This window comes from Macrosteles quadrilineatus, unplaced genomic scaffold, assembly GCF_028750875.1.
Source record: "Macrosteles quadrilineatus isolate MER2022 unplaced genomic scaffold, UCM_ALF_1.0 Scaffold_2__2_contigs__length_208266976, whole genome shotgun sequence".
NCBI classification, from domain to species: domain Eukaryota; kingdom Metazoa; phylum Arthropoda; class Insecta; order Hemiptera; family Cicadellidae; genus Macrosteles; species Macrosteles quadrilineatus.
Window position 1 is genome coordinate 93,786,880 of NW_026542595.1, and position 72,089 is coordinate 93,858,968.

The 72,089-nt window shown below is 37.6% G+C and overlaps 1 long non-coding RNA gene across 1 annotated transcript; it reads left to right on the forward strand.

Annotated features, from left to right (window-relative positions):
• Positions 1 to 5,778: 5,778 nt before the first annotated feature.
• LOC128987293 (uncharacterized) lies at positions 5,779 to 49,564 on the forward strand. Its single transcript, XR_008490224.1, has 3 exons — positions 5,779 to 5,924; positions 26,563 to 26,660; positions 49,114 to 49,564. It is a non-coding gene; the product is annotated as an uncharacterized LOC128987293 (long non-coding RNA).
• The last annotated feature ends 22,525 nt before the right edge of the window (positions 49,565 to 72,089 follow it).

Below are 72,089 nucleotides of genomic sequence, written 5' to 3' on the forward strand. Positions count from 1 at the left end.
GACTGGAACGAGGACCTCCGACATTGGCCATTAACCGGCTAAGAGAAGAGATCACCTTAGCGGCCTATTACAATACTAGAGACACCATCCTTAACAATGTTACTTATAAGAACGAAACTGTCATCTATCAGCTTACAACAGTTATTCCCTAATTTAATACATAGAGAGAAATTTGGGAGAATAATCTCCTTGAATTGAACACAGCAGTCTCCTGACATGTTTGGTAATAGAGGACCTTCTGAATGATGGTATTTAAAAACAGGATATCCATCTGTTATGCAAGATTTCTGAGAATCAAAATTAATATTCGTCACCATTTCACTATATCTACGAACAAACTGCTGAAGAGGCTTTTCGGGTTTGCGAATAAGAATTTTTTTTAAGGTTTGCATATAGTTTCAAAAGGGAATGCACTACAATTATCCAGTGGACCAAACTGTACAACATCCTCTTTCAAATGAATAAGTGCATGTACATTGTGGGAAATGTACTTCTCACCATAAACTAATGCAAAATGCTGGACAAACCACTTTAAAAGTTGATCAGCATAGTCAAGGTATATCAAGTGGTAAACCTTACTCAACATTATGGAAATGGCAATACTCAGACCTAGAAAGTTCAGGTACAAGGTTTTAGGCAAAAGGCCTTTTAATACAACTGGACCTGTATAAATTAAGAATTGTCTCAATTCTGTGGCCTTCCACCGATTGGCTTCTGAAAGTGAGCGAGGTTTTCGAGCAAATTCTCTTGGAACAAATTTGGCTAAGTTTGTTAGTTTCAATGATATTTCTTCAACAATTGGATTAGATAGCCTATTGGGGCCTTTTTTTTAAGGAAAACCCACATAGTGATAAGTTTTTTAACTACTCCTAAGCATATTAAATGCATGTAGTCTAACGGAACACACTTAACTAAGTCAATTTTTGGCAAACGAGTCAATATTGAGATGCCATTGTGGTATTCTTTCTGTTCTTGATCTACAAAACTAGTGTGTGTTCTTAGTTGGCAGTCAAAATTTGGAAAATAAAGCCGGTTATCTTTGGTTTCTCCCTTCTGAACGCATCGTTTACAAGAAAAATATCCTGAATGACCCTTGGTTTTTAAAACAAAGGATTTAGCAGGCGCATCACGAATTATTCCAATAATCTGCAAATGCAAGTATTTGCCACTTTCCTCATGATAAACCCCTGAATCAATTAAAGCCTCAGCTTCTTCAACAAAATCTTTTAGATAGTCATTAGAGCACTTGGGTTTTTCAAACCCGTGGTAAACACCAACAGGATAGACCTGAGACTGTTCAAAACCTGGCAAATTGACATTGAATCTGCATAAAATAGGCCAAACTTGGCTGTTGGAACTCTTTGAAACAGACAAACCGTCTATTCCAACAAACACATCAATATATTCCGGTACTGATTTCCCTAGAGTTTGAATGAATAAATCAACAGCAAAACGCAAACCAAAATGATAGTATTCTCCTGGCTCCACCTTTCTAATGTTTGTACAACGTGGCGTTTTCAACAAAGTTCTACTATCTTTTGGCAAATGGGAATACCCAGATTCACTCCTTATAATACCTAAAAGTGAATTAATTGAATTGTGATTTATCTGGCATTTAACTGCCCAATCTGCAAGTTTATTTACAAAAACATTGCTACAACTACTACTAGTGACTGGATCGTCACAATTAGATGAAGAATCTGAATTGTTTGGTAGAGATTCGTTTAACTGTTCACTTCCACTTTCAAAAGAATCATCTAAAATAAAACATAAATCATCATCCCGACAACTTTCTAGGTCTGGTGGTATTTTTCTCTCAATGACGGATAGATTTATTTCATTAGAGTCTGTTGAGAGAGGTAACATCTCAGATGAGGGCTCGGTTGGGAAATTAATATTTGAAACATTATTACTAACAATCTCATTTTCACTGCTTTGACTACAACTCTGAGATTCATTGAGACACCTACAGGTTTCCTTTCTAACTAAGCGATTAAAATGTCTGGATGAAATATGCTGACGTTGCTTAACATTAACTTTAGGCATTTTAAAATACAAAGATAAAATGTTCCCTTAGCCTATAACAAAATACTCTTGATATGATTCTTAAAAATAGACGACATACAATTGCGTTGAGCTTTTAGCCATCGATAGATATCTTCAGTCTGCAATTTCTAAGGCTGTGTCCTTGCTGAAAAAGAATGTAAATATGAGATTGAGTGCAAAAAATAACATGAATGATTATTGTTAGTCATTGCATATAGTTTCTAGTGTTTAAAACTATACTACGTTTCGATAGGTAAGAAAATTCATTCCGTTTTCAAGTGGCGGCTACCTTATTTACGTACATTTATTATTACTTTAAAAAAATTAAAATAATAATAATAATAAATGCACAAATAATAACTGTGTAATAATAATGAATGTAGGTTAAGTAGTGCCACTTGAAAACAGATGGACTTCTTTTTGCCCTCTTTTACACCGACGCAAAACAAAACGAAGCTGTTTAGGCTATATGGGAGCTTTCACATCAGTGCGGGTTCACCCGGACAGACCTAAACCTCTGTCATGGTTGAAAATCACCCGCACGAACCTAAACTTCCAATGCGTGACGGGACCGGATGGCTAGTTTATAGATCATGGGCTCTTGTGTACGCTTTCACAATTGTGCAGAACAGGATGGATTCGCCCGCACATTAATCAGTAATTTTAACAGTTTGCGTCTATCAGTGATTGAGTGTAATTCATTTATTCGGGCAGCTAGTATGAAAGGGCCTTCCGGGTCTTCCCGCATCAACGGTGCAGGGCGATGCCGCACCACATTGTTGTGAAAGAAGTCTTAACTTCCCAAACCTAGTGTAGTTTTAACATTAGAATCGATAGGTAAGGTCTAACAATAATAACTAATAAGAAATCCACATTATTCATTATGAATTTTAAAGGCACAATACAACAAAAATCATTTAATTAGGCTACCAAAATGATGTAGGTATTTTTTCTTCATAAAAAATAATAGTTTAATAGAGCCTACTGCACGTATATACCTAGTGAAGAAAATACAAAGCTAAATACACAAAAATATTGCTATTACAATTGCCTTAGGTTAAAAAATAAACCTTTCTTTGGACCGACTAATACAAATTTCATTTCAGCCTTTTGAAGCATTTCAATAAAAACTCAAATATTACCAAACTGTGTTATACCGTACCAAGAGTGGTCACCTAATGCTAATAGTTACCGATTTTGGCGACGTAGTTTGGCCCGTTAACGCTTGGATCGCGGTTGTGCAATGCACTTCTGAACACTTTTTAATAATTTAGTATTAAAATTCATTATAAAACAACAATACTATTACGAAAGAAACAAATTTCATCAACAAAACACCATTTTATAACTCCTACAATGAGCACAATATTAAAAAACTAAGGACACTGCCTTACCGACATGCCTGAAATGGCGTAGTTCGAGCCGCCGATGCTACTCTGCAACAGCGCTGTTCAGGTAACGATAACCTCCATTGAGTGACCACTTTAGTACGTGTATAATCAATAAACATACTATATACCGAAATTAAACCTACCTTTTCTTATTCTGAAAGCGAAACTTTGCATGCCTCAGCCAGTCTTTTATCACACTCTCAATCTCGCTATCCGTGGCCTCTCGTGAGTTTTTGCATTGTCTTACTGATTCTGTAAAAAGACATAACAAGGTGGTCATTCTGTTATGTTCTGTACATGTTATGCACAATGTTATTATGATTTGTTAATCAGTATGTTCCAACCATTATTTACCTCAGCCTCCGGCCTTGGCAGCAAGCTTCGCTATGTTCGGCAGATAGCCTCAGCAATATATTTGGCTACTTCCACCTCTGAATTTTTATAATTTTAATGAATAGGCCTATGTGTTATGGTCTGAGTCAAGTTTGAGTTAAGACTATATGTATGACACTGTTAATTCTACAATTAACTATGCTTCTTTTATTTAAAGATTCGTTGCAGGGTTCCAAGAATTTTTTATTTAGGTACTGTGATTAGCAATTCGGAAGTTTTTGCTTGTTGGAGTGAATAATCATATAACATTGTGGGCTAGGAGAGTGTGCAGAAGTAGGGACCGACACAAATTAGAAGTGTGTATAACGTTCAATACAATGTTACAGGTTAAATCTGACAACTTTAAAAGTTGTACCAGTGAGATTTCAGTAGGTCCAGTTTCATAGACACTGTACTCGAGATGAATGTTGATAGCTATAAAGCAACTGCAATTTCCTGCTCTTACGGTATTAAATGTATATATATTATATAAAATTAAATCTCCAATATAAAACTGAGTATAGTGTAATCACACTGTACTGTACAGAGGTACAGCAAACACCTGTATTTGAAATGGTGTGCTGCCACTTTAGTTAAGGCAATCTAATTTCTGTAAATATTATTCAAAAGATTTTGTTTCTCATGTGGAAGTAGATTAAATTGTGATGTAATGTCAACTTCAATCAAATGTATATTATAAATGTATAGGCCTAAATTAATTTTTTTTAATTGAGATTGTGATCCATCATATTGAAAGATTAATTGGTAGTACTTAAAAAGCAAAAGTACGTTAATAGGCCTACGTTGTACAAATCAGACCCACCTTGATATCTCTTTTCTGGGCATACTTCTTTTTATTGACTACATTCAAGTCTTTCCCTTGATGGCAAGAGAATGTTCGTGAACTAAAGTACAAATAAGGTATATCATCTTACCAATAAACTCTTTGATTCTTGACAGGACTAACTGAAAAAAAAATAACAAATTAAATCAACATTTTCCTTCATAAGACCATTAAACTCTTTTCACTTCCTATGGTCTCTATTGACACCTAACATTGACATACAATTTTATATGCAAGTTTCTGTTCAAAAATAAATTTTGCCAGGAGTTGATTATAATGCAATGCTAAGGTTATAATTGTTAGAAATTTTATGGTGGAACCAGAAATAACTATTTCAACCCATGACTGTTTGTTTTAGTTTTTTTATTTGTATTTAAAACTATACTGCTATCAAAATTCATACAATATAATATAGGCTGGATGCTGTTTATGTTATTTATTGGCTGAATAAAGTATCTTTTACTTCTCATATAATTTGGTAGAAAAATATGATAGGCTCATGCTGAAGCATGCAGTTACCCACATACAGTTTAGAATACATTTAATTAATTTTAAAAAGCTACAGGTCTAAATCACATAGGTTCACAGCCAGATTAATAACCTGCCTAGGAAAAAGTCTAAATTGGCTAATATGTTCGGCAAACCCTACTACAAAGACCACCTCATCTGAGGCTAATTAGTGTTTTTGAATTGACCGGCTACAATTCCATTAACATTTAACCTTTTATTAGTTTAAAATTGTTTCTATTTAACCAAATTCAAATTAAGTTATATATTCAAGGAAGTATTTATGTATATTAGGGCACTTAGAAAAATGTAGGCCTACTGAGTATTTCATTAACACTCATTTTAATTTTAATCATCAACTTTTAACAGAGCTGTACTGCGAAAGTTATTTGTAAATAAAGTTGATACGAGTTGTACTTAGCATCAATGATTTTAAACGTATGGTTGAGCTACTATACAAAATCAATGCTAGCTTTGATTTTTTCCCGCATTAAAAACAAAGAGCAATTTCAGTAAGCCTAACTAATCTGTGCCTACCATTGGTTGCAAAGAAATGCCAGACCTTAAGTTTAGAGGAATTAAACCCATTCACTTCTTCAAGTCCTTTCAAGTATTTTGTTCTACACGAGTAACGGGACTGGTCCCTAATTGTGTTACATAACAGGAAACGTTGTTGCAGGCAAGTTAATTTATAGGGAAAAAAAGTAATGATTGGAAGAGTTGATCTTTAAATGTGGTTCTTTTTTCACCTTTATAGTTTAACAGTAAGTATTAAGCCTACATTTCACATAGAAATTTATTTCACTATGAAAGCGTTGATTTCCATAAAAAAAATAAGAAAAACTATAATAGGCCTAGGCCTACTCAAAATTAATATTTTTGTAACTTGAGTAATTTATTAAAATATAACCTACTCAGGGCCAAATTCTAACAAAAACAACTAGGCTGACAATTTAACCTAAAGGCCTATGCAGAGAATGATTCTCTATCCAGGCCTCCCAATACTGTTTATTGCTCTTACTTTGTTATCGGAGAGACTCCGGATTTGCTCTCTCAAATATCGTAGCCTAGGCCTATTGGGATTTTAGGAAGATAGGGTTGCATCGTGCCTAATTTTTCATGGGGTTTCCCCTATCTCCCTGTTATATTGGCACTTTTTCGGTGAAATTATGTTCCTACATGAAAAATACTTGTATAGCCTATACTGGCTCAGCATGAAAAAGTGAGAAGGTTAAAGAAAGAGACATTCAAAGACCAACTTTGGGTTTATTAGTAAAAATCTACTTTTGATTCCCAAAAAACTGAATTCCCTGGCTAAACACCTTACTTCTAACTTTTTACTTTTTTAAAATCTAACTTAAGTTTTCCACACAATTTCCTAGGCTAGCAGATTCGTATCCAACATCAAAGCGTTTTGAATACAAAGTTCCTATTTATTTGTTTTAGTACATACTGTGCATGAGGGGCCTACACAATGTAATGAATTATCAACATGGCTGGCGTCTATCCTATTTTTTAACCATTATTTTACCTTTTTCATAACGATCTTAATGCAAGTTAGGCTTCTTTCTCATCTTTTAAAATTTGGCATGAATAAGAAATATATATTCTTACCTTCTAAGTTATAACATAACTGAAGCAGATACATTTTATCGGCTCAATCCTGACTTACAAATCTTCTGGCTCCATTTAAAAAGTAGTAGGTTTATTGAAAATAATCAGAACGAGTCTATTAACATGGTCACCGGGCACAGCAAAGTGAATAAGTGACGATGTAAAGCCGTGTCCCTTCGGCCTTCGATAATCGATTGCATAAACCATCACGATTCCGATAGCTGAAAAGTAGTCGATAGTCATGTGACGTCATTATAAGGTTTCTGTACATGTGAAGAAGTGGCCTCCAAGAGAATAGCAGCAGACGGAGGGGGGGGGGGGTTCACGACGATGGATATGGTAGGCATACGGTTAAATATTGACGGGTAGATATCGTAACTTATCGAATACTCAATATATCGAGTATCCGGTTAGTTAGGTTAGGTTAGGCTTAACTAACGAAACTTATCGATATATTGATCGATATTTTCATTCGGTTGTTTGTGCCAACAGATACGGAAGTCTACCCAAATGCTCCAGTCAAGTTTCAAGTTAAACTACTTTTTTTAATTTGCCAAAAAACAAATTCCAGTCTTACGTAAAATGTATTTAAATAAATTTAACTTCATATTATGCAAGTAATTGTATTATCATTCGGTGGTAAAAAACCATTTTCCAAATAAATGTTGCTGTTTTGACCAATACAATTTTATATCATAGACGAAGACGATCATAGTCATAGTGAAGGTAAATAAAGGCTACATGCAAAGAGTAACTTAGTTTACTTGTATACACTATACAGCTAACACAGAGTATAGAATAAATCGATCTGATATTTATTTAGAATATTTATTTTAGGATATTTATTCTATGATCTGTGGCAGCATATTATATGAACATATATTTTCCCCAGAACATAGACTGAGTGAAATAAAACAACAGTTTTTTGGTCATATAATAATATAATAATCCAGCAATAATGGTATACATGGTAACATCTATAAAACGGTATTTAGATTATCCATGTTGGACATCCCTAAAATATCCAAAAATATCTGTAGGTTATTATTAAGATGTTATAACATAATATACAGGGTGACAAAAAAGTCTGGAAACGGTTTAATATCTTTTTAACTAAATTCGTTAGAAAATTCAAACCTTTCACATCAACTTACATGTATGAAAACTACTTTTTGCAAGCATTGCCATTATTTGACCTCCCCCAGGGGACGGCCCACGAGAAGTAGGTACATAATCTTTAATGTAAGCATAGGTTGATATGCACATCATTTTAAAGGTCTGATCAAGTGGAGTTCATTGCCGGAAACCGCGTCAAAAAAGGTTCATCCGTTACAAAATGGCGGCAGTTCAAAGTTCTTGCGGAATATGCCTGCAGAGGCCTTAGTATTGGTAAATACTCATAGTCAACATTAGCAGGGAAATCTGAAACCCGGTTAAATTTGTTTTGAAGATTGAATACTATTAGTCTATGGGCTAGTTGACTTTAAAATATGGGTTAAGCTTTTAAGCTAATATTTTTTACGAGTATTTGCCCATACTAAGTAAGGCCTGTGCAGGTATATTTCAGAAGAACTTTGGACAGCTGCCATTTTGTAACGGATGAACCTTTTTTGACGCGGTTTCAGGCAATGAACTCCACTTGACTAACCCTTTGAAATGGTGTGCATATCAACCTATGCTTACATTAAAGATTATGCATCTACTCCTCATGGGTCGTCCCCTGGTAGAGGTAAAAAAATGACAACGCTTGGAAAAAGTAGTTTTTATACATGTAAGTTGATGTGAAAAGTTTGAATTTTCTAACGGATTTAGATAAAAAGATATTAAACCGTTTCCAGACTTTTTTGTCACCCTGTATATGTAAGGTTTGCCATCTAACATCTTAATAACATTCAAATATCTCCAATAACGTTATCTGGATATGTGTAACCTAATATAAACATTACATAGATATCGTGTGCTGTCTGGGATAGGTAGAGGTTTTTTGCAGACTTGCTTCCTTTTGTTTGTGCTAGACACCACTTTGGTTTCAAACTGTTGACATGTGCAGCACGGATCGTTTGTCACCTGTAGTAAAGCGATTATTTAGTTTGAAGTATAACAGAAGATATTTTAGTTCATTTATACAATAGCCTACAATAATAGCCAAGTCTGGACTTTGAACCTTCAACCCCCATCCCCACTCTGGAGATAGTGCGTGTCGGCCTTAAGCATAGTTTTATTCTTTATTGAGTACGTGTATAATATTGGTGACGAGGACGGTCGCATCCACGCGAAATTAATAAAACGTTATAATAAGTGGAACAGTTGATTGAAACTTTGGTGGATTTTGGAAAATTTGTGTCTCATCGTGCGTCCGTGCCGTGTGCAACAGGCTCGCCCAGTTTCCAGTGTGCCGTGTGCAACAAGCACATTGTCTTCTAACCGTTGGATTTGAACGAACAGTGCCGTGTGGAAACTTGAAAGCTTGAAAGGGATGGAAAGTTTTTAAGAACCAAGAAACGGAGTTGTTTGATACGGAACTATAAGTTTGATAATTATATGTCTTGAAATGTAAGGTATTTTATCTTAATTAGTAGGCCAAACAGCCTACTAATTTATCTAAGTATGGCCAAACAGATGATTGGAAAAGTAAGTGAGTTTGATAGTGAAGTAGAGAACTTTGAAAATTATGCAGAGAGGTTACAACATTTTTTTCTCAATTAACGCAATTAAAGATGAGAACAAAGTTTCATTTTTTGTTTCCATTATGGGACCAAATGTGTACTCAACTCTTAAGGATTTGTTACATCCCAAGAAGATTTCAGATAGTAGTTATAATGTTATCATTGACACATTGAAGACGCTTTTTGTCCCTAAGAGTAATATTGCATATGAAAGGTTTGTCTTTAACAAACGTCCACAAAAAGAAGTTTTCGGGTGATTTATACCTCGTGACATTAAACATAACAGTTTTGTCCAAAACTAAAGAATTTCCTCTTGTACTTTCTGACAGTTCGGTGTCGAGCAAAATTCGTTTAACTGTTCCCATAAATTCCTTGCACGTTGCGTTATTGTTGTTCCCACTTCTAGATCTGATATAGTCTTTCTATGTGGTCTTGGCTAACCTGATAAAGGAGTAGGTATTTCAAAGGAAAATCAGTCGATCCATCGCCCACAAACTGATTATAAAGACTGATTATTTATGGCACTATCTATGCGTATTAAAAATCCTAAAAACCGTATTTTTCTCTTGGATTGATTTTCCAAAATTATCCTTTAGAGTTTCAATATATTCATTACACTGATTTAGTTTTGTTTGTTGTTCAGCAAGGCTCTCTTATCATAACTTTCTCTCATACTTTTAGAAATGAGAATATCAAACAGACTGTTAAATATCTTAACAAACTCAATTGTAGGGCCACAATTATTAAAAATTTCTATTTTATTACATAAAAATTGAAGTGATTCAGAAACGGAAGCACTCAAAACCTGAGTGGCTAGTCACACTTTTATTTTTTTCTGCTGTAATTAATATGGTCATACTCAGCCTGTTACCTAGATGCAATCCTTCAGTTTTGTATGGTATGTAAAACTGTTCAATGTATCTCCACTCTACAACTTCGCCTCTGGAATCCATAAAATTTTTGTAATCTCCTAATGTATTTCTGACTAACTTTATCATGTGAGCACCCCGCTCACATGATCCTACAAATAAATGAATTGGTTTATTGGAGATCGGATGAGGGAAATTCGTAACTGAGTTTGGGGCTTCCAAGGAACATCCTAATTTGGTAGCCATAGACAAATTACAAGCTGTTCCATCACAAGTCAATGATGCTACTTCAACGCCTGAATCGTGTAGAAGTGAAATGCATTGTTTAACAAATGAGCTTTGTTGGTCACCACTAATGACAGTGACAAAAAAAATAGCCGACTGGGATTTTCCAACTAGAATTAATGAATACTAAATAAAATACTAAAGCTTCTAAAGCTAAAGCAGTTGAGTCGTCATCAAGCGTTCAACCTATATTAACCGTTCCATAAAATTGTTTTCCATCCCAAGATTATTTATTTTTAGCCACGCAATCCATCATTAATGAGGCAATTGGTGGATGCTTAGAATTACTTGAATATTCTTTTAGTGCTCTTAACACTTCTTGGGAAAATCCTGGTTCGCCTTTAACTGTATCATTCCAACTTCTGAGAGTTCTAGGATGTGGCAATGCTGTATCAAACGTTTTCCTAACGAACCAATATGCTTTAGGCGACAGAAAATGTAGCGTTATAGCGAATGCCTTAAGTCTATCATCATAGTTTTTTTTTAAGACTTGGATTGACGACTTTTAGCCGGGCTCGATTCATTAAACCTTCTGAAGTAGACGATATAGAATGTAATAAAGCATCTGACACCTCCTGAACATGCTTTGCTCTTAACACGTTTAAAATCTGTTACAAATTAGCAACTATTTTAGTTAATCGTCTTTTGGCTTGAGTAAGTATTTTGATTTTTTTTTTTTTACCCTTCAGGTTTTGATGAAATAAGGATAATTGTATGTTTTTTTTATTCAGTCGCTTCATCATATAAAATGTACTATTCCATCTCATATGTTCATCCTGTATCAGTTTGTGTTCTGGAAGAGCCAATTGTTTTTGGTGTTGTTTTAAGGTTTTGGTTTTTTTAGCCGAGTGTTTGAAACTGCCCACTAGTTTCTTGGCTTTCTCTACGACATTATTTATTTTTGCATTTGTAAGGAAGCCATCTTTGATAACAAGCTGCAATGTGTGAGCAAGACATGGTATAGCATTGAATTCTGAACTGTCAAGTGCACATGTAATGTCTCTACCGTTGCCTCTGACAACAGCGACAACATTATTCTTGATATCCCAATCCTCCAAAACTTTGATAAGAAACCTCAACAGGTTATTTGCCGTATGGCTTACTTCAGGAAATGGGATTACTTCAAGGCTTTTGTTAACTAATTTGTTGTTGCTGACAAAATGGGCTGTCACAGCCATGAAGTCTACTTATGAAATGTTTGTCCACATATCAGTTGTTATTGCAATATGTTCGGCATCCATCAACAAAGTTTTGACTTTATCGGTGACTTCGTTGAACATTTCAACTAGGATTTTTTTGTAAAAGTTTGTCTACAAGGTATAGTATACCTGGGTTCAAGGTGGTTAAGTAGTCGACGAAACCCCTTGTTTTCGACCATTGACATAGGTTGTAGGTCAAGGCACATCATTTCGGCAATTAGATGGTGTAATTGTTTGGACCTAGCATCATTTGGCTTAAATTTTGTCATGCGATCAGAAATAATCGGTAGAGTTAGCTGTCGGCTTTAAGTCAATTTGATCCTTTTGGGGTAAAAAGACCCACTCGGGGACAGTGCCCAGGTATTCTCGATGACGTGGAACATACATTTTTCTACTGCCAGCGCTGGGAAAGACCCCGCCCGGAGGCTCAACAGTTAGTAGGACTGCTGTCGGTGGACATGGTCATACCAATAATGACGGAGGGTGAGGACAATTGGACCTGTGTGTCACATTACATCCAGGTTATTCTCCGCGCCAAGAAGCTCGACCTTGACCGGGATGCGGTGTAGGTCATAAAGAATCTTAATGCCAGAAACGGTGCGAGCCCTGATGGCTTAGGTCACATGTTGGCCTGACTTGAAGTAATGTGACAAACAATACCATGTCTGTGTCCAACAGAGTAGAGGGGGTTTATTAGTGAGTAGTCTGTGATAGTTTCATGAGTCTCACACTACAGGCTGGCTACCTGTGTGCGTAAAAGCATTTTTCCTACAGTCACCCGACAGAGTTGACTTCCTTGTATTGTTTATATTACAGAAAGCTGCTAATTGCTGCATATTTATACTTTGCCGTACGGTTTATACTTTGTCGTACGGTTTATACTTTGTCGTACGGTTTATACTTTGCCGCACATCAGCATTCCAACGAAACAACACAGTACAGCGTGGTTCTATTATGCACGTAATCCATGTACGCTTGGAAATAGGTTGGCAACACTGAAAGATAATAATACTATGAGCAGCTGATTGACTATTATAACTACGATTTAACCTGTCATATCGTGTTTTTTGTTTCGGTATTTCTGAACTTTCTTGACTTTTCTTTTAAAAGTTTTTAAAACATTCATACGATCTTAATAAACAAGAAAATACCTTTAAAGCATTTATTTAGGTGCGGAAACCACTTCAAATTACAAAAACATACGGAACTATATTCTCAAAACGCGGAGCACATTTCTTGCCTCCTTCGCCGTAAACAATGTTGCTGAATCGACACAGCGGGTGTGTTATGCGTCGGTATTGCAACGCTTAACACTCGAAGGGTTAACTTAATGTTATATTTTATTTATGTTCGAGAGGAGTTGAATAGAGTTCATTAAAATGAAGGCATTCCTTCAGATGGTAGACGATTTGACAACATAGATTTAGAGGTTTCTTTTTGACATTTCTTCGGGGGTGATTTATCAGATTCACTTTCATCAAACAGCTTTTAATATATATTTAAAATTACAATAGAAACATTTTGGAACTGATTTTTTCAATTCAGTTTCAAGCCGTGTATCACAGAGACTGAAAATCTCAATTTCGAAAAAATGAACAAGGGACACTTTGGAACTAGGGACTATTAAAAACATCATTACATCAATAATTTAAAGGACATCAAGCAACACATTAACATTAATGTCTAGATAAATTATGAAAATGCGAAACAGGCCTAATTTTATTACAATTACAAGCTAGCCTAGGCATAACATAGCCTATTGGCTACAAATGATTGGAACATAACATCAACTCAATTAGTTTCTTCCGAGATTTGTTTTTAATGTCGTGTCGTTCATAATACCCCTCGTCGTCTTTCTCTGGCCAACCCCAATTCTTTCCTTTCGAATCATACAACGAACTTTGTATTGGTTTTCAGCATGTGTGAATAGATACACGTTAAATTACTTTACCTGGAAATAATTGATCGTCATACGAAATAACCACATGATCATCAACGTATACGAGTATGTCAGAAAAATTTTAGCTGATTTACAGTTCTTTTGTTTGAGTTATTTATATTTTCTGGCTGTACTTCAACTGTTTCTAGATGGGTTGTAAAGGTGTCAGGCTCTTCATGTTCCTGATTTGTTAAACAATTTCCGAGAACCAGGAAGTATATAAAATCAACTAAGTACTCTTCCCAGTTTTGCTTTCCGTAAAATATAAAATAAGGTGAAAGAAATTGACCTTCATCATTCCCAAAAAAATACTTCATTACAACAGGTTTTTTATTTGGTTTCGGATTTTCTCATGGTGGCGAAGACTCCTTGGGTAAATGCTGTTTTTTATGAAGGAATGTCATGAAATCCACTTTCATCAAAATAAAAAATATAAAATGATGGAACATCTTGCAACTTGTCTTCATATTTTTTAAGGAATCTCGGATTATTTCTTCATTTACATCTGTTCTCTTTTTGCTTATGTTTTAACAAAACATTCTTACAAAGGCAGTTTGTGTCGTGTAAGGAAAGTTTTCCCCATTCGTAGCAGGCATGTTATGTTTAAAACAAGACATAAATTTATTTTCTGTGTTTCTTGCGTTTTCTGCCAAACAGTTTAAAAACTATAAAACGCATCAACATTTAAAAATAGTTATAAATGATCTTATAGATGTTGCTCCTTATTCCATTAAAGACATGTTTCCTCAACTAGCTTAATTTAATTTATTTGTTTCTTTTGTATAAATTGTAATTTTAAAGTAATTTTATCCTGCAACAACTGTATTTACTAGGTTAAGAACATTGCCACAATTCAATGTACTATGTACAATTATTGAATAAACATATTGAAATGAAATGCATAGTGGGGGGTAGGAGCGTTGAGAGGCAGTTCATGTATACGAGAAAAAATAATTGTCCAAGGACTGATCCTTGCGTTGATGGTCCTTTTTTTAAATTTTGATCTGTATTTTAATGATAAAAAAGCGATGGCATTGGATGGGGCCTCTGGGTCTCTTGTACTGTCGTACCTCCACCTTGCAGTAAAAGGCCCTTGTTATATCATAGACAGTCGTGGGCAGGGAGTAACCTTCAGTTCTACGGATGGTGAGGAGCCAGAGGCCGGTTGGCATCCCTCGGCGGGTCTTCATTATCTTCGCTTCGCAGATGTCAAAATCATGGAACTCCGCCATTATCTCTTCTGGGGTCAGTGTCGGTGGGAGGCCTTTCACCACTACCTTGAGCAGCCGCTCAGCTCGCAGGGCGAAGGTGTGGAACGTAATTTTCTCATTTTGAAGATAGCGCTGGATGGCGCGGAAGTGGGGCACGTTGTCCACCCTGATGCGCAGGGACCTCCCCGTGCATGCAGCATCGAACTGGCCACCAACCAGTTGTCCGATGGCGACGGCGTGGGCGGGCCAGCTCCGCGGTATGTCCAGGAGGATATGCGGAGGCCGTGGCTCGTTCCGTGTCGGGGCCGGGTCATCTTCCATGTCGGAGTCAGCGGCGATCTGGAGGGTGTCCTGACCGGTCCTGCGGGCCTTCCGCTCGGCAGAGGGAGACGGAGATGCTCGCCTCTTGTTGTTGTTTTGGTGGCCTTGACTTAGGCCGTTTTCTCCGGACGACGGGCAGGGGTTCCTCTGGCTACTGGTCCCCTCGCCGCCAGTTAAAACGTACGGGCCTCCGCCAGGGGTGGCAGTGGCGCACCGTAGGTCCACACCCGCTCTGATCACCGCAGCAGCGGTTGTCCACCCAGGCACTGTTGTCCATCCCCGTGAGGGGAAGTCCCGGGGGGGGGGGGTGGAGTTGCTGGGCCGGGTGGTGGCATCGTCTGGTGGCCTTGACATAGGCCGTTTTCCAGGTCAGCGGGAGCTTGCGAAGTTTGGCTCCATATCGAAGCAGGGAGTTGGTCCATTGTCCAAGTCGAGTCCGTGGGCGGGTGCAGGGTTGTGGTCGGGCCCGACGCGCGAGGCAGGGCTGCAAAGCCAGGAGGCACAGCAGCGGGCGCATTGGGGTGGCCTTGTAAAAGGCCGTTTTGCGGCTGGTTGCTGCTCACGGGTTGCAAATCCGGAGGGGTTCCAGGTGTTCTGTCTGAATCTTCCTCTTCCATCATGTAGTTGAAAAGTCCAATCTATAAGCTGCGCTCCGACGTGTTGACTCCACGAAGGTTGGCGATCGAATGACTCCTCCGAGGGGCTTCTCTACAAGCTGGCGTCCTCCCCTCTACCCGGCTCGATCTACAGGCTCGTCAAGAGCTACCTGACAGCTCGCCGCTTCAGGGTCTCCGTTGGCCGGGCGACTTCCACACCACGGTCAGTCTCTTCGGGTGTGCCACAGGGGTCGGTTCTCGGGTCGATACTCTACCTGTGGTACACCAACGACATACCCCTGGCGCCAAGAGTGCAGCTCTCGCTCTACGCAGACGATGTGCTCTTCACTGCCACCTCCGCCAACCTGAGGATGTCCAGGGTGTATGTCCAACGACAGCTGGGCCTGCTGCTGCCGTAGCTGACGAAGTGGCGAGTAAAAGTCAACGCTGACAAGAGTGAGGCCATCTCCTTCACGAGGTCGAGGAGGCAGGACGATGGTCCACACCTCCACCTAGACGGGGCCGACATCCCATGGAAGCGCCGGGTGAAGTACCTCGGCTTCCTGCTGGATCAGCGACTCACACTGACTCCCCACGTCGAGAGGGTTTGCGACCTCGCCAGGAAGGGTCTTGGCGCCATCCGCCCGCTGCTCAGGTCAAGGAAGTTGTCAACGGCTGCAAGAGTTCGTCTCTACACGGCCCTGCTACCTGTCCTCACGTACGCAGCCCCTGCATGGTACAACCTCACCTGCAGAACCGCTAGACGGAGGCTGCTCGTCGTCCAGAGCAAGGCTCTTCGGCAGGCGACAGATTCACCCTGGTACGTGAGGGACTCCGTCATCAGGGACTCTACGGCGGTGACAACTCTCCGAGACTTCGTCGGCGGCCTTCGAGCGAGACTTGAAGAGACGGCGGATGTTTCTCCGTGGGAACACATCAGGGACCTGGTCGCTGAGGATGTTCCACAGCTCCGCCCCCAGATCAACGAGTAACCCCCAGGAACGACGTTGACGTCTACAGGTAGCTGAGCTACCAGGGCTTAGACCCACAGCAGACCGGAAGTATATGCTTCTAGCGAGCAGGCACTTCCCCAGACGTGGCGCTAGTGGCCACAGTCATATACACTTGGACTTGGCTGAGCTACCAGGGCTTAGACCCACATCAGACCAGAAATATATGCTCCTAGCTAGCAGGCACTTCGCCAGACGTGGCGCTAGTCGCCACAGTCATATACACTTGGACTTGGGCGGGAAGTTTGCTTGGACCAGGACTTCGTCGCTGCTGGACGGTACAGTTATGGCCGACTGCGGTGACATTTGGTGGCCTTTACTAAGGCCGTTTTCGTATGTTGATCCGGAACAGCATGATGAAAAATAAATGAAATTACATGAAAAATTCTTTATTTTACCAGGCAAAGATATGGCCACATGGCCCTCTCTTACACTTAACCTGACAAACTTAAATATAAATACAATGGCATTTCTTAATCTAATATAAAAATACATATTTATCACATCAAGCACAAGTTAACAAAAATTCAATTTATTTAACTAATAAAAAAAAAATAGTAATTATTATAAATTAATAGAATATACAAAAGAAAACACGGCCACACTCTCACACGCATACGCACCAGCAATCGCGCAAAGACGCAGAAGCCCTAGGACACGCCAGCCGAGACCATTTGCTCAAAGTAGAGATTTTTTAGTGCCGCAACAAACTGGGAACGTTTATCAAGGGATTTAATGTGTAGGGGTAGGCTGTTCCAAAGACGGCAAGCGGTAACAACAAAAGCCCTGTCATAAGCGGTGGTCACATGATGAGGTATACGCAATGTGATCGAAGAAGAACGAGAAATTCGTGAACTACCCTGAGACACAAATTTAAAATCTAATGTAAAATATTTCGGGGAGCCTGATTTCAAAATTAAAAGACTAATGACAAAATTTTGATGAATCTTTCATAATTTAGTTTCAAGATGTTTGCCTCAAGGTAGTATGGCGTGATATGCTCCTCACGCCGTAGACCATAGACAAATCTCAAAGCGTAATTCTGAGACCGCTGGAGCATACCCGCCTGAATCACAGTCATGTCATTGATCAATGAGTTGCAGTAACTGAAGTGGGGCAGTACAAGTGATTTGATCAAATGAAGTTTTGTGTGTTGTGGCAAATAGTTCTGCAATCTTTTCAGTGAATGTATGGAGGCAATAACCTTTTTTCGTGTGTCCGTAACTGCTGTGTCCCAAGTAAGTGGAGAGTTTAAAGATACGGTATGCCAAGATTCTTTACTTTGTTGTAGTATGGCAGTGTTTTGCCACTGACTGTGATTGGGTTTATTGAGTCTAAGTCAATTGAAGGGCGAAGTCGAGGGTAGCAGATTACAATCGGTTTTGTCTTTTCGTGATTTAGTCTCAGTCCATGATTCTCAGTCCAAGTAACTATTCGGTTGACGTCTTCATTGATCCTTCTGACACAGTCATTTTCGTTGTTTGCAGTAAAATAGTCATAGATTTGTAAGTCGTCAGCGTACATGTGGTGTTTAAAGTTGTTCAAGGTCGAGTTTATGTCGTTGACGTACAGTCAACGAGCAGTTCGGTGGGTCAAGGAGCAGTGGTCCAAGGATTGATCCTTGGGGCACACCGCATGTAATAGTCATCCAGTCTGATCTTGTGTCACCAACCTCCACACATTGCTGCCTATCTGACAGATAAGATCTCAGCCATTTAAGAGAATTCTGGGAAAACCCTTTTGCCCTTAATTTCTGCACCAGCAAGTCATGATTAACACAGTCAAATGCTTTGGCAAAATCAAACAGAGTTAGAATCGTTCCTTGTCGGTGCTCCATAGCAAGTCTAATGTCTTCAGTCAATCGAAGGAGTGCTGTTTCTGTACTGTGCGCTGATCTGAAACCAGATTGATAATCAGATAGATTGTTATTTTCAGTGATGAATTCAGTGATTTGACAGTGAACGATCCTTTCTAGGCCTTTTAGATAGAGTGGGCAAAATACTTATCGGCCTGAAATCCCCAACCAGGGTTGGTGCTGAGATCTTTTTTAGGGGAAGGACAATGGCAGACTTCCAAAATGAAGGGAAAGAACAGTGCCTCAAAGATGCATTAAAAATGAACGTGATAGTAGGAAGGATTGCGTAGAGGATGTCTTTGATAAAGTGGTTGTGTTGCTAGCCTAGTGGTTAGCGTCTCGGACTTCGGTGCGGGAGGGACGGGTTCAATCCCCGGCACATCCACTACGCATTTAACTCTCGTACTCTCGTGTGAAATGCCACTGGCGTTGAAAAAAAAAAGCGAATAGGTATCCCATCAGAACCTACAGCATGCGGGGTTGGAGAGTTGACTAATTCATTCAAGTAACTATTGACTTTGTGCTGATTGGTATTTTGACTGCTATAAGAAAAGTAAACGTTTAACTCATTTAGAGGGATGTGTACTGGTTGAGAATCAAATTGTTTCCCAAGCCCAAGACTTTTAACTTTACGCCATAAAACTCTCGATGGTTGTTTTTGATTTTCAAAAAGTTTCTGAATGTATCTGAGTTTGGAATTTCGCAAAAGCTGTTTAACTCGATTACGAAGATTACAATATTGTTGTTTTAGTTCGATATTGTTGGAGTGCCTAGCTCTTCTACCTAAGCTATCACGTTTAGCCATCAAACCTTTGATTTCAGGGGTTATCCATGGAACAGGCCTTCTTTTTGTCACGCGCTTTGTTAGGATGGGAGCATGTTTGTCAAAGAGATTTAATATGAAAGAATTTAGCTCATGAACCATTTCATCGACGGAATTTAAATTTTGAATGAAGTGCCACGGAGTTTGTTGAACGTCTAACATGAATTGTGCAACATTCATATTTTTAAGATCCCGATATTTAATAAGCTTTGCTTTGGGCTTAGGAGATTTGATTGAGTATACACAGGAAATAAGGTCATGTTTGGATATTGAAGGGACTGGAAGCTGCCCATGTTGAATGATATCTTGATGATTGGACACTACGATTAGATCTAAGAGGGTATAAGAATTGGCAACATGATGTGTGGGATCGAGTGGAAGTACAGTTAGGTTACATGATTCAAACAAAGTAGTCAGCTGTCCGTGTTCAAAGTTATGAGTCGGCGATAGTAGGTCAGTGTTGAAACACCCATGTAGGTCAGTGTTGAAACACCCATGATCAAAACATGACTGTATCTGAACATTTCATTAAGCAAGGCATTTTCAAAATTGAGCAGATGCCCTGATCTTGGTGGGCGGTAGCACACTCCTAGTGACAGCGCATCTGCTCCAGATAAACTAATCTCAATTAATAGGAATTCTGGCCCAGCCGAGTACTCCAATGGTGAAGAAAACATAGTTTTGAACTTTAAATTCTCCAGGATATACACCGCAACGCCACCGCCCTGTCTTCCAATCCTATCATTTCGCTGCAGCACATATCCAGGGAGAGACACCTCATTTGAATGAATACTCGGCTTAAGCCAGGATTCAGAAATGCTAATCAGGTCAAAGTTTCCAAAGATTTCTCTAACCTCATCAACCTCATCAGCGGAGATGGTAGCTGCGTCGAGGTTATCGTTGGAGGCGGCCCACGCTCAGTCCCTCCATCGTCAATCGATGTCGTCTCTGGAGGCGGCCGACGCTCTGTCCCTCCGGAGTCGTTGAACTGCGAAGATGGCATCAGTAGAGGAGCTAGATTTTCACTCTACAAAGTCTAGCAGTCAAGTGATGGGTGGTGAGTCGAAATGTCGGCGGCCGTGGAGGTGGTGGCGGATTGGTCGATAGTCCAAGTCCAAGTGTATATGACTGTGGCGTTAGACATATGCATTTATGTTTATTATGTTTACACCTATTTGTTTATTTCAATCTTAATTGTTTTTTTGAAGGGGAGCACTTGGCCCTATGCACAACCATGTTAACAAAAGTACCTTTTTCTCAAAAACTATATGAGATATCATTATGATTTGTTTTCTCTTTAAACCTTATACTTTGTTACACAAATAGAAGTAAACTAGTTACCCATTAAATATTAGAAGTAACTTTTTTTTGTATCCATAGAAACGCCCAAAAAAAGAATTATTTTTTATATTTCTTTAATTTTCAAATTTATTATTATATGACTTATGACATTAATTTTACTTACACTTATACATTTCATATAGATGTACCTGGGGAAAAAATTTCAAGGAAATGGCATAAGTGGTTTTTGAGAAAAAGGTACATAAAGTTTGAAAATATCGATTTTCGGAAAACGAACAATAAAAGACAAAATAGTGTCAAAACTTACTTTTCAATACAATCCAACACCATACGAAGGATCGTCTACTTCTGCTTCTTGAAACTGATCTTCTAATCTTCTTTTAAGTAAGTGTTGATGTTTTCTGATCTTTTTCATTTTCTTGAAAATCTTTTTCGGCTTGCGTAACCCGCCTTCGGTCAAGCGACATCATGGTGTTCACAAAGTGTTTGCCTGGCTGGAGTCCTATTTCTTTGAACAGCTTCCACTTACCAATGTGGCCATCATTAAAAGTACTGACAGCCTCATATACACCAAATTTTAGAGTGTTCAACTGAACAAAAACCTTTTTTGGGACATATGACCAAATCACATTGTTCAGTGATTCATTCACATTTTGGGTTTTTCCTGCGACACACTTTTCCAAAAGTTCTTGTTTTGAGAGATCAATGAAAATTGGCTTTATAAAGTTCATTATATTTTCTGGCAGGTGGAAGTGTTTATTGTGATCATAGGGCTTTTTCTATAGTTTTGCGAGGTTGAACTTGCACCACGTATTGATATCTTTGGGGCATAGCGAGTGGCGGTACGGTCGTTCGCTTGACGCAGTCACGTGATAAAATGTAGACCAAACAGCCCATATCAAATCTTTTACTGTCTTCTTGCAATTTCTTCTGATTGAAAGTCCATAGTAAGACTGCAGTTTCAGAATCGCAGCATCAGTCAAACGATTTTTACCCCCAAGACGAAACCCATCTGGAAGTTTTTTGTTTTTCAATTTCAGAGTCCTAAGCCTGGTCCCCATCCGCTTTTGGGCGTGTCCAACACATTCGATTTTTTTTTATTTCAACATCTTCCCCATATGGTTTCATTGCACTTACATCCATAAAGGCTTTTGTGTCTCCATCTCCAAGGTACTGTAAATATCTTAAGTTGTGAGTACTGAGAGAGCGATGAAAAATTTTGACTGCTCCGGACACCTCCATTGCACCACTCGTTCCATGATAGTTGGACCAGCACTTTTCCTCATGTGGGCCTACACTCAAAAACCTACAACTACAATTACAATATTTGGAAAAAATCTCAATGTCTACTACTTTACCAGTGTCGAAGGATGTGGCAGAGAGTATTCCGTTGAAGGAAGTGTGCCCACGCTTCTGCCACGACCCATCTAATGCAATCGCTAAATCACTACAGCCATCATTTCCAGCTAGAGCTTCTTTTATAGCCTCACTCATTGATCTTTTACACACACTCTCTGAAATAGATCCTAAAAACTTCTCATGAGTATGATATAGGTTGACAGGAGGGTTGAGATTCATGATTCCGCAAACTTTTTCTGCTGCCGCTCTTCCTTTGCCTATGGCACTTATGCCGTAAACTAATCTCAAATTTAGATCAAATAGTCTTGTATTTTTACCTTCTAAAACTTGTGTGGATTCTACAGATTCACAATTGTTCATAGTTTCACTATTGTCGCAACTTTCACATTGAATAGAGATTTTACATGCTAGTCCTGAAACATGTTGTTTACATATTTTTAGCTTGCAGTGACACACATCGCACACTGCTACACTTTGTAAGGTTGATTCTAACATTTTCAAGTCTACAATATTGTACTCAAAATCTTCATTCTCTCCATAAACAGACAGAGACGGAGTCACTTTAGTTTTAGATTAAGAGGAACTAGGCCTACCATTAGATTCAACACTGTCATTTGTAATAGCCTGTCCAATATCTGGTGTTGGCCTAGGCCTAACCCTACTTACATTTTATATAGTTTCAATTTTCTTGTACTTATTCCCTAAAAACTTTCTCTTCTTTACAAGACTTGTACTTCTAGGCATCTTTAAACTTCACTATACACAACTAAGAAAAACAACTTGTGGCACAATACCATGTAAATTCGAATAACTTTTACTAATAACCTAATAGACAATATTATTGTTCAATGCAAACCACGAACAGACGAATATGCAGATGACAGCTGATGTAATATAGCCAGTACAACAGCAAAAATCAGGTTAGCCAACATAACTGCCATCAAGTGATAAAAGAAATGCCAAACTATTACTATATGAGCCACTGCAACGACCCTTGAGCACAAAAATCGACCCTGCATACATTTGTAAAAAAAATATTTTTAGCACTTTTAATTGAGATATCGTAATAAAATAAACGCCATTTTATTCAGAAAAGTCCATTCTTTTAAATAAAAAATAAATAAAAAGATTTAATTTTTTCATATTTTTGGCCAAGTGCTCCCCTTTGTTTATCAGTATTGTTAGTTTTTTTAGAGGTTAACTGTAAGAAAGGACCGTGAGGTCTTTCGCCTCTATAGAGAAGGATTTTCATTTCATTTCTACATCCGGATATAATGGGAGATTTAGTGTATTTAGAAAGCCATAATCTGAGTAAAAAAGTTCATCGTAAAAGCTGCAAAGTTAAACTGTTCAGCTTTTCGCTTGTGAACTTCGTTTTTAACGTTTAACTTCCTAATATTTTACGTAATATTCGCTGTTTTAGATTCAGGAGCATGTTTTAGATTCAGGAGCATTTTTTAACGCCAATACTAATAAATTGACCTTTATAGTAATCTGGTCACAAATGCTACCTACATGTGTCCGTTTTATGGTATATAAAAGCATTTTTGAAGCTTTCACAAAATATTTTTCTGTAAGATTCGTACGATACTTTGTATGTAGGAAGTTTTTCCTTAAACATCATGTATATCCTTACAACGTTAAACTCTTCGGGAAGATAGGGTTTGCTTAAGTAATGTAAGCCGTTATGACTGCTACGCCCTTTAAAAGATGATATGTAACTTTTTTGATAGTTTATTTCGTCATCTGTCAGTTTATGTGGCCTATTATAATGTTTACCTCGTTTATCTTTAGGGGACACCCGAACTAGTTTTTACGACCTGACTAGATGTTCAATTTTTTTCTTGCTGTATAGCAATAAAGGCTTTCTTACACACGATTTGTTCTGTCATCTTGCCATTCACTCTGTAGACGACCATTATCGGGCACTAATCCAAACCATAAGACTAAATATGGATCCTAAATATGGACTAATTATGGACTATGCCCAGGATCCTAAAAACCTTTAGAACCGAAAATCTAAACCGATTTTGGGATGAAAATCAGCACAAACTCAAAACAGCCTAAAGAAAATTCAGAAAGAAATTCCTTAACAGATTTTATTGATAAACCACTTACTCCGAATGTAGATGGCAACCTCACTAACGACCCCAGCTTGATCAGTGACACTTTCAACAGATACTTTGTATCCCAGGGAAACTGCACTTCATTAAATGATCCTCGCCTTCCTCCTACAAGCCAGCATGAAACTACCAGCACAACAAGAGGCTTCGAATTATCAAATTTTAAGCCAATAACCATGAACCAACTCAAAACTCAAATCCATGCTCGGTGAGAGTGGAGATGCGCTGACTTTGGCAATCTCATCCAGCCATCCCCAGCCGGACAGGCTTATATGGACATCTCCTTGTAGAAGTCCCTAAGTAGAAGAATTACAGCTGCCGTGTACCGTTCAAAGAGCAAAAGATACTCACTGTGGTGTCACTTCACACCCGTCAAACCATCCTACATGCAATAGCCACCCAACAAACCAGACATAGGGAACACCATCACAACACCAGACATACATTAGATTTCACCCTTCCAATCCACTAGCTATCACTTACCAAAAGAAGACCATCCTACAAAGGAGCTAACCTTAAACCTCCTTCCAGAACAACTTAAACAGCAAAATAATTCACCCACATTCAAGAAAAAACTTACAGACTGGCTGCTAGAAAGACCTTTCTACACCGAAAAAGAATTTATCTCAAGACCTTAAAATGAAATGTTTCTGTAACTGTAATCCAACCGTAAATTTGACGCTTCTGAAGGAATATGTAATAAAGAAAACTAGTGGTTGCCCAGTGGTCGAAAACTCGATCAAAAATATGTAATGTACACATTGACTATTAGATATTGAAGAAGATATCCCATCTTTATTGACCAGCTGTCGTGCCGTCGCAATTTTTTTATTAAAAAACATTTAGTTATGTAAGCCAGTCACAGAAAGCGTTTCTAAAATTTTATTTTATATCTTATTTTTTGGATCAGCGTGATCTGATGGTGGCTCGCATCAACTATGACGAATTTAATTGTATTTTCCTTCCACCATGGTCTATTGTCTCACGTCTTCTAACGTTCAACACCATTGTTTGAATTTAAAAACACAAGATGGCTTGTTCTAAAGTACGTTTTCAATGGTGTGTTGTTGTAGTACTCCCAATTTTGAAATGTTTTAATCCCCTCATCAATTTCTTTTTTGGTAGGCGCATTGGCTATATTGCTTCCCTAGGCTCTCTTTCCTAGGGGCACTGGCAATTTTGCTCTTGATGTCCACCTACTCCAAGCCGACCCTCTAAGGGAGGAGCATATAAGAACATTAATCGTGGAAAACTTTTGTCAGACTTAATATTTCTTCCATAGCAAAATCCACCAATATCTACTTCGGATTTCTGTCTCCATTAAACGATCTAAAGACTTTTAGACCTTCTGTTATGGCCTCCTTTGTTTCATTTTGAGTGATAATCACACCAACAACTTGAAAATTAACATTGGTTTCCACCACTGCAAAAAAATAGAGGAAGAGCATACTTGCACGTGGCATCCAACAAAATCGAATTGTGTCCATACTTCCTACATGTTCGCTTCATATTTTTGTCTTGATAGACTAAAAAATTCGTAGGTGGATGACATTCTTTATTCACATCATCGTCGTCATAATCAGATCCTGTATGGCCATCTGACCTGAAATAGACATTGCAAATTAGACCATTCTTATAATATTTAAGAAAAGCCATACAGTTTTCCTTGTCCGCAGGACGGTTTCTTATCTTCAGTTTAGTATTCGAAATTATAGTTAGAAATGCTTTCACCTCAGGGTAGAATTTTCTTCTGTTCTTATCATTATTTTGTGGTTTTTTTCTATATATGCATTTGTTAGTTTAGCAATAACCATTGCATATCGAATTTTTCTCATACTTCCTATATGTTCGCTTCATATTTTTGTCTTAATAAACTAAAAAAAAAAAATCTCAGGTGGATGACATTCTTTATTTTCAACATCGTCTTCATAATCAGATCCTGTATGGCCATCTGACCTGAAATAGACATTGCAAATTAGACCATTCTTATAATCTTTAAGAAAAGCCATACAGTTTTCCTTGTCCGCAGGACGGTTTCTTATCTTCAGTTTAGTATTCGAAATTATAGTTCGAAATGCTCTCAATAATATAATGCTCTCGAAATGCTCTGTAATATACTAAAAATGTGAGGTTTGTCATTGTCCCAAATGTATTCATGAGTTGACTTTGTGGGTTGATGTAAATATTAATAACATTATATTCTCTCAAAATCTGTTTGTTCATGTTCCAGGCTAATTATTTGCGGGCAGTTGGTGGAGCAAGTGTAGAGGACCTGACGAGAAGGATTCTAGCCTACATTTTCACGAACGATTAAGCAAATTTAACTTGGTAATATAAGGGCACACTAGCTTTACCACACAGGGACTAAGTATTGTGTTAACTTTGCTGTGTACATATTTTTTTAATTACAATAGTGAGAACAAAATTAAGCAGTGTATTTTATATTATTTTTATGTTTAAAAATGGAACTATTTATTTTTTTATGTAGTGCATGACTATTGCAGAAATGACTATTGTAAATATTGTACAATTGATGGAAAAGTAACATATTCTCATTCTTACAACAAACAGCCTATGAGTTTTTTCCCATTCCCTGTTTCAAACAATTGATGGTTAACAAAAATTGAATAGGTGTGTAACATTACAAAAGAATACTTAACGTTTGTTTCTTATCTTTGAAAAGTATTTTTTCAATAATTTAATTGAATAAAATAAATCTTTATACCATAAACGAAAAACTAAATACAGTTGAAAGGCCTGAAGACATTTTTTTGCACGCTGTTTTTCTTGTTGTGTCAAGTTTGTTGCGCTGTTTTGCCTCCTAAGTTGCACTGGCATGAAAAGTAATTATGAGTCATACCTGGGTTTGGAACCTAAAGAAGTTATATATTGACACATTTCCTTTGAAGTTTAGGGTGTCAAAGACGCCACCGGAAATACGGGCAAGTAAACACGTATTAGGGCGCCATCTGTATTACTTCTTCCAAAGTGATCACATTGACCAAATCACTAATAAAATAGAGACAGGTGAACAATTCATCTAAGATTTTTCATTCTATCCTAGTTTGAGCGCTCTTTTCTTGTTTACATGATCATAATCATTATTTAAGAGTTCTATTTTAACACAGACTTGTGTAATATTTATTTAGATGATTTATACAGTTAATCTTTTTTATGGCTAAAAACTTTCAAATTCACCAGCAATACGTTTAACATAAGTATAATCTTGAACCAATAATAAATAGGTTATGTTCACATCATGGGCACACCTAAAATTTGTCCAAGAAAGAGAGTGCAGCATGGCGTGATTGATAAGGTTAGTTTTTTACAAGGTGCTGTCATTTGATGTTAGTCAAATCAAAATCAAAGTTTTATTGGGCCATTCAACATTTAAGTAATAGGTTAGGTCACAAATTATAATCCTCTTGGGTCCTTTTGACGTACAATAGTCAGTCCATAATAATGAAATAAAAACATGCACAAACATCATGCAGATAACACTAAAATATATATAAAAATAAGTAAAAAAGATTGATACCAAACACGACATGCAAGAACAGGCTGCTATAAATCACTTTATTCAAGTCCAATCGTCATTGGTGAGAAATCTGCTTCATTATAGATTAGGTTGCTGTCTAGTGTGAACACAGTCTTGTTGTAAATATTCTAACGAGTTTCCTGGCATAATTTTCAAATATGTATGACCCAATACGTATTATAAATATATTTTGTTTTGGTATTTTTAGTGTATAAAAAATACGTATATTATCTGTAATTTTAGGTGACATATGTACGCATTATATACATATTTGTGTTGCCTGGGTTCCTATATTTAGTGCCTGCCGCCCAATACACATGATAGGAGGACAGTCTTATAATTTATGATATCATATGTATGCCTAGGAACACCCCCTGTTCAAAACCAGATACACAAATACTCGTACCCTTTTTTGCACAGAAAGCAGTGTACCAATTTTAAATGCAAAGGTTTCAAATCCGCGCCAAGGCAATGTACAAGTCAGTCCAACCATGACGTAACGCGAAGGAATACGACAGCAGAGGACTCGAACTGTGCCGTGTGCACTCGCCTCGCCACTCGTATATCGCCGTCAACAGCAATGGTCGCGTCGTCACCGGAGTAGGATGATTTTATTAATATCTTAATTCGTGGCTCGAAGAAATGTAGTACCATAGAGAACTTAAGTTAGAAGTACACAAGGTCCTAAGAACTTCAATAGGTAAGTTAGGCAGTTGAAAAATCTTACACTTGAAACAGGAAAACATTTCTGAGCCATACCTACTTAGTCAATGACCAGTTAAATGTAGGCTATGCTATCGGAGTTTCTAGTGTCATATGGGTGGATCTCCTTGATTAAGACAAAGCTACGCTCCTTAGACTTAATGGCAATTAGACATTGATAAATGTAAGCTACACAGTAATGACTGTCATAATCTGAGAATGTACAAACTATGGCTTAGAGTGTGCTCGATAGCGTGTCCCACATAGGCTTACAACTCGCACTGCTTTCTTTTGCCATATAAGGAATTCTGAACATTCGGGGTGTGACCCTAGGGCCTAGAGCCTTGGCCCATACAGAATGTAAGTTAAAGTTGTTAAGGTAAAGGGAAATTCACTCATGAGCCTTTTTGCTTGGACTAAACAACATTCCTAAAGTGTTGCCTTCATTGAGCATGCTAACTTAGCCCTAACCAGGTTAAGCCCTACATTTAAAGGCCTAGATTACTTCATATTGACTGAAATAGGAAAATTATAATAATGTAAGTTACCCTCAGGAGCCGATCTATTTTCCAATTTGTTTACATGATTTATGTTTATAAACTGCTCATCAACATAGTGAACATTACTTAGGACTTGGTTAAAAAACGAATGTGTCAACATAATTACGTGATTAAATAAACTAGGAGATATAATTTAATACAGAATATAAAATACGTATTTTGCACGTAAAAGTCGGTTCTTTATGTTGTGCGTAAATCACTTGTTATGGTAGTTAGATGAAAAATATTGTGCTTTTTTTATTTCATTGTAATAAGTTCGTTTTTTAATTTCGTATTACAATATTTTAATGAACATAAAAACATAAAAATACGTATTATATACATATTGCAATTGACGTATACATGCCTTATACGTTAATACCCTAAATATACGTGTTTTATACTAAGGCTGCTGCTTGGGCAGTCATATTACTGTGTATTTGAAAGTATTAGATCATACATTCATGTCAATGATAATACAAATATCTCAAATGGTTCTATGACAAGTTATTCAAGAGTTGACCCATGATTGGCGCTGTCATGAAGAACATGAAAAAAGCCCCCTCGGACTCGAAGGTTTTAATCAAAGGGGTTTGGACTCATTGTGAATCAATCATAACTTTCAAGGTAAGATCGCAAATCAAACAATGCAACAACAAAAAACCACAGGTGGAGTATCAAAGTTATTTCACCATGTAACTGGCGTAAAATGTGGCATAACTCATTATTATGAAATTGTTGGTAATGGTACAGTTGAGGAAGACAAACTAAGCATCTGTTGTGTCTTAGCTGTTTGACTAGTAGACATTTTGCCAAAGGGTAAGAATTATAAATTATTTATCGACAACTCGTTCAACTCTCCTTGCAATCTAAAAGAGATAGGGGTCTTGGCAGTAGGGACTATTCATTCTGTTAGAATTGTTCGCAGTCCATTCAAAAAGGATAAACGACTTCTCGATGAAGGGCGAAGAAGTATGGATGTAAATCTGGACACAGAAAAATACAATATCGGTTGCAAGTGAGCTGGTTGAAACGACGTGCCTTGCATCAACATACGTAGTTGCAGATTCTGTTGACGAAGTCATGACATGGTCTACAGTGAAAACCCAGAGAGTTCCTGTCCAGCACGTGTAAGATAATATAACGACGTTGTTGATTGGTGGGGGGGGGGGGGGTCGATCTACACGACTTGTTGGTTGTCATACATACAGCAACACATAGTTTAATGTCGTAGTAACAGTGATCTGGAAGACTTTACTTATTGGAATGGCAATGATCTGACATACTAATGAGTGATACCTAGGCTTGTACCAAGGCATAATATGAGATACAAGTTCAACTAAATGGGAACTCATATTGAACTCTCCCTGAAATAATAATAAATGAGAAAAAAAGAATGTTTTAAAATTATTGCTTACCCCCTGATTCAAATGAACCATTAACTTTGTTGGTCTCAGCACCCTCTTCTGCATTTTTAAAGTTAGGTTGATAATCACTGCTGCTACATTCTTCTTCTAGAGTATTAGATTATTTAGATCTGTGAGCCTTAGTGGCTAATGCAAGTATTAAATCAGCTCTTCGTGCCATCAAATTATTAATACTTGTGTGCATAGAATACTGGATGAAGTGGTCAAGTGCACATTGCCACGATTAGAATTGTGACTGGGGGCGTAACCGGGATCGATTTAAATAATAAGAATACTTTAGTGAGAGGTAAAAGAATGTTTAATCACTATTCAAATAAAGTGGATGGACAATATGATAAAGATAATAATAAAGACAATAATAAAATTTGATGATAAAATAATTACAGGCTCCTTTTATTTAAGTAGGCCTAAGCAAATGAAATTTATATATAAAACTCTAATATAAAACTCTTATAATTATAATTCTTTTTGACACGTTATTATATTCAAACAGGAATTTAATAGTCACAATATTTATTCACACAAATTATAAATGAAATCAATTATTATAAAAATGATTACAATTAACATCAATCAATCACTGACTTTAAAAAGTTAAGTTAGCCTGGACAATCACAAAAATTATAAAGTTGAAATATTAATAAAGTAATCGCCTTACCAAAAACCCGGTGACCGGCGAAGTGTCCCCGTGGATAGACTGGGGCCAAGTGTCTTCCTTTCGGTCAACTCCAACCTCAGTCCCTCCAAAGTACAATTATTGCTAAGTCTACGGTTTTTGTGGTCGGTCAATTGAGCAAGCTACGTGTCATCAAGAATTCTGTCTACTAAATGCCAATGTTCTGACACTGATATATGCATTGTGAAATCCATTTGTCTTGTCAGTAATGACCACAACATGAAATTTACCCTTAATTATATATAAATCTATAAAAAATTTAAAAATAATGATATAAAGAACGCAGAGGATACGCGTCCGGTAACCGGACGTGGATTAGGCGTCCGGCAGTTACTGTCATAACCTAACCTAACCAACCAAACTTGCTGATAATTAAAAAAATCAGATGAAGGTTCAATTCTCTTCATAACATAAAATTATAAATGCCAAAAATTCTAACAAAAGATGTACAGTTAAGAAGAAATTACATTCAAAGCAAAATCTGTGACAAAAAGTTAAAGAAACCGATGGGTTTCGAACCAGGGACCTCTAGGATATCAGCCGAGCACTCTATCCACAACACCACGAACAAAGCTGACCGAACATCGTATCGTTGTGGTAATGGCGTTCCGGGACCCCACAACCCGGTGACGTCACTACCGGACGCCTAATCCACGTCTGGTTACCGGACGCGTATCCTCTGTGTATAACGAAACTGTTTACCTTAAAATGTAGTAGATGAACTCCTCTTCAAATACTAATATCACTTATATTTTTTTTATTATACAAACTATTTTTAAATTTAACGCAAAAAGGTACAGTTAAGAAGAAATTACATTCAAAGCAAAATCTGTGACAAAAAGTTAAAGAAACCGATGGGTTTCGAACCAGGGACCTCTAGGATATCAGCCGAGCACTCTATCCACAACACCACGAACAAAGCTGACCGAACATCGTATCGTTGTGGTAATGGCGTTCCGGGACCCCACAACCCGGTGACGTCACTACCGGACGCCTAATCCACGTCTGGTTACCGGACGCGTATCCTCTGTGTATAACGAAACTGTTTACCTTAAAATGTAGTAGATGAACTCCTCTTCAAATACTAATATCACTTATATTTTTTTTATTATACAAACTATTTTTAAATTTAACGCAAAAAGATGCTTTTTTCACCGTTGTTAAATTAGCGTTAGTTTCAATAATAATCACTTATCACTATATATTTACAATATTTACACTGTTAAGATGGGTGTTTTACCCCATTTTTCATTTCTTGAAATTGCGCCACTTATTTATAAGTGGCACATTGTAAACTCCCCTGGCATTTAAAGGTGTCATAAAACTTTCTTCTTTTGCCATAACTTCTTTCATGTCTTTTTCGGAATACCAGCAGGTGTCTTTTTTTTCTGGCCATCTCCACCCACTACCACTCATGCACATTGTGCTTACTTTATACTCATTACCAGTAGCAGTGTCACTTCTGAGCTCCTCCACTGTCCCAGGGAAGAATTCTCCTTCATATTCTACTACTACATAATCATTTAGCTTCGGTTTATGACCTTCTTGCTGTTCTATCTTCCCTGTTTTTAATGTCTTACCAATATGTTTCTTAAATTTTCCCTCAGCAGGTTGTTTTCTCACTTCTTGATCCTCTTCCTCTTTTTCCTGTCTTTTATCATTTTCTTCTTCCTCTTCAAATAAATTGTCAAAGTCTTCGTACTCAAATTCACTATATACTGAATAGTCATCACTATCCTCTTCTACTGAACTACTACTTGCAGACTCATTTTTGGTTTTCTTTTTAGTTTTCCTTTTTTGTTTCTGGTTACTGGTTGTGGAGGTGTCCCTGGAAGTCCCTGGTACTGCTAGTACATCTTCATTAGGAAAATCATCAGCGCTGACACTTTTTCCAGGTGTGACTTCGACCCCCCCCCCCAATCTACAACGTCGTTATATTATCTTACAAGTGCTGGACAGGAACTCTCTGGGTTTTCACTGTAGACCATGTCATGACTTCGTCAACAGAATCTGCAACTACGTATGTTGATGCAAGGCACGTCGTTTCAACCAGCTCACTTGCAACCGATATTGTATTTTTCTGTGTTCAGATTTACATCCATACTTCTTCGCCCTTCATCGAGAAGTCGTTTATCCTTTTTGAATGGACTGCGAACAATTCTAACAGAATGAATAGTCCCTACTGCCAAGACCCCTATCTCTTTTAGATTGCAAGGAGAGTTGAACCAGTTGTCGATAAATAATTTCTAATCCTTATCCTTTGGCAAAATGTCTACTAGTCAAACAGCTAAGACACAACAGATGCTTAGTTTGTTTTCCTCAACTGTACCATTACCAACAATTTCATAATAATGAGTTATGCCACATTTTACGCCAGTGCTAACACTTTGATACCCCACCTATGGATTTTTCTTGTTGTATTGTTTGATTTGCGATCTTACCTTGAAAGTTATGATTGATTCACAATGAGTCCAAACCCCTTTGATTAAAACCTTCGAGTCCGAGGGGGCTTTTTTCATGTTCTTCCTGACAGCGCCAATCATGGGTCAACTCTTGAATAACTTGTCATAGAACCATTTGAGATATTTGTATTATCATTGACATGAATGTATGATCTAATACTTTCAAATACACAGTAATATGACTGAACCAGCAGCAAACTTCGTGTAAAACACGTATATTTAGGGTATTAACGTATAAGGCATGTATACGTCAATTGCAATATGTATATAATACGTATTTTTATGTTTTTATGTTCATTAAAATATTGTAATACGAAATTAAAAAACTAACTTATTACAATGAAATAAAAAAAGCACGATATTTTTCATCTAACTACCATAACAACGTGGTTAAAGGCGGACGTGTCTACAACGATGTTATTATCTTTAGTCAACGATGTTATTCTTCTCATCAACCATGTTACTCTCTTCACTTAACTTAATCTGAACTTGTGATGGCGACGGCGTTGCAGACAGAATCAACAGAATAACACTTAGCTAGCACTACGCAACACGTATGAGTAGGTACGAATGAGTATTTGTTTTTGTATTTTATTTGTAGAGAAGTAAAATGTCGTCAATAGGCATATTGCCGGTGACAGAATCAGAGTGAGTTAATGAAGTTCAAAAGTTGTTACTTCCAGTTGTTCTTGTCGTGTGGTTGAAAACAATCAGCTGTAAGTAGGCTTAAGGCTTAGTTAACCTACAGTTCATTCCACTTGTAAATGTCATCCATCCTATCTTGTTTATTGTAATGTTAGGTATGTTTTTACGGCGATATCTTGAGAAATATTCATCAGCGGGGAAAATTAATGGTATATTTGGATTCAGGAGGTAAAAAACTATAAAGTAAGATATCAAAATTAGAAATTCGTTTGGAGGCACCTGTACGGAATAAATGGACTCACAGTTATGGACGACTGGTAAGCGCCAGCCCCTTAGGGGGAGCCTCCAGTGACATTCCCTCCATTCAGGGTGGGGGGGGTGTTTAGCTCTCAGTGACGCCGTTAATTCTGCCTCTCCTCATCTACCTGTAACTGTGGTTGTGACTGAGTCCTACCTGTTGTGTTCGACTGACATTTTGTGAGGCATATCCTCGACTTTGGAAGTAGCCTCGTCCTGGGAGGTGAAATACCTAGCCCCCAGAGGGGAGGTAAATGCTCCGTGTTGGTATCGGCATTTTCAAGTTGGCCACAGACATGGTCGACTGGGCATCGGGTCCCAGTGACATTCCTTTATCCAGGATGGAGGGGTGTTTAGCTCTAGGAGAGATGGAAGTACATCATAATCTCTAACCTACCTGTGTCTGTGGTTCTTTGGGCTTCGGCCTGCTTGTTGTGTGCGACCAGCATTCAGTGGGCAAATCCTCGACTTTGGAAGTAACCTTTCCTGGAGGTGAAAACGGGCAAGTACCCGCAGCTCACGGGGACACTCAAGGACAACGTAACTTTCCGCAGTGTGAGGGCAACGGTTTGTAGGTACTTATGCAAACCAATCCCTGTCTCTGAGCACGGACGGTATGGTTATCTTGAGTGTGGGGGGTTCTTCCCGGAACCTCAATTGAGTCAAGGGTGTCGCCACCTCTGGTGGATAGGTTCATCCGGGTGGGTCCCACTTCTATACCTGCCTCCTTTTGGGAAACCCTGATGGCCTGGCAGTGATGTTGGGTCTGACGGGCAAACGAAGTAGATCGGGTGCTGGGTCCGAGCCCGCCAGGGGTATCTGGGGATCTATCGCTCTGGTTATCTCTGGTTTCCCAGCAATGGGTAAGGCCTCGATCGGGCAGCGGTGTAAATGGGAGGTTGGGGTTCCCCCCATCAGCGTGCTGATGGTCCCCTTCCTCCTGGCTATTGATGGCGGGTTCTGCCTGTCAGGGATTAGATAGGTCCCGAGTGTTGCTTGCACTAAATGCGTCGGGGCGCTCTACTATGGACCTCTAGGTTCCGACCTAGTGGAACCCAGGTGGAGTGACGCTTAAACAAGCAGCCGGAATCCCTGGTTAGGATTGAGGGGCAACCCTCTTTCCGAAGGGTCTGCTTCGGCAGCCGGCGAGCCTGATGACCTTAAGTCATCCGCCCATGATGTGATAAAGGTTGATGCGTAAGCTTCGGCCTACATCATGGGGCCCGGGTATGTCCTGAAGGATAGGTACCGGGTAAGCAGTCAGGGGGCTTCGGCTCTCTTGACAACAAATATAATATAATATAAATATAATATGTACGGAATAAATACCCTAAAAGGAAAAGTGCCTGGGAAAGCATTTTCAAGCTGATAGATCTGATTCATGTTGGCATTCTGGCTCGATAGGGTAGTAAAGCGGGTGCTAACTAGTCCAGTTGGTGGTCCAAATGGGCTGCAATTTGCTAGCGTCGAACTTTCCTTGAAGTAGGTTGAGTATTCTCTCATTATTGGAATGATGTTTTCAAACCATGAGGAGTCGTCAAGTTGGAGGAAGTCTGGGATCGAGGCGGTAGGGGTTGCGGCGTTCAAGACTGGGAGCATGAGTTGTCGTCCTTCTAAGTTGAAGGTGTCTAGAATGTCTGATGATACCGATGGTCTGTGCAGGAGTCCGGGTTGTGAGACTAGTGAACGAACGTCGATATTCCAGGGGACGGGGAAGGCGATGTCATTTATTTCTGGCGTGTGGCTGGCAGCAAATGACTGGGGGTCGTCGTAGTCGGGAACGAGATCACGGCTAGGATTCAAAAGAGAATTCGTCATGCCGATAAGGAACGGAACGTTGGGACAGCAGTAAGTAGTAGCTTGTGCCATGTAAGCGTCGGTGGCAAAGGCGGGGCCGATGATTTCAGGAATGATGGGAGTCACCAGTCCGAAGTAGTCGTTTCCGGGTTGTGATGCGCAGATGGATTTAAAAATAGGCATCAAAGGTCCTGGGATTGGTAATCATTCGGGAGGGAGGTCCTTGAGTAGCTGTTCAGTCCAAAGTCGGGTGTGGCGAGAGCCTTGTCGAGCGTAGAGCATTGCTCGGAGTACTTGATAGTAGAAGAGGATGCTAAAATAGATCGAGGAGATGAAGGGATGCCATGGGTATCCAGAATTTTCGAAGGAAATGTCTTCACTGATTAGGGAGTCCATGAAGTGGACAACTTCAAAGAGGTTCTGTGAGGTAGGACAGAAGGTCGATACCTGAGGGAATCTGATTGATTTCAGAGGAAAACGGAGAAAAGGCAACGAAAGTTGGTCCTTGACAGCGATAGTCTGTGCAAGCTTGGAAGCTGGCTTAAAGTCGGAGTCGGGCAGCAAGGTCTGTTTTTCTTCGATACGAAGATCAGGGGTCTTGGCAGGATTATTAGGAGCAGGAGCGGCTGTAGTAGAGACGCTAAGTCCAGTTGTCTGAATCTGTGTTTCTAGAGCTTTAATTAGCGCTAGATTTTCACTAGATATATTTTCTGGGTCAGGGGGAGCCATCGTGAGATAAAAGATTAGTTTGTTTTAGGTGCAAGTTTCTTAGGTGTGGAAAGCCAAATTATAAGGTTTGGTGGAAACTATTCCCGTTACCATATAGTTCATCCTCAAAACTCTGCTGAATTTCCTCACCCCAGTATTTATTTTTAAATGAATATTCAAACTCTTTATATGTCCTTAAACTCATAACTACGTCCCTCGTCCATTTATTTGCTGGACCTTTCATGTATTTCAGTATAATTATTTTATTGATCTCCCAACTACTATCTGATAGGTCGTCGAATTTTTTAACAAAACTCAAAAAGTACATGGGGTGAATATCATTTTCATTTTCCCCGTGAAAGTCCATTAAATATATTTCTGCTTGATTAGGCCCTACTTTGTGTTTCAACACTGTTATGACTTTCGGTATTAATGTGAGTTTTGTTAACTACCTTATCCTGCATCGTAGTTCCTATTTTACCCCTTAGCTCAGCGATTTCCCTACTTAACTCATTTCGAACGTTTAATACATCACTTTTCACACCTTTCCACCTTTCATCGACATTTGCCGTGTATTGAGAGATATCCTCTTCTAACTGTTTTTTAACATGCGACTTAAACTCATTCCGCCACTTATTCTTTTCAAGCTCAAACCCGGATTTGAAATTGGTCATGTCTAAAGTCTGTTTACTAAATTCTGTGGCGTTCTGACTACAGTATTGTTTCACCTCATCTGTTATCTGTCTTTTAAACTCTGTCAATTTATTATTTACATCCATTACAACATTTTCAATCTGTTTTACTGTTTTATCATTATTTAAAACAACATGCATAGCCAAATTTAAACATTTAATACTAGTTTCATTAACTTCTACCCTATTTTTACATTTGTTACCCTTAACGACATTGTCTCCCTATACTGGTCTACCTTTCTTTCAAGATTCCCTATTTTGTTCCCCAAATAGGGGCAGGACAAGCAGCAGTGAAGAGCAGTCGGCTGACAGACAATTCTACCAACGGCGAAAAACGTAATAGAATTACTTGCAAAACGGAGCAAGTAAGTACTATACAAAGTACTGAGTAGTTCTTCTGAGTAGTAGCGTTGAGTAGTTCTCAACGTTGAAACTCTCGACACTTGAGGTACAGCGCGTCGAAAAAATAATTTTGAAAAATACTATTAGACGGATTTTAATAAAATTGATCTCAAATTAAAGGCATTAAAAAGCAGAATAATAGTATGTAAAAAACTCAAAAATGATAATTTTGACCAGTTTGACCTCCCCACTCCCCTTACTCATATCCTTACTTTTCACAATGAAGTAATGAAAATAAAACAAGTTTCTCATCAAACATGATCTTGAAACACAGCTGATTTTGCTCACTGGCCAAGCCTTTAAATGACTGAGTTTTTTAACTTGATAGATGTTCAAATTAGAGCTAGGATATTCTGGTTGGCTACAGATTTTATATAAGTCGTGTTTGGCTAAAAACTTTCTACCAATCACAACATTGGTAATTAACTCTGTTGAAAAAAACAAAATTTTCTACCTCCACTATGTCTTTGCTTTCTAGAGTGTAATTGCCGATCTACCTGTCTTGCCGACTGACCCTACAGAGGCTATGATTGACCGTTCGCCAGCTTGCAAATTTGCAAAATGGAGAGAAGTGAGTCCTGCTGAAGTTATAAACAACATAGTTAAAATATTTAAAGACTCAAAAAGCCAGGATATTCATGGGATGTCTAGCTCTGTATTTAAGGCAGTGATTGACACCATTGTGGTACCTCTCACCAAATTAGTGAATGCCTGCCTCTCAAAGGGTATATTTCCTGATAGCCTTAAAACTGCTAGGACCATACCTATTTATATGAAGGGGGACCCAAAAATCTTGGCGAATTTCCGACCTATCCCCATCTTACCGATTTTCTCTAAAGTATTTGAGACCATAATGAAGAAACAGCTTGTCGAGTGGCTCGAAATCCACGACCTGCTTAACAATGCCCAGCATGGTTTTAGAAGCGGGAGATCAACTACCCTTTTAAACCTTGCTGAGATAATAACTGATGCGTTCGAAAACAGTGAGTCCGTGCAACTCGACTTATGTGACCTCAGCAAGGTATTTGATGTGGTCTCGCATGACATTCTAGTGGCTAAACTGAGCAAGTATGGAATCAGTAAGACGGTACTTAAAACACTGGCGGGCTACCTTGAAGACCGGAAACAGATTGTATCACTGAGTGGGGCCGGGACAGCGACTACGTGTCACCTCGACAACCAGTCACCCCGACCAACCGTCACCTTTTAAGACAGGTTTTGAGGTGACACGTTGTCACGCATCGTTCCCGACTACCCGTCACCGTTTGAATGAGGTGACAGGTAGTCGGAGTGACAACTAGGCGCAAGCGTGCGAGGTGACAGGTTGTCATGTACGAAGGCGTCTAGTCGTCACCTCCAAAGAGAGGAGGTGACACATTGTCTGGGTGACACCTAGACGCGAGCGTGAGAGGTGGCGGTTTAGCGTCGATGCAGCCGACAACTTGACACCGCCTCAAACCGTCACTCCGATAGTATCATCACTTTTAACTAAAATTACATATATGAACAAACTAGCAGAGTCCCCGTCCTTCGTACGGGGCTGGCGTATACGAATACAATGTTTATTGCAGTTATACTCATGCTTTGCGTTTATTATAAAAAATCTAAAATAGACATAATGTTCTACCACTGTACCTAAATAATAGAAGAAAGTAAATTTTCAAACATTCGCACAATACCGCAAATTATTAATTAAAAGAAAAATGCATACGTAAATGTAAACGATACTACTTTGCAATTTTCATTGTGTATCACAGCTTTTTGTTGCTGCTTAATTCAAATTAACTGTTGTCATAAAATAAAAAAATAAATAATAATAGTACTGCACTCTGTTGGTAAATCTTTTAATTTTTAATGGTATTGAATATCATAGAACCAACCAGTTTAGTTGAAACAGCTAACTAAATTCTGTAATTCCTTTTAAATATGAATACTATTCTTTTCTTTAATCATACTAAATATTAAATGTGAAAGTTTGTGTGTTTGTTTGTTCGTTTGAAGCTCAATCACGCACTAACTACTTGTCGGATCAGGCTGAAATTTGGCAGGATGATAGCTCACATCCTCGATTAACGTATAGACATATTCTTACCTCAAAAATCCTTTCGGGTTCCGCTCCAGCTAACCCAAAATATGTTTTTCAACTTTACATCACTCGTGAAGGAGATGTATACATCACGCTTGGGATAGGGAAGTTTAACATGGCGGGTTAGGTAAAAAATATACCTCGACGTTCAACGCTAGAAATCAGCTGTGTGCTTGGATTTTATTGTGTTGATTTAAGAATTTTCCTAACCTAGCTTTTGTTTGTAAAAGAACCTTACTGTTAGAAGATGAGTGAAATGGATAATACAAAATATTGAACGTAACCCCCTGTATATTTTCGGGTCAGGTAAAATCTTGTACGTTACACGTTACGCAAGAGCGTGTTTACATCACTTAGGTGAATTATGCAACTCGCATTCGCTCGTTGCACAACATTCACCTGCGTGATGTAAAAACGCTCTTACTACACTTGTAATGTAAATAGCTATAAATGGGTTTCATTACATCACCGAGTGAGTTTTTTTTAACTTTACATCACTCGAGAAGTAACGAAGTTATATACATCACGCTTGGGATAGGGAAGTTTCACATGGTGGGTTAGGTAAAATATATTTCAAGCTTCTATATCATATTAAGACAGAGACATTCACCTGCGTGATGTAAAAACGCTCTTACTACACTTGTAATGTAAATAGCTATTGTAATATTCAGTAGATTAAGACGAAGTTAAAAGGTTAGTGAAAGGTTAGTCAGTTTTGTTGGAAGAACAGAAATGCCTCAAGTTCAAATAAGAAATATTTATAACGGTAGGAGGAGACAATTAATAATAAAATATCTTATCTGTATGAGGAGAGTAGAATAGGCCTGCTCTCACAGATACTCATCCAGATACACATTTACTTGGTAAGATATATGCCAGTTCTGCTATGCAACTTACTTTAGAAGTGAAAAACATACGAAGCACATAGTGTTGTCTTGGTGGTAAAGTTAACTTGCTTAATGTCAGATCAAATTAATGCATACAAGAAATGTTTTACTTCTGACACTAACAGATCGAGATATTTCAAACATTTACGAAACCATAATAATGCCTTGACTGTGATAAATTCAAGTTAGATTATACCAAATCTTGGCGGACCTTATGTCTTTATTGTAAACTTTAGAATTACTCACTCTACCTCAATTGAAAAAAAAAAACGCAAATGGGTCGTTTAAGCAACTTTCAATGGTGTTGTTACTTTAGCCTATTCAAAGCAGATTATGGCTGTCCAGTTGGTAACCCAGAGTTTGTGGGTAAAAAATGGAGCACATGAAAGGGTTGATATCACCATCACCCCACTTTTCAGGATTCTCTACGGAGAAAATTCGTTTGATCAAGGGGATGCCTCAATTCAAAGAAATAAAATGGCCCAACTTAAATTACTTAACACAGGTTATCAGTGAGGCAACAGTTTTTTAAAATTTTTATTCTCAATGCTGTGATAACTTTGTTGCGACGTCATGTTAACTCGAACTGAAGCAGATCGTTTAGCATTTGTTAGAAGTTATCAGTATAAAACTGAGAGCAGAAATAATGTAGGCGAACCTTGACGACGCAAATACAGATATTTATAATTAGTTTCTAACAAGTGTAACTCTAAGATGTAACTAGAATTACTCGAATATAAGCTTAACGCTTTGTTCGGCGCTATGTTTCATACTATGCGGCTCATTGAGCCGCGCGGGTTCTCTAGTATTAAATAAACTAGGTAGCATTTGCAGAGGCATCCACAACATTGAGCGGAGTCATCAGGGTTTATTTTATACTAGGCGAAACCCGTCGAAATCGACGGTTAGGGGCCTCCTCGTTTATATTATGGTCGTGTAGCTTCATTGGCAACAAATAATGTAAATGAAATAGCAATGTGGCATATCCTAAGCGAAAAACATACTGTAAATTGGCTGTTACGTAAATATTGACATTTACATGCATTGTTAATCAACGTATCTTATAAAGGATTTAAAAGGAATATGACCTTTCTGTCATGACAGTAGCTGCTTAAATAGTATTTACTCTTACAGCCAAAATATCGTGTTACTTTCAATAATGTTACCAACCCAGTGAGCCACGGTCCGTAATATAGACCAAACTGCAAATAATTTGTCAAAATAGGTACCATTTTAGGCAAGGTTTGTGTGTTTGGATGTTATTAGACACGTTAAGAGCACACTGAACTTCTTCTGCAGATGAATAACTGTTGGAGAAATATAAGCCGAATCATAAATGTCACAATGCGAGTTTGAGTTTTAGGCTGCTGCTCAGTGCACTTTAAGAATATATTTTTTAGAGATAAATTAAATTGTTTTTGTTGCTGAGTAGCGCCAGTAAACATGCACAACACTTTTCGTTAAGCTAGTAACATTCAAAGGACCTCGAAGAGTTCAAGAAAATAACATTGCAAAAAATACTTCCTTTGGACAATTCAGTAACTCTCAATAAGTGTTTGTTGTTTAAAATACAATTTAAAATTTAACAGTTGTTTCATAAAAAAACAAAAATTATTATCCACATGGCCAAAATGTAAACAAATCTGTGGAGGGATCTTTAAAGGCTTCTGGGGCAGAGCTCTAAGGGAATTTACTTCGTTTTTCTTTTGATAACTCATCTACAGACCAAGACCGTTCTTTGGACACCTCTACCAAGTTTCTACGCCCAGTCGTTCTCTTAAATTAGCGGAGGAAAAGTTTCTAATTAAATAATTTAGATTCCCCCATGTTAATATTATGGGAGAAAACCCAACTTTGATGGAAAATCCAGTCCAAACTAATAAAGATTTCAAACAAATAAAAACACTTTGCAAAACTACAGATCAGGGCCATTCTTTTGACACTTTAATCATCAAAATCGGTCCAAAAATGAGGGAGGAGTTCTGTTTACAAAAATCGGCTTAGCGTATTATATAATAGGATGGATGGATTGTGTTGACCTGGTCCATCGAGCTTTATAATTATTCAACCTACCATTTTAAGTAAAGACTTAATTTTCGTAGAGATAAATATGTAGATGCAGTTGTGTAATAAGTGGGATTAAAAAGGTGTCGTAATCTAAGAAATATTCAGGTAGACTTGGTCAGACTTAACCCGCTGTTGTCAAAACATAGGTATTGTTGTAAGACGAGAGGGACGAGAGGGGCGCACATGAAAAGAGCCCAAAAACTCAGGCAGACGCTTGAAAAGCGCCCGGACCTCCCAGGTCTCTCCCAGGACGGTGCGAAAAGAGCCCAGACTCTTCCTAGAACTTTCACAACGGGTATTCAAAGAAGGAAGAACCATTAACACAGTTGAAATACATGAATTTATTTACAATATTAAAAGATATACTGTTAAAAAATACATTATTGAAATATAGATTATTAAAAGATATTTACATTCCTAAAAGAAATAGTCTGTTTACCTAACATAACCTAACCTAACCTAACCTAACCTAACCTAACCCAACCAAACACAACACTATTTCAGAACACGAGTCAGCGTCCTCTTCCTCAGCTACCTGTGGAGACCCGGGCTCTTTCCATGCTTAAGATTTGTGAACCTTTTTGGGGATTAACATTTCGGGCTCTTTTCATGTGCTCCGGACGAGAGGGTGCGCTACCCTTTCCCGGCGGTCATTGCCACTGTTTCTGAGAATTAAAGGGAGGCAGTAGCAATGACCGCTGAGACGCAACCCCTCGGCTTCCCAGAGAAGAACAAGAGCTACTGTATGTTTTGACAAAAGCGGATTAGGCCTGTCCGGTATCTGCGCGATGATGGACGCAAACATTGTGTGACGTAGCTAAAATTGGAACACCCTGGAGAAAAAATAAAACATGATACACAATTTTTAAAGATGTTTTGTTAACAAGCACAAAAAAACTTCTCAAAATTGTTTTCAATTCACAAAACTTAAATGACATACCAGTAAAATCAGTTCAGATTATATTTTGGCACTATATTTTGTCATTTTTCGATCTCTGAAGATATTGTGATATGATCTGAGGACTTATATACTATTATGAAATTTATAATTTATTACGAAATGAAAGTTTAATTCATTGTTCAGGACTTAAAAGACTCCATTTAAAACAAATGATTTACACAATTGGCAGTACATGTGGGTGATTGCGCCAGTGAATAACCGTGCGTATGATATAAAAAAATCATATCAGGCTTCCGGTCTTCCTATTCTATGACAAACAATTTTAAAAGTAACTTTCGGTCCTTACATGGTATATACTTTGTGGCTGATTAAAATACCCCCTCTGCACATTTATTCCTTGGTTTTTTTATATTTTTTTGTAAATAGTTTAATATGAATTAAAACCATATTCCAAATATATTATACGTACTTATCTTTTCTAAAACCTTCAATAATTATATAATCCTATAGATATATTTTGGTCTAAGACGAACCTTCAGTGCAATATCGGTTTTCATTTAAGCTATTAGTCATTCCAATCGGACGAGTTTCAAGCAAAGGCAAGGTGAACAACCTACATAAAAATTATTTTCTATAAAGTTTGTCTATGATTTAAAATCAATTGCTCCAGTATTGTTTATGTTTTTGACTCAAAATAACCGTTGAATTGCAGTTTTTAATTTGATTGTTGAACTATTGATTGTTAGAATCAGCTAAGTTCAAAACTCTACTATATCAAGAAACAATATTAATAAATCAAAAATCATAAATTTGATCATTTCTAGGATATGATAATTATTTCGACACTGCCGAGCAGAATGGGTCTTTTAGTAAATTCATATTTTATTTCCCGTGCATCGCAGAGAAAATCTACACAAACCTTTTAGAAATATATTTTCCTGTATATGTGCGGAAACCCTATATAAATAAAACAGGCTCAAAAATAAGTACAAAAAATAATACCTCCGCTGCAGCAAGCCTGCAGTCTAAGCGAATTCCCATTTACTTGAACTGATTTTCAATTAGGCCTAAAAATGCATTTTTAGCATTCAGTTTAGCGAGTAACTAAGTTTGCTGCCACAGGGAAACTAATAAAGTGTGTATTTTTAGAAAAATAATAATATCTCAGTATATAATAAATAAATTTGCCAAGTTTGATCAAAATATTTCCATAAACAAGCAACTACAACATTTTACAATATTCTTCATAAGAATAACATAGGAAATTTCAGATCATATTTTTATAAATTTTCTCTGTACAATAACTAATAATTGTACAAAAATACTTAGATATACTGAATTTTTTGTGTTTTAAGCTCTCTAAAGAGGTCTATAGACAATTTGGGAAATTTTGTGTCTTGAGGAACAAAAATGAGAAAATCCAGATTTTTAGCGGAGCGGAGCTCTTATACGTCGACTCTTATAACAGTTAATAGTAAACAGTGATTAACAGTTAAATAACAGTCAAACAGTTAACAGTTATATATATTTTTTTAAGTAACCCGTTTTATTAGCAATATGGATTGGTTTGTTAGTTCGGGGTTTAAAAGAATAGAACGACGTGTTTTAATGCGAACAAATTTGAAGTGTTTACATGGTAAGACATACAGCTTTTTAAATAATAGTATCTTAGTCGGTATTGTGTTTTTTTATGCGATAGGCTTACTTGAGAAATATTGAATTTATAATATTAGCATTCATAAAATAATTAAGTAGGCTACTATGTACCTGTTGCTCGAAATCTAGCAATTGTCAAGTACCGTTGTTATAAAGGCGTTATTTAAAACTGCAGTAACTACAGTCAAAATTTTCGATTTTGATAAGTTAAAAAAACTCAAAGTTTGTATATTTGTATTAACAAGAATACCTTTTACTTAAGTCAGGTAAATGCATCCTTTAACATTTAAAAGTCTATTCTTGAACTTCCCAAGAGTTATGTGTTCAATATGTAAGATACGTTTTTTTCAGTGGTGTTTGAAAGCTTATATTTTGGAATATCAGGTTTAATTTTTAATTGAATAATAATTTTAATCTGTTGAATTACATGGATTATAAAAATTAAATATATATTTGAATTTAATGATTGTAGTAAGCTAAAGTAAAGGAACTTAATTTTAATTTAGCATGAAACGTATTTTTTTCTGACATATCTTGTAGTTTTTTTTTATATTTAACTAGTTCATTTTTGTGTTTGAATGCAAGAAATAAATTTCTCTCGTGGCCATAGAAGGCCTAGTGGATAATAATTATTAATTCATCCAAATACACTATGAGCTATTTCAATATATGTTCAATTAATTGGTCAAATGTCTAACGGCGTCTTAAAAATTTAGTCTCAAATGTAACATCTGTTATGATCTGGAATAAGTTTATATTTGGCACTAACATGAAAAATTTTAATCGCAAAAGGTCGTTCTATTTAAGCTGAGAGCATGCAATGTTGGCTTAAACTAAAATTTATGTAACAGTGTCACTGAACTTTTTATAAAATCTCCTACATTGGAAAATGTCCTAACTGCATTTAGATTGCAAATATTTTTTTTCTTCTACTTGTTGCAGTATACAGAACCAACCTAATGTTATTTGGTTCTAACTACCTATATTTTAGTATTATTTTATTAATTTGTTGGATTTTTTAGTTTTATTACCCGGGTGGATCCTGCGTGTATCATCTAGTTAGTGAAGATTAAACATGCATAATTTATAATGTATTTTATTATTTGTTTATTATTTATTGTAACATATACAATTTTTGTTTTCAAGCATGGTAGCGCCGATAAACCAAGTGGAGAAATCCTATTATGCGTTATAAGAAAACGTAAACAGATGGAGCGGGGTGGCAGGTAGTCGGGGTGACACGTTGTCGCGAGTGTACGAGGTGACTGTTTGTCGTAAACGGCAACGACAGATCGTCACCTGGGCCTAGAGTAGGTGACGGGTAGTCGGGGTGACACGTTGACGCAAGCGTGCGAGGTGACAGGCAGTCGTCTCTACACACGACAAACAATCACCTCCAGAGAAGAGGTGACAACTAGACGAGGTGACACCTAGACGGCATCGTTGTATTTTTACGAGGTGACACGTTGTCGTCTGTGCCCAAAATACCGAGGTGATGGGTTGTCGGGGTGACACATAGACGGCGACCCGTGGGGCCTCCTCTAGAGTTGGTGTACTGCTGCACGGAGTGCCGCAGGGATCGGTCTTTGGCCCATCACTGTTCACAGTCATGATCAATGACTTGTCGCTAAACGGCCACATACTGCTGTTTGCAGATGATACTACCTTGTCTTCTCGAGGCCGAGATCTGCCAGAACTCAAAGCGGAGTCCGAACAACTGCTGACGCAAGCCAAGGAATGGTTTATCTCTAACAAACTGAAGATAAATGAGGACAAGGTGCAATCGCTGATATGCACACTCAAAACGAGAGAGGAGGAAGATCAAGATGAACCTGTAAAGCTACTTGGTTTTTGGATTGACTCTAAGTGCAGCTGGAGTTACCATATTGACAAAGTCTGCGTTAAGCTCTCCAGAGTCTTGTACCTATTAAGGAAACTTAGGTCAATCATAACGCAGCCTTACTTAAAGACTGTGTATCATTCCCTCTACCACAGCCACATAATGTATGGACTGGTATTGTGGGGACACGCTCCTGCAGCTCATGATGTACTTCTGCTCCAAAAAAAGGCACTCAGAATCATAACATCCTCGGAATACACTGAGCATTGCCAGCCTATTTTCAAAGATCAGCAGATACTTACCATCTACAGTCAATACGTTTATGACATACTTATCCTCCTAAAAGAACGTGAAGGAGAATATTCTAAAAGGGAATATCAGCACAGCTGCAACACAAGAAGAGCACAAGACTTGGATATGCTACGCTGTCGCTTGAGTCGCACTCTAAAAAGTTATCCCCGCTCTGCAATAAAGGGTTTCAATACTCTGCCAGTTCGAGTGCGTAAATTGGAACTGCCGAAATTTAAAAAGGTTGTTCATGGAGCCCTAGTGGATAGGCCATTGTATTCGCTGGGAGAACTCATCGAGGAGCCTCTTTTTAGATCCTACCTAAAATATATCCGCCATGATATTTGCACAAATTGCTGCTAACCAACTATGAGTTGGTAACTACATCATACTCAAGATCAATAATTTTATAAACAAAAGTCCAAATTTATGCCTGGAAAACAGAGGGCCTATTTTTAAATAATAATCTTACAGAGGGCCTAAATTTATAATCACGTGCGTAAGCCTCCACCACAAACCATTATCTTATCAGAATTGTGTTGAATTATTGTCTAACATTGTTTAACTCATATCCTTACTGTTCACAATGGAGTAATGAAAATAAAACAAGTTTCTCATCAAACATGATCTTGAATCATTTACGGCTGATTTTGCTCACTGGCCAATCCTTTAAATGACTCCAGTTTTTTAACATTATATTATGTTCAAATTATAACTAGGATATTCTTGTTGGCTACAGATTTTTTAGAAGTCATGTTGGGCTAAAAACTTTCTTCCAATCACAACATTGGTAATTAACTCTGTTGAAAAAGCAAAATTGTCTACCTCCACTATGTCTTTGCTTTCTAGCATACAACAGTTATTTGGTGGAGTTATTGTAATTTCATAGGAACTCAAAATTAACACTTCGTGTTGTAGGTCTGTATAAAATGCAAGAAGAGGCCCATTATTATGTTGTTTGTTTAGCTTCAGTGAGTTGTGTGCGGAAATTTGTTTATTTAAAAGGTCTCTGCTAATCTCTTGGCTATTTGCCAGATTTACAGTAGTAGAAGGTCCTGCGTTCTGCCGCTGGTCGCCCCGTTGTTGCACCACTGCTGCACCATTTCCTGGGTCATCAACTGTTTCCTCCTGAAAATAAAAAAAAAAACAATTTAGTTTGTTTTATTTTCAGATCCCAAAAACTGAGGATGAATGGAAAACTGTAGCACACCAATTTGAGACCAAGTGGAACTTCAATAACGCTGTTGGAGCAATGGACGAAAAACACATAACATCAATTTGAGACCAAGTGGAACTTCAATAACGCTGTTGGAGCAATGGTCGGAAAACACATAGCTATACAAAAACCAACAGGAAGCGGATCGCTGTACTTAAATTATAAAAAAAATTTTAAGCATAGTGTTATTTGCTATCGTTGATGCAAACTATCAGTTTATGTACGTACATGTAGGGGCCAATGGGAGTGTTTGTGATTCTACAGTTCTCTAAAACTCAAGTTTTTACCAGAGACTTATAAATGATGAATTGAGATTACCAGCGCCAACAGCTTTACCAGGCACGAATAAGTGCTTCCCATATGCTTTCCTTGGATACAGTGGGTTTAGTCTTAGCCCTTACATAATGAAGCCTTACCCGTCAAAAATATAACTCATGTGCAAAGAATTTTCAACTACAGACTTCCACGAGCAAGAAGGGCCATGTAAATCAATGTGGAAAATGTTGAATGTTCTTGCATGTTACGTCTTGCACAATTGCTTGTCTCAGAGAAATGCAATTTATATAACACCTACATCTGTTGACACTGAAGATGTTAATACAATTAGTGCAGGAAAAAAGTGTAAAATTTAGCCTAATAGTGGAATTTTAATTTATCAGGCTGAAAATTGGTGGAGATGTCGTACATACAGCTGGGAACATCATACTAAAATTCCCAAAAAATCCCACTTGGGCAACATGCCGCCATCTTGGAAAATGGCCGTCATAATGGATTTCCCCCCTTGTGTCACATATTCAAGCATAAAACAACTCCTAATTGTGATAAAAACGTGCAGTTTCTTAAAAATTATTTTTCGGATGTAATTAAAATGTTTAGATCCAATGTAGATAATTGTGTATAGTAATTTAACATTTTTATGCAAAAAATAACCAAAAATTGTTTTAAGGTAATACTAGTCTTAGATTCAAAATTGATTTAAGACCTCTTTTACTCATCGGGAGAAAAACTTACCAGCATAATTTTTTTAGAACAGGTCAATATGCACAAGAAAATGTAGTAATATTTGTTTTTGGTCTATATGCCGTTGGTAGTATGCCGTCATATTGACGTTGAACGTGCGATTGCAGCCTAAGTTTTAGACCGCGTCGTGGTGGAGACTGTAATATAATGCTGTAAATGAAACGAGTTCTCATGCAGCATGCTGAAGTGAGGGGATATGTTTCCACATTAAAACCCTTTAGGAGATCAGACAAGATACAGTCACATTTAGCCATGGGAAATGTGGTCGTTGTGCGGGGTGAAACTATTCCTATTAGCCAAAATTAGCTATTCTATCAAATCATGTGTCTTGTGCGTAATGATTAACAGTTGTATACATGTTTTGAATACGAGTTGGCACCATAACCACCAGCATTATTCAACGATGGGACCAATAGAAAACCCAACAAGGCTGCGTTAAGGACCATGAGGGAGAAATTGTGTCCTCCTACGGATTGTCTTCCACTAGCTCCAAACCTTGTGATAGATGGCGGGCATCTTCTTCACATGGTAGTCTGGCAAAAACCGGCTATTTTCTCTGACATTTTTTGTAAAACGTACCAGACATACATTGTAAAACATTACGGAAATCAAGTCAATGTTGTTTTTGACTGATTCCAGGAAAGTACGATGAACGATGTAGAACACGTCAGGCGAACGTTTAAAGCGACATCTGACGAAGTTCTTGTTGGTTCTGATGTGCAAGTGGTATCCCAGCACCATCCATTCTTAGCCAACGCAACCAACAAAACAAGCCTCATTGATCAATTAGTAAGCCATCCAAACAGAAACTGAATACAAGCGGTCCATGCGAAAGCTGATGCAGACCGTCTAATTGTCCAAACAGCCATCATACTAGCCAATGAATAAAAACTCTGCAATTGTTGGAAAGAACACTGAGGCATTCGTCCTGTTATTGATCCTTACTGACCCTGAAAAAATTATCTTAATGCTCATTCCACTTTTAAAAGCTCATTAGAAAAATATATTTCATCCACAGCACTGCAAAATAGTATGGACAATGTCAACTAGCATTTTGCTTTCCCACATTCTATGTCCGGTTGTGATACCCCGTCAGCAACCTACAGGAAAGGGAAGATACAAGCATTCATTGTTCTGGAGAAATCACCAATTCTTTGCCAACCAGTGTATGTGTTCAATCGGGCGGAATCCACACAGATGGAAATCGTCAAAGCTGGATAGGAATTTCTTATAGCCCTATATATGGAGCAAAAAGCGGTCAGGGACTCAAAAGAACTCGATACAAATAGTACCTGAAAGTAATTTTAAAACGTCTTGACTTTTAATTTGACCTTTCAACACTTCTACCAACTTCTGAAGGTGCTAGAGAGCACAACCTTAGAGTGAACCACCAGGGTCAAGAATGGCTAGGGGTTTCTCTTCCATCTATAGAGTGGGGATGGAAAAAGAACGAAATAGGTACATTTACTCCAATTCCTACTTCAATGCCCCTTTACCTGACAACCTCCTCAACTTGATAAGATGTGCATGCAAGACTGGATGTAACAGGTATTGTGGGTGTCTGAAAATGGGTTATCTTGTTCACGATTGTGTATCTACTGCACCAACGGTTGTGATCACGGGATCAATGCTACATCAGTACTAAATTAATAAAGAAGGGGACATTAATGTACCTGATTTACCAACCCAGTTCCGTTCTGACCGGGAAGTCAACACAACCGACATCCAAATGATTCCATTCCACTTTGAAGCAAGAGGAAAAAGTCATATCGTTTTTATAACTCACAAACTTATCAATTGTCAAACAGAATATATTCAGTTTTTTTTTTAGTTTATATAAAAAAATCATATATTATGTATCAAATAAAAGTAAGTTATAAAAGTAATACTAATACAACTGTTTATTTACTATCAGTAATTTAATTCCATTTACATAATTTTATTACAGTCACTCCCATGATGCGGTCTAAAACGTAGGCTGCAATCACATGTCCAGCGTCAATATGACGGCATACTTATAAACCAAAAACAAATATAATTACATATTCTTGTGTGCCTTGACTTGTTCTATAAGATTTAATCAGAGAAGTTTTATCCTCAGTATTACCCTCCAATTATTTTTGTTTAAGTCTTAGCATAAAAATTTGCAATTTCCATACAAAACTATAATTGCTCTAAATATTTTAATTACATCCCGACAAATAGTTTTGAAGAAACTGCATGTTTTTATCACAATTAGGAGTGGTTTTATGCTTGAATATGTGACACAAGGGGGGAAATCCATTATGGCGGCCATTTTCCAAGATGGCGGCATGTTGCCCAAGTGGGATTTTTTGGGAATTTTAGTATGATGATCCCAGCTGTACGTACAACATTTCCACCAATTTTCAGCCTGATAAATTAAAATTCTGGAATCCAACACTATTTTCCTGCACTAAATGCAGTTACGACCTGGGGATTGGCGTGAGGTGCGGTCCTTAGCACATATGCAGCAATCGAGTGTAAGAATTGTTTCTAATCAAGGGAAGAGTATTCGAAAATGTTTTCTTGACTACTACAACGACAAAGGAGCCCTTACGTTTCAAGAGGATATGTTAAGAGCACAATAACGTTATTTTGCTAATTGTTTTTCTGTACCACAACATCCATTAGTGATTCGTCTTTTTACAGAGGATCATATCCTTCTCTGATCATCTCCTTCTCACCTGCGGCTTTTACCTGCAATGAATGTTTTATTTAAATTATTTTGTTATTATTAGCCTTATTTTAGAGGAAATAAATGTTTACCGTTATCCCTAATCATCATATCTTTACAAAAATAATCGTGTAAAAAACTAGTTTTAAAAAATCGTGTAAAAATTAGTTTTAAACAATTGTGTGGATTTATTTGCAATCCCCATCCACCTTAGTTGAACATAATAAAGTGGCTTTAAAATAAAATAGTACTAAAAAATTGAGTAAAATCAAAAGTAAATTATTGGAGGATTTTTAGAAATAACAATGTTGTAAAGCTTGCCTTCCTCAATTCCCGCCTGAAACTGCACTTGAGATTTTCTATCTTCTTCTTTACTAGGTCAATTGTTGCATTTGGTTGGATTTTTTTATAAATCTCCAACAGCGAACCATGTTCTGCCCTCCGTAGATCTCTATTCGTATAGGTATCATCACACTTAGTGTCCTACAAACATCGGTTTTCTTTTAATGCCTCGATTAGCTCCATCAACACCTCTTTCAGCTTCATTTGGTTGAGTTTGCTGAGACATCACGGTTGCGCAAGATCAGCAACTTACAATCACTCTCACTGCAACAGTGCAACAGGAAGACTGTCGCGACGGTCTGACGTCTGACAGACAGCGGTACACACTCACAGACCAGACAAAAATAGTGGTGGGGGAACCTCAGACCGTCTGTGGTCTGAGGGTTCAACCATCAGACAGACCGTCTGGTCCGAGAAAATCGGTCTGCAGACAGCCCCATACGATAAGACAAATGCCAGACGCCAGACCAGACAGACTGGTCAGTAGGTCTGGTCTGGTAGTGTGTGGGGGGCTATAGAATACTGGATGAATGGAACGAGTGCACATAGAGTACTGGATGAAGGAGACAAGTGTACATAGAGTACTGGAGAAGGAGACATGTGTGCATAGAGTACTGGATGAAGGAGACAAGAGTGCATAGAGTACTGGATGAATGGAACGAGTGCACATAGAGTACTGGATGAATTACACAAGTGTGCATAGAGTACTGGATGAAGGAGACAAGTGTGCATTGAGTACTGGATGAAGGAGACAAGAGTGCATAGAGTACTGGATGAAGGGGACAAGTGTGCATAGAGTTCCGGATGAAGGAGACAAGTGTGCATAGAGTACCGGATGAAGGAGACAAGTGTGCATAGAGTACCGGATGAAGGAGACAAGTGTGCATAGAGTACCGGATTTTTTTTTTTTACAAAAATGTTACTTACCTCCCCTCACCTACTCAACCCTTCGATTTATAACGTGAATTTGGCTACTTTTTAAAAACATAGTTTTTGTAAAAATTTAAATATTAAACATACAATTTGTGATGCATTTTAATTTCGTATTCCTATTTGGGGATTTTTATACAATCTTAAACAAAAATAACACCCTTAACATTTATTTAATTTGTATATTTTTTATCACATGATTTCAAAATATCTGAGACTCTATTTCGCAGGCCCGTCCTAGTCAGTGTATAGCCAACAAAAACGAAAATATTAAATACTACACATTATTAGATTTGGTTCTACATAAATTAATAGGCATCTGAAGTGGTCAAGTAAGTTCAATAATTGGTCAATTTCATAGATTAACGCAAACCGTTATTCCGAATCGCATAATTTAAGGTTTGTACTAATTCAAGCCGCAGTTTTCTGGTTGTTTGTGCTCGGAGAAAATCACTTGATGAATTCCTTCTTGCAGTCATCAAAGATGTAGGCAATGATGGATAATATGAGAATAACGAAGTAATACAACAACATCAGCATCAAGTAAGGTGGCTCGAGCTCATCTGAAATGGAAAACCGAAATATTTATCCCCAATGTCTACACTTAGGGACTGGTGTTGTTGTTGTTTTATTTGTTGTATTTAATTGTTCATTACAGTTGGTTTCTCTCAAATGGCGCGTTGTTCTTGAACCTTCCTCCACGGCTTTTCCTGTTGTTTAGTACACGGTTTCCCAGATGTATTTATATTAGCAAAGATTCAAAATATACTTCTCCTTCCCTACTGATACAAATCTTATAGTTGAGTGAGATCTGGTCAGGTCCTTTTACACCCCTTCCTTACAGCTAGATTCACAATACAGGTGTATTTTTGTGTTATACAGGCCTGCCGTTTCTTTAAATCGTTTACTGTCATTTGATCTACCTGTAATATTATCTCTTGATTAATCTTCGACAACTTTCCTAAATGCATCTAAGTCCTTGTTAACCCTAGCTGTGCATTCACTAATCTGGTAAAACACATGTTCTTTAACTTCTTTTATCTTATCGCTAGAAATTTTTAAACAAATCAATGTTGCATAGAATATTTCTTAGGTGAATGCTGGCGTGCCCACCCGACCTCGTGTTTGCACGACCTGCAGAGATGGGTTCAAACTCTGCCCGCAGCAGTTCAACACCAACTGAATAACTCGGCAAAATATTCGCTAAAACCCCGTAACCCTCAATCACAATATTAAACGATATATTTATCCCTAAAAATCTTTATCGCCACCCACTGGTGCCCTAGCATACGCTAAAGCGGACTTATACAGGTTTGAACACCCGACAAAGACCCTACCGTGTGTTTTATGTCTAAATGAATAAAATGAGGGTTAATAATCCTAAATAAATGCCTCGACTAATAATAAACACTACTAAGAAAATCGGCGAATCACCTGTATACTCCAGGGATCTTCACTAAAACACACGTTTAGCAAAATCACTAATCGTTTAGCAAGACACGTCCTAACACTGTAAATCGCAGAATTAGAATGTCCTTCGCATCCCTAGCCCACAAGGGATCACCTCTCTTTTCCCCCGCCCTAATCCTCTAGGGATGGTCAATCAGCTGATTCAACTCCCAGCTGATCGGTGACGTCACGAGTTCAAACTTGGCGCTGTCATGACTCACAACACAACGCCAAAAACAGCCGACTAGTGGTATAGGTTATGTTATTATTTACCTGCGCCGACTGTGAAATTATACGGCGGAACGTAAAGATCGTCGCTGATTTAAACAAAACGTATAATTCCACCCGTGATGTGTAATTGAGTGTCCTGCAAAGTGTATGCATGTTATGTACGTGATATTGTATTCGTGATCGCGGCTCACCACCCTAGCCTAAACAACAACTTTGACTGTACTTCCCAAAGGTTTATATCAGGCGTGGGGGTTAAATGAAAACGGTTTAGTAGATAAGTCTGGCCGCAGGTTCGTTGAAAACTATGGCCACAGGTTCGTTGAAAAGTATGGCCACAGGTCGACTTTGTGAGTTTCCGTCTAGGTACAGGTTCGTTGAAAAGTATGGCCGCAGGTTCGACTGAGAACGTGGCCACAGCTCGACTTAGAGTTTTTGTCTAATGGTCACACTGGCCACAGCTTTGTTGAAAAGTATGGAGATTCGAGTGAGAATGTGGCCACAGCTCGACTTTGTGAGTTTTTGTCTAGGTACAGGAGAATCAATATTTGTGAGCGTGGTGCGTACATGACCGAGTGCGGTGTGCACTTGGTGTTAGGATGCAGTGTATAGCTTGTGTTTGAGACATGTGTACTTGCAACTTGTGTTTGAGTGTATGGCGCTACTTACTGTGGAGATCATGGCGTGAGTATTGAAACTCCATCAACTAGGAGAATTCGTGGGATGCTTTGAATAAGGAAAAAAGAAAATACTTTATCAGGTAATAAAATACTTTACTTTTTAAGCAAGCATTGTGTACATGTGGTATGATAGTCCTTGTCGCAAACTTTTATATGATCCAGTTTCATCTTCAAAATGCTCTCCAGCCTGTTGCGGAATCGAAGTTCATCTAATGCCACTTGCATCCAGGTTAAATCTTCTTTGTCCTTTTTAGGTGGTTTGTAGACCCAATAAATGGGGATGTTATCAATTGAAACTCGTTTTGTATCCATCTAAGCGATTATTTTATTCTGTTGTAGCAGCCTTAATATTTGTGAAATTTCAGTGTCATGAGCGGTGTGACCGGCAGATTGTGACATAACTAGTATTCTTAATCTGTCCACTAGTGTGTTGACGTTCTGATTGTAAAACGTGTACTGATGCAAAACGCTACCTGTTGGTTTTGAATAGAATAATGGGGAAATTACTGAAGTATATTTTTTCCCTTTGTTTGAATTTATATGTTTGCCAAAAGAGTACGATTGAAGGTGCGCGTTGGTAAGTATTAGGATTTCTTTGTATGTGGATAAATCATTTTGTTTGTACAACTTTGGATCTTTCATGAAAAGTAGTTCTAAAAGACTTTAAGATAATTTGAACGTTTTGTTCTTAACAAACACCTCAGATTGTGAAAACGTAATCTTTGAGTCTCCAATAAGAGTTCCACCGCTACCATTTGGACGAACTCCATAGACAAAGTCTAATTTATCTTTGTAGTCTGGACTAGCCAAGCGAAGTAGATAAGTTTCAGGTGATAGTCTATCTTCTGTTTGAGTAGACATGTCGTTGTGTGTTGTAACCTCTTTACTCACCTCTTCTTTCTTTATTTCTATTTTTGGATGAACAAAGGACTTCAAACTTTCAACCACTGCTTTTTGTAATGTTCAACGAATGGTTTGGATCCGATCTCCAATGAACTCCTCTTCTCATCTTCGTTGCGGCGTATCTCTTGATACTTGCCACGCACTGCTTTAACTAGCTTTTGTAATTCTTCTTTCACTGCTATGTTTTGTGATATACTACTTTGCTTTTTCTTTGGCTGTTGGAAACGTTTTGTCCTTCGTCTTCTTTGGAGCATCTTTTCTCTGCGAAACATGTTCATTGACTGTTACTTAAAATTATAAGTTATGTTATATATCAGTCACAAATGTGTCTAGTCCACACCTGTAACGACCAGCAAACAAATCAAAGTCCTTACAGATCATGATGAAGCTGTATTTACCTTTGTTCCAACAGTTATTGCATAACTCTTTGAATTGGGAAAAAGTCATATCATTATTCACATGTTCATCATAAATATGTTTAAGATTGATTTCATCTTGTTTGAACAGTATCAGCATGTTTGCATTGTCACGTAGTAGATGTTTAGGTATTCGAGTGTAAGACTGGGTGAGGTAGAAACAATCGACACTCTTATGACGACCCATACTAAAATATGCTCTCATCTGGTTCTGGCTGTCACATGCGACATCATCAAAAATCATAATTGAATTCTTCTTAGCTGCCTCTGGATTGGGTACATCATCACTGTTCTCATAAGCAAAGTAATTTATCTCAGGAATGTGCTGTAGAATCAAAGAGAGTAGCTTGTATTTGGGTTGTTGTAAAGATTTACTAAAAATATAAATGTTTTCAAAACGCAGAGTATTTGGATGGGTGAGTAAACTGAACATGACGTTTGTCTTTCCACAATTTGATGGTCCGCAAGTTATGCATCGTATGCTGTTTGGTAATAAAGGACCGTGCTTACGTTGAGGACTATTTGTTTGGCTCGATAACGCGTTGGCTAGAGTATCGAAATTGTTGTCAACCTCAAAAGAATCGTGTTGCTTTGTCAACTTCATCTCGCTCAGAGTTTCTAACAAATACTGAGCGATGAGATTGAAGCAATCAGTATATACGCCGTTCAGTATGCGACGAGGTGTTAGAGGAAGAGGACTGATTAACAAAGCTATTAACGCTCTCCCATTTGAACTACACCTGTTGGGATATAACTACTGTGGACCTGGAACCAGATTACAGGATCGGCTGTCACGTGGGGATAAAGGTATAAACCCTTTAGACGAAGCTTGTAAAGAGCACGACATTGCATATCACAATAACAAAGACGTATCTTCACGACTAAAGGCTGATCAAGTGTTAGCTGATAAAGCTTGGGCAAGATATAATTCAAAAGACGTTCCGTGGGGTGAAAAGGCTGCTTCTTGGTTGGTAACATCTGCAATGAACACGAAAACTAAAATAGGAGGACGAATTGCGAGAAGAAAGAAACAAGGAATGAAAAAGATTCCGTTTAGCAGCACTGTTAATCAAGCCCGTCTAGCTATACGTGGAGCTGGTATCAAGAAGAATACATCGATACAAGGAAAAAATCTTGAAAAAACTGCACTATTTGCTCTAAAGTCAATTCGTAAAATGTTGAAGAATAAGAGGAAAAACATTAAGTGGAAAAAGGAACGTGTGTTTCCACTTCCAAAAAGTGGTGGGGTGTTACCTTTGTTACCAATATTTGCTGGACTTAGTGCAATTGGAAGCCTTGCGGGTGGTGCAGCTGGAATTGCAAAAACAGTGGCTGAAATTAAAGATGCAAGAAAACAGTTGTTGGAGCTTCAACTTCATAACAAAACTATGGAAGCTATTGCTTTGCGCCAAGGAAAAGGTTTATATCTTAAGCCATTTAAAAAAGGATTAGGTCTCTATATGACCCCCTATGTAAAGCAGGCAAAAAACTTGTAAAGCTCTTGCCTGACAGGGCACTAAACAATCTAGAACTTATTAAATTGGCCAAAAAGTTAAAGATTCCAAAATTTAGAGGAGTGTTTATGCTGAACGCTTTACCTGCAAGACCTTGGAGGCAAGAATCAAGTATTGTAAACCTAGATACAACAAGTGGAAATGGCACACATTGGGTATGTTATAGAAAATGGTGATAGAGTTGATTATTTTGATAGTTACGGTGATCTGCGTCCACCAGTTGAAATACAAAAATATTTGAAGGGAACATATATTTCATACAACAGAACTGGTTATCAAAGCATACATGATAATAGTGAGATATGTGGTCATTTGTGTCTAGCCTTTCTGACAGTCAACACGTTGTAATGTCAATAATACTTGCTTTTGGAGGTACTGAATCGACGATAACTGCAGACTTCTTTCCACCTATTGAACTGAACGAGAATGATGAATATCAAATAGGTTTGTTGAGCTTTGAATCATATAACTCCATTCCAAATGTTGATGTAACATATAACAAATTTCATTTTGATAATGGGAATATTTTTGAAATTCCAGTCGGTGCTTATGAAGTAAATGATATTGCGCAATATATTCGCCACAGGATAGGCAAACTTTCTACGCCACAGAAGCCATATCACATAGATATATCAACAAATAATAATACGTTGCAAACCTCAATCAAAGCTACCTTTGATGTAGATTTTAGCAAACCAGACTCAATTGGAAGACTGTTGGGGTTCAAAGAGAACAACATTATTAAAGCTAATGAGAAAATCACAACAGCTGGTGTTGTGGATATATCGAATATAAATGTAGTAAGAATAGAGTGCAACGTGGCCACGGGATCGTACGTGGATGGAAAATCCGAACATACTGTTTATCAATTTTTTCCGAACGTGCCAGCAGGCTACAGGATTCTAGAGGTGCCTTCACCTGTAATATACCTTCCAATCACAACACATGTTATTGAAAATATAACACTAAGAATTGTTGATCAAAATGCAAAACTAGTAAATTTTCGAGGTGAACGAATATCAATACGATTGCATATAAAAAGATTGCTCTAAAGAACAAACAATCATTCTCGTCATCGCTCTCAATCATGGGATACGTATATGCCACGCTCCGCAACACCTCCGCTAAGAAACTTTCTTTGAGGGGAAGCAAGGAAAAATCTGTTAGTATTGTTCGATCAGTCAAACAATTAACATCGAAGAACCGACAGTTTCTCATTTCACTTGGTTTGACACCGTTGCAATAATATGGATACACTCAATATTCTACAGAGTACACCATTCGACGAGAGTATCACTCATGTAGAATGGCATTCACATCTACCTTATGCATCAATGACTCTAAATAATAATGATGAAATACGCTTACCTATTCAACAACAAGATCTTTGTGTAATTCCGTCAATGAGCTATTTGTACGTTGAAGGAAAACTACTGAAGATGGACGGAACTGCTCCGCCGACAAATACAAAATTAATCAACAATGCGTTCAACTACTTGTTTGATGAAATTAGATATGAAATCAATGGCAGTGTAATCGATCGGGTGAGGAATCCTGGAATCAGTACAACACTTAAAGGATACGCTTCTTTTAATGAAAACGACTTGAAGGCGTTAACTAATGCAGGTTGGGTTTCTACAGCTAGTTCAATAGGAGGAGTCTTGGAAGATGACGCAATTGATTCAAAGGGGAACTTCAATTTTTGTATCCCTTTGAACAGTTTATTTGGTTTTACCGAAGACTACAAGAAAATCATCGTTAACGCACGACATGAGCTTGTGCTCATTCGTTCTGCAAGTGATAAAAATGCTGTAAAATGGACATCATCTGGTGCTACAGATGTGACTCCTGAAGAGATCACTGTCAAGCTAGAACGATTAAGCTGGAGAATACCTTATGTAACACTTGATAGTACGCAGCAAATCACATTGTTAAAACATATGAAACGAGGAGCAAGTGTACCTGTTGAATATCGATCGTGGGAGCTGTACGAATACCCAGTGTTACCCAAGACAAGACAACATTCTTGGACTGTGAAAACAGCATCACTGATTGAACGCCCGCGTTATGTAATTATAGCTTTTCAAACAGATCGAAAAAATAATTTAAAAACAAATGCTGCTCATTTTGATTACTGCTCGTTGACAAACTTAAAGCTTCACTTGAACTCAACAAGTTATCCATATGATTATTTGAAGCTGGACATAAAAAGTAATCACTTTGCTGTGCTTTATGATATGTATGCAAGATTTCAAGAGTCCTACTACAACAGCATCGCACAACCGTTGATGACAAAATCTCAGTTCAAAAACTATGCTCCAATTATAGTGATTGACTGTTCCAAACAAAATGAATCTATAAAAACAGCATCGGTAGACATCCGGTTGGAATTTGAAACAAAAGAAGACATCCCTGAAAACACGGCTGCATATTGTCTGATAATCCATGACAAATCTTTTATTTATGATCCTTCGACAAGTCTGGTCAGGAAACTCCACTAACCGGTTTTTACCACAGGTACGTGCATGTATAAATCTGGAAATTTGAAATGGAAAACGTTAGTTCAACGCAGAAGAGTATTGTGTAAAGACGTGTATTGTTCTGTAACCATGATTAGAAAAGGAGTAATCGATTTTACCGCTTTTCTCAGTAAGGATCGACAAGTTATAATTAAGGAATTGTCAGTGATTGATATTGAATCAAAATGTGTTCAACATTGGATATTTGAACCTCCACAGGATCAGCTTCAAATGCAATGTAGTGCAAACAACTTCACTTTTGACTATAACAACAAATGGATGAGTACGCATTTTCACGGTCTTTACTATATGCATGGATCTACAGCCTATAAAAACCTTACATCTGTTCTAATACAAATTTGTCGTGACGTTCACGTTTTGTTTGCGACAACAACTGAAAAAGCTAAAGTGTTGGAGGAAATCTTTAATTATGATCGTGCAGTAGTTAGTCTTGAACTACTGGGATGTCCATCTCTACCACGTGATCCACTGCTCGAGCTTGGAGATGGTCAAAACAACGAGAATGCAAGAGTTCAACTTTCAGGTAAATCCTGCTTGTTTCACAACATCTACGCCCCTGGATTCTACTGTACTCAAAGAGCTGTTCAAGGAATCGCTGAATGGTGTGAATCAAACTTAGAAAAAATAGACTTGAACAACCCAGAAATTAGAGAGAAAACTTATGTCAACTGGAAGCAAACATTGCCAAGCGCAAAAGATCTGTCTGAAAATGGATTTATTCGAATGTGTAGCACAAACGACAACACTAAATGCATTTATTGTGGAGTGGTATTGATGAGTTGGGAAGAAACTGATATGCCTGCATTTGAACATGAACAACACTCACCGTTTTTGCAGATTTATTCGATTCAAGGCACAGTCACAGGAAGAGGAACGAAAGAAAGCCAAAAGATGTGATGAAAAGAAAGTCAACAAAGAATTTGAAGATGGACGCGACGATTGTGGACGTGATGAATGTGGATGTTTTGAATTTCCGAAAATGAGTGAAAATGAACTTCATAACCTTTGCTATGTGTAACTCGCCTTTGTGTGTAACTCGATATGTTAATAAACATATTTTTTACTGTAAACTGCTTTTACAGTAAAACAGTACAGTGTACAGCTTTTACAGTACAGCTTTTACAGTACAGTGTTTACTGCTTTTGCTACTTTTTAATCTTTCCCTCTTTACACAATGTCAGTGTAAGGTAAGTACTATGAAGGGAAACATCACTGTCGACAGTAAACGTGGCATCATCAGTGAGCTGCATAAACAGGTGAGAAAAATCTTTAAGCGTCGGAAGGTGTACACTAAAGGTATAAATGATTTATGGCAGGCTGATCTTGTTATTATGATACCATTTGCAAGAGTTAACAATGGTAAAAAATATATTTTAACAGTCATTGATGTGCTAACAAAGTACGCATGGGCAGTGGGTGTACAAAGTAAATCAGGAAAAGATGTTACTAATGCTATGAAAAATATATTCAATCAGAGCCATCAAATACCCAAGAATCTTCATACTGACAATGGTAAAGAGTTTTATAACGAAGAATTCCAAAAGTTAATGAAAAATAAAAATATAAATCACTATAGTACGTTCACTCCATTAAAAGCTTTTGCAGCAGAACGTTTTAATAGGACGTTGAAAAATTGGATGTGGAAAGAGTTTGGTGTACAAGGAACGTACAAGTGGGTAAATATTTTACCAAAACTGTTATTAAAATACAATTCTCGAGTTCACCGCACAACTGGTATGAAACCGATTGACGTAAAGAAAACAGATGAAAAACGTTTGTTAAAAAAAGTTAATGCTACAGAAAGTGATGGCGCCACTGCTAAATTTAAAATAAACGATGTTGTTAGAGTTTCCAAGTACAAGACTATATTTGCAAAGGGGTACACGCCTTCTTGGAGTACGGAACTGTTTACAGTAGTGAAAATACGCAAAACTATACCATATGTTTATTACCTTCGTGATATTGACGGAAACGAAATAAAAGGAGGGTTTTATGCTCAGGAATTACAAAAAACAAAATATCCAGATGTGTATTTGGTGGAAAAGGTGTTGAAACGACGAGCAGGTAAAAGCTATGTAAAATGGTTAGGTTTTGATAATAAACATAATAGTTGGATATAAAACAAGCCTCCTCTCTGGCAATAGATCAGTTATGTTTCGTAACGTGAAGGATAAGTTTGGTAACCCTTTGTTCCCGCATACATTGAGCAGGTATCGTGAACATTTAGAACATTATGATGTAGGAAACAAACGCTTACGATTTGTGGCAGACCCTGAAGAGGAGCATGACTCTGTAAATAGACGATTCTTGGACAGGTTCTACGTTAGACGTGAAGAGATAGATGAGTTTGTGAACCGTGTTAATGTGCTAGAGAGTGTAATTAGTCAAAATAAAACAGTGATTGATGCGATGAAATCTGAACTTGTCTCTGCACAAGAGAGTATTAAACAATCTTTAACTTATGATGGTGATATGGTAAAGTTTAACGGAAAAGAATTTAAATTATTATTAAATGATCCTAAGCGGCCTTTTATCGTAGCTGATCCAAAGGTTTTTAGTGGATTGGCAGTTTATGGTGGAGAAAATCTTGAATATCGACCACGTCACTTAGTGTATTGGGCACATGGATTACAAATAACAAGTATAGGTTCAAAATTTGTGTGGGATCAAGAACATAAACGGATTCGTCCTTTGTTTGATGGAACCCAATCACATCATGCTCCGCCCACCCATAAATTATTCGAACATTCTGACACCGCGTTGGAGATATAGTGGTGGGGGGAGTGCAGTACATGTCAGTACACGTTTGTATGTGAGTCAGTGGTGTCATGGATTTCACTAGACTAGAGAACGTTGTTAGTAAACGAAAATTGCCTCCTCCTAACGTGGACAAGAATGTGAAACGTCGTCGAGTCAGACCTACTCCACTGCATGCAACACCCGCTACAACAGCTAGTCTCACCTCCAAGGACTTCATTACTGCTGATACGACTCTTACAACAAACATTAGTACATTGACTCTTCCTTCTACCGTGGTGAACTACTATTACAGTCAACAGGATGTGCAGAAAAACAAGGTACAATGTATTTCGCCTCTTTCATACAACACAAGTATTGGCTATTTCGAGTCTTCAATTTTAGTAAAAAACAAATTCCATTTGTCTGATAGCTTGTACGTCTTGATCGGATTGGAAATGGACTCTTCCTTTACACCGTCAATGTACATTGTTGATAAAAAGTGGTGGATGCAAATTGAAATTTCCATCGATTGTCTAAGCACTATTACGTTCTTTCGCAAACGAATTGACGATTTTTTTGCAACACCACGGCTGACTAATGATTTCCAACCACTCATCACTCAGAACATGAAAATCCTACCGTCAAAAAACTCTGAGCCACAAATTCGTCTACAGCATCATAGAAACAACCTCGCTCAAGATTGGGAAGATCCTGAAATAAATGCAATTTTCAATTTTATCGAAGACCGTCCAAAGCCTGAAATTACACTGTCCAAGGACGAATGGAACAAATTAATGCTTTATTCTGAAAGTCTGATTGAATATTATCAGTTATGTTCTGCCTGTTCACCAGTTGCGAATCGTATATTTTTACAATATGTGAAAGACTTTACAAGTTTATTTCGTCAAATGGCAATTGCAGTTAGTTCACAAAAGTTAGAAAATGGACTGCCACAAGTAAAACATGACATAAAAAACCAACTACAACGCCAAATTCGTGACCATCACTACTCAAGATTACTAGTTGATGCCAGCAAGCAAGAGATCGTCTCTCCGTTTGGCGGTTGGTTGGATGCAGAGCTACGTTCATTATGCAGCGAGCGTATGACTGACAAAGTGATACAAGAACTGGTTTCTGAATTTAACTGGCTTTCTGATTTGTAAAAATAAAAGTGATGTATGCAAACTCAATTTTTTTCTTTATTCTACCTTTGGGTCAACAGGTAAAAATATAACAAAATACAGTTTTACATACATTTATTTTGCACATTCAACCATCATACAGTATATATTATTAACAATAATATACAATAAGTTACTAAGAATATTTTCAAATATATACAATATTATTAACATAGAAAAACAAAAAGGAGACATAAAGAATGTAAATCATCAATTTACAACAAATAAGTTAAAAACCCTAGATTTACTCAGTTTTTTTTAACCCACTGCTAACACTAGTAAGAATTATTTACAAAAATGTACATTTACTCAATGCTCTTCAATGAATAGTGACCATGAGCTAAGGTTTTAATTCCATCTCCCAAAATATGACGTTTGTCATCATGAGATGTTAACGCTAATTTGCTCATTTGTTCCGTAAATACCACATGGTTTCTTGATCTTATTATGCTAAACTTAGCGTAAAACCTTTCATTTTTCAACAAAGCACTTTTGTAACTATCAAACATGAACTGTTTTTTTAATGCTGAACTTTTTATACCCTTAGTTTCATTACTACATCTTTTCCAACTCGGTTTGCCTTACTGCTAAATCTAAAAGAATACATTTTGGCTTTCAAACTAATTTGTTCTTGAATTTCCCTACCACTTGTCTCGTTTTTAAACGTTCCTATGCGTTTAGTGTTCTCAGGCAAGTGTGCTTGTTGCAATGGGTGATTCTTTGGATATGAAGAAAAATCAAAATACTTTGCGAGCTTAGCTCATGAATTATCAAGTGAAGAACATGTAATTAAATAACTATAACTATCAGTATCACTGTATGATATTGTCAAAATGTTTTAACATAACGTTGTAGTGAAAATCATACATAAAATGTTTACTAAGATCAAGGATGCTTTGCCCTACGTACAGTGGACGATTTAATTGAATGCGTGTTTTACCAAGATGTACGGCAATCAAGTTCTCATTGATTATTGTTCTGTCCAAAAAGTTAACTTTACAAGTCTCTTTAAGAAATTCTTTTTCAGTTGTTACAAGCTTTATATTTGTGCTTTTCTTTTGGTTTTCACAGGATTTTCCATAAATAGAATTTGTCATTAATTAAAAAAAAAATTTTTCGAAATCATTCTTCGCTTCTTGTCGTAGAGACGTGTTTAGTTCTACATAAGGTTTCAGCCAGGCAGATTGGTTAAACTGAAGTACACGATGCACTTTTGTAATCTTCAAACCGAGCTGCTGTGCTTGTGCAAAGATTTTGTGATGAGCGATGTATCTTTTTTATCCTCTAATGTAGCCAATAACTTCTTAGTTGTTCCATTCGGTAGGACTTCATTGATTGGTAGGTTTTTTTCAACATCGCATTCCAAGATAATCCAGGAGTTGTGTACGAATGAAAGGGATCGAGTCTATAGTTGTTATAGCAGATTTCACGGAATTTCTCCATTACATCACATAACAGTGTCACATCGAGTTTAAGATACATGTCATGATACTCCCCCAGATTGTTTAACTTAAATTCTTTCCAAACCGTTTTGGCATGGTTATAGTCCTCATGACTTATAGCATTATCTGTTAGTCTTTTGTAAAAACATTCAGGAGGGGGAAGACATGTTTCACTAAATCTTTCTATGCTGTCTATATAGTCATACGGATACATGCCTTTTCTTAAGCAAAGCTTAATTTTGCTGGGATCATCGATCATTTTGATTGTCTCTTTCAACTGTTCACTCGGCATAGTTTTAACAAGACCATCCAAGGAGCAACCGGTGAACTTTAACGAGTCAATAAATCGTAACTCGATATTGTTAACAAACACAGAAAATGATATAAACTTTTCAGAACTGCTTGGGATTATTGATATCCGACTATTAAACAAACCTAGTACTTGTATAAGAAACTGACTATCATACCCAGCCAAGTTATGGAATACTATTGGCACAAACGATGGCACCTTGAGATTAATATTGCATTTCTGACAATATGCTCCCCTGTACAATCCTGTCAGGTGTTCATGGTCACGGACCTTAATTACTGTGTCTGAAAACTGTGTTTCACAAAAAGCACATGCTGTACTCGAATCAAAGCTCTCTTGTTGTTCAACAGTTAACTCAATCATTGGAATGTTCGTCCTATACAAAGTTTCGATATTTTGAGCAATCTGTCTTAGCCTTGTCATTAGTTTATAAGCTGCGTTTTCTTCTCGACAAATTTGTATTTTTGTAGGAATATCCCACTGCGTTAGTAACGTTTCTGGAAGTTCAGATTTAACTAAAAACGCAAAACTGTTCATTTCATGGAGTTGAACCTTTGTGGTACTTGACTTGTAAATAAGTGGATTGTTTTCACATTGGTTTATTGGAGCTAATGTTGACTCAATGTCAGCGTATATAACAATAGGGACCTTATAGTGATGGCTAATATTCTTAAATGTCATCACCGAGTCTTCCGCAGTAGGCAGTACAATTTCTGCAGGCTTAAATGTATTACAATAAATTTGATGCTTCTCTAGCCATTTGTCTGGCGTGTTTTGACAGCGATTATTCCTTACAAACGTAAAACATCGTTTACATATTGTAATACGATGTCTGTCTTTAGTTAGCTGTTTCCTTATACACTTCTCAAAGTCTCTAATATATACAAAGTGTTTGTTGTCTTTGTGCTTACTATCTGAAATTAACAACAGATCAAAATGATCTTCTAATTCTTTTTTGACGATTTTCAATGGTGTAATTTTCTGCCGATCATCCAATGCAAAAACATTCACACTAGTATTATTATTTTGCCGTTCAAATCTTTCAATTTCATTAAGTGACATTGGAAAAAATAAGTTGTTAAAGTTATAGGTATGAACAACATCACTTAAATCTTCTGGCATTATTTCCCTTTTGTTTCCTGTATAAAACTTTGATAAAATCGCATGCTTAAAGCAATACGAATCATTATTTTTTACATTGATACAGGAATTAGTTTGTGCTATTTGCTTTGGCAATTTTACATACCTTTGAGCGGCAGTCCTGTAGAAATTGCATTTACTCAATCGCAACTGAAGACCACGAATCGAGTGAAATGTCCATCCACTGCCACGACCTTCATGTTCTTGAAGCTCAGTCTGTAGTTTGGCAATGTCTTTGAAGAGATAGTCCCTGACATCCTCTGGAGATGTTGTGCTGAAGATGGTAACGGATTCAGTTTTGAAGTTCCTCGGCACCTCCGTTGTTTCTCCAGTAGGACTGAGATAATCAGCTTCAAGCCACAAGGTGTACTTGACACCTTGAACAGAGCTGAGTTCATCCTGCAGGGTCTTCTCGATGAGCGGAAGAGCTTCCAGCAGGAAGCTGTTGACGTCAATATCACAGTTTTTTGCACATGTGATTTGATATGTTTTGGCATAACCTTTAAGGGCGGACTCGACAAGCTGCATGTTCTCTTCTTTCTGCTGCTGTTGCTGCGGCTGCTGTTGCTGCGGCTGCTGTTGTGTAGATTCCTCGTCTTCCTCCCGGTCCATTAAAGATGAGGACGTTGATGAGTCACTTGGATCATCTTCGATGATGGAGTTGTCTGACTCAGCCGGAGGTGTCATGAGGCGTTGACGTTTTTCTTCAAAGAGGGAACTACTTCTTCTTCTTTTTAATAAAGTAGGATGACGAGAAGAACGAATGCAGGAGTTTTGGAGATGTTCTTTCAACTGCATTCGTGTTCTAAAGTATGCAGCATTACACAGAAAACAAGGCAGCCATGGTTCTGCGCTGCATCGATGATTTTCCATTATAGGTAGCGATGGGAACTGCAACCCACAAGCTGAACAGTTGTAGCACTGTGCCGCAGTGACACATAGTCGTTGTATTTGTGGCGAGAGGTCTTCTTCCATGGTTCCCAGAGATGGTAGTGGTGGCGTCGAGACGTTATCCGCAATTGTATGATGTATCACCTTTTTGACTGTAAAAAGAAAAACACATAAAGAAGTATGTTGTTAGGGAGAATTCATAGTTTCTTGTAGTGCATTTTTTCTTAAATTACAGTGTTACACACATACACACACACACACACACACACACACACACATAGGGCGCATGCAGGTAAGCTTAATAAATGAATATGTACCATGCAGATGCATATGATGAATTCCACAATTAAAAACTCGAGCAAATAACACAGATATATGATCATCATGATTAAATATATACAATTTACCTGGTACTGCTAACAGGAGCAAAGATGTGTAACCATCATGTTGAGGATCAGCTGGCAGAAACCGACCAGAACAAGGTAGTCATCCAGCTAAGAGGATCGAAGCTTGAAGAAGGCAGGCGAGTCAGCTGGTAGAGAGTCAGTAGCAGAGGCATAAAGGAGTCATCCGGCTGAGAAGATCGAAGCTTGAAGGAGGAAGGCGAGTCGGCTGGTAGTCTGTAGTGGAGGCACAGGGTGGCTGTGACTGAAGTTTCACAGTCGCTGCTGCCGTATAAAAGCCCAATCATAACCTCGAAAAGTAGACAACCTTCGCAAATGCACATCCTGGTGAACGCCCCTAATAAGTAGTCGCCCTTGTCAACTACATTTCCTGGTTTTTCTGGTTTTTGACCTTAAAGTCAAGGTCACACTAAAGTTGAAAAATGCAATCAAGGTCACTCTCAAGGTCAAGATAGGACACTTTCAAAGTTACCTTCAAGGTTGCTTACTTAATTAAGGTCAACAACAAGGACAACTTCATGAACAAGGTGACATCCAGGAAAAAAAGTAACAACAAGGAAGCCAGACGTTTGGCTTAAATAGCAGTGCAGTTGCTGACCAGGATTATTCTTCGCCATCCGTCGATACAGCTCACACAGTAAGTAGCAACTTGTTGTATGTAAACATTTGTTTTCTAAATCCCTCATATTTCGTGATGTCTTTGCTCATTTGTTTTATGCGATTTACAATCTTACATATGTTAGTGAGGCTCCTATTGTTAATATTACTACTACTATTCTACAGTTTTGAAACTTACAGTATTAACTGTTATTTCTGGAAATATTATAAATAAAGTATTTAATTTAATAGATATACTCGTTTTAATACACTATTGTGCAACATATGTCACAACGTTGGATTTTTCTACTATTTACTTTCGTAATGTATAAGTGTTATTAGAAGCTTTGAAATTTTTAGTGATTTTAATTTCTATAAATTCCCTGAGCGTTATCAAAAGTAATTGCTTGTTCGATATATATTAACCTGCTCTGCACAATAATAATAATATATACGTTTAAATATTTGTTCTCTACACAATAATAATATATGCGTTTAAATATTTGTTGGAATTCATAACTTTTTTGTGGACATTTCTTTAGATTATTTCGTTAGATGCATAATTATCAACTAACTTATGGACCACCCTGTTGTTTGTAGCTTTGATACAACTTTGTTAGGTTGTAACAAATTGTATTGCAACATAGATTTTGTTCAATTACTATACTATTTGGGATAATATGTAGGTAATATTCTTTAGATAGTTTGAAATTTCCGATTATAAAACAATAACCAAAACATTATATGCTAATATTGTGTAATAATTTTGCTTTTTAACTGCATGAGTCCCTTAACTTATCATTAGCTAAACAAAAATGTTTGCTCATAAGTTTGCATTAAAGAGTTGATTAACTAGAGTAGGAAATGTAGCTTATAATATGTTAGCCCACTCTACACAATATGTATATATATATACATTTAAATATTTGATTGGATTCGTAACTTTTTTTAACACTTGTTGTTATCATTTAGTACAGGAAAGAAACTTAGGAACAATTAAAAACAATTAATTTTCTTATTTTTATTTTATTGAAAAAATAACTCCTCTCCCTGCCTTTCCAACTCCTGGAAGAGTTCCTGATGCTGCTGCCAAGGTAACATCTCTAGAGGTGGTGGTGATGGCACAGGGCTAGGGGCACGAGGATTGTCAGCTGGGGCAGGATCATCCTGTGTCAAGTCAATAGTTACGATTGCAGCAGGGCGGGGTTGTATTCTAGGTGCCACCCTAGCTATGGGTCGAACGTACGGCTTCTCCAATGCCTTCCGTAGTTCACTTCTACGCGGAAGGCTAGAAGTCTTACGCTCCACAATCCTTATATCCCCATCATCGTTAGATGCAATTTCTGAAACATTAAACAAGCCAATTTTATAACAGCAGGATATATTTTAAAGTTCATCTGTTTTGATTACATAACTTTTGCATCAGTTATATATTGCTATTTAGTACAATTCAGTACAATAAACCAAGATGAATATTCTGACAATCAACAAATTTTTTTAACATAAAGTC